This window comes from Pinus tabuliformis, chromosome 5_2 (genome assembly GCF_031772625.1).
Source record: "Pinus tabuliformis cultivar Carrire ecotype Pingquan chromosome 5_2, CPIR1, whole genome shotgun sequence".
NCBI lineage: Eukaryota > Viridiplantae > Streptophyta > Pinopsida > Pinales > Pinaceae > Pinus > Pinus tabuliformis.
Window position 1 is genome coordinate 320,736,910 of NC_142306.1, and position 72,089 is coordinate 320,808,998.

Consider the following 72,089-nt stretch of genomic DNA (forward strand, 5'->3'; position numbering starts at 1 on the left):
GAGAATCCCTGCCCAAGATGATTTGGACAAAGATTTCCTAGTCTTTAGTGACTACATTCAGGGCAGTCCTGACCATGAATTTAGGATCTGGTGTAGACCCTACGGAAGTTCGCTGGTCTTAAATCCCTTGAAACGTAAGAAGGAAGGGATCGATTTCTTCTCCCCTTTACATCTGATACTGTCTCAACTAGCTCTCAAGCAACATATTTAATTGAACAAAAGTTCCCTCGTAAAGAGTGGTCAAGGCCTCCCACATTTCCCTTGTTGTGTCCTTTACAGCAATATGTGGGACCACGTGATTCTTGACCCCATCCAAGATCATGCACTTCACTTTTGTTTGAGCTTCCTCATACTTCTTGAGAGGATCAACATCAACCAGAACAAAAACCATCTTCAAGGCATAATCCTTGATGTGATTTTTGCCTAAGACTGCTAGGATCTTGGCCTTCCATATAACAAAGTTGGATGCTCCATCCAACCTGTCCTAATCCCTCAGTCTTTTAACTGTCATCTCTTCTCAAATGAGTGTCGAGCAGGTTCTGTTCTCCCTCTAAATTCGTTGTTTCCGCAACAAAACTCGGATTTGGATTTTTTGTCGCTAGAAATCCTCTAAGGAACAACCTCCCTCTGAGTCCTGATTTCCTTCACAAAAATCCTTCCGCCAAATATTGTTGAATCACCCCTCTTCAATCATCCTTTGCTGCCGCTCAGAAACTCAGATCTAGATTTCTTTGGCAAGAAATATATTAAGGCATTTGTTGTCACTATGTTAGAATAGGTTCAGCTGTGTCAACCTCCAACCTAGAGTAACTGTTTCAAACCAATTGTAGTTAGAAGTTAGCCCTTATAGCATGAGAGGGATATCTCAAGGAAAACTAGATAATTTTCTAAATAAAACTCAATTTCAGATGACTAACTCTGGATTTCTATATGATTTCTTGTAGGTGAAAGAAAGTGTGATAATAACCACCATTGGGCATGGAGTCAAAAGAAAAACTCAATTGCAGACAAACATCGTTTTATGGACGCTGAGGCATTTTTTGGTTTACTAATGAAGGGCTAATTTCCAATCAAAGTGGTTTGAAATAGTTTTGTTCGGTTGAAGGTTGACACAACCAAACCTGTTCTAACCTATTGATAACATCAATGACTCCTTCTACCTCGATTCTGTCTCCTCAGACACTATTTTGCAACAATAACAACATCGTCCCACCAACACCACATATCTGATTTGCACTACTTCTACTTCCCCAGAAACTGACAGATTTGAGCCCCTCAAGCTCTATGCAATCACTATGTGAACTAGATTAGCTTCTTCCAGCCACTGCGTCACTGCTTCTCGGTCCAAAAAACTAACGTGGCTAGCGTGAGCCTGATCTGCGCTTCTCAGTCTTTGTGTTGGCCCAGAGAGTTGACGCATTCACTGCGTGGGATCCTCTCGACTACTGCGTGACCTCCTGCTGGCTCAAAAAGATGACGTAGGCACTGTGTGAGCTTCTGCATCACTCCTCCTGCACTGCATCACCCCTTCAACTGCTTATCTGGCTCTGGAACAATGCTGTCACTTGGGACAACTGGATCTCTGCAAAATATCTGTTGGATCTTCTTGGTTGATGGATTCAGTGTCCTATGATTTGCAATCCCTCTGATACCATGAGAAATTTTCTGAATCTAGAAACATAAATCCTATTGCAGTGACTGGTTTAACATCTCCTACTTGTTATTTCATTCAACAAGTTATTTAATTACATAAACATTGATGTAAACACTACTGCAATCTATACTAATATATCGATCATAAACTAAACAAATAATTGAGACACACACACAAGGGACACCATTATTTTTGACAGCACGTCCCTGGAAAAACCCAACTTGGGAAAACTGATGCAGCAGATAGAGGGTTTGATATTATTAAGCAAGTAGAATCTAAGTACAACAAGTTGCCTCTCACACCGGCAAACCTTACATAGAAATCACGATAGTAATAAATACATATGAGGGTTTACCTCGTCCCCAAGCCCTGACAGATCTAATGAGTGATCTATCACCCTCCCAGTAAATATTGTGCAATCCCTACGCAATCACTATGTGGGCCTACGTCCGGCCTCTAGAGGACTGTGTCACCCCAACAGCTGGATCGGTCTGCTAGATGAAGGCTATCATTCATCCCTCCTAGATCAGAACTTTGCTTCCCCAAAAAAATCTTAGACTATAGATGACACTCTGCACTGCCACTGCGTGAGCCCCTCCTGGACTATGTAAGCTCTGCATGAGCCCCTCCTAGGTTGCATAGGCCTTTGCTCTGTCTTCCTGTCGCTCAAGCTGCCTCTTTGCCATGTACTCTTTGGCTCAAAAATTACTTTCCGATCCAAATCTTTGCTTCTTCCCCTCTCACTACAACAAAGCACTAGTTTGATTCTCTCAGCAAATCGTGCCCCAAAAAATCAAATACTGTGCAGTCCCTAAGCAATCACTATGTGGGCCTGCATCCTGCCTCTAGAGGACTGTGTCACCCCAACTGCTAGATCGATCTGCTAGATGAAGACTGTCATTCATCCCTCCTGGATCAGAACTTCGCTTCCCCAGGAAAATCTCGGACTATAGACAACATTCTACACTGCCACTGCGTGAGCCCTTCCTGGACTACGTAAGCTCTGCATGAGCCCCTCATGGGTTGCATAGGCCTTTGCTCTATCTTCCTGTCACTCAAGCTACCTCTCTACCACATACTCTTTGGCTCAGAAATTACTTTCCGATCCAAATCTCTGCTTCTTCCCCTCTCACTACAATAGAGCACTGGTTTGATTCTCTCAGCAAATCGTGCCCCAAAAAATCAAATATGCTCACTTGGTGTATCTTCAATTGACCCTCAAGCCTCCTCTTATACTTTTCTTGTTGATAGATCAACGACCGAGATTAAGTCTATAATCAATGACTAATATTAAATTAGACTTGATCCTCGTCTCTTAGAAGCTTCTCACCCATATTTTCATTAATAAGCAATAGTATTTTAGTTTTCCTAAGTTTAGAATTAGGAAACCCATTAAAAATATTAATTACTTTAATAAAATAAAATCCGGGTGGAATTTCTCGAAACGATTTCTGGGTCTTGGAGATCTCATGTGTTCTAGCCCCTCCACAAAATTTCAGAGCTAGATCACATCCGATGCTACCCAAAATCAACACGTACTAGAAGAAAATCTAGCGTGTTTTAGATTTCTTTTACCTTGCAATGTTGGTGTTTGTCATAGAAACAAAATCTAGTGTACGTTAGATTTGTTTTACTTTACAATGATTTTGTTTGTTGTAGAAGGAAATATAGCACATGATACATTTGTTTTAAATTGCATGCTTGAGTTCATGCTATAAACAAATCAAGCCCGCATTAGATTTGTTTTTCCTTGCAAATCTTTTTTTTTGTGAGAATGAAATCTAGCGCGTGATAGATTTACATTACAATACTTATGTTTGTTCTAAAATCAAATCTATTGCATGCTAGATTTTTTTTACCTTGTAATCCTTTTTCTTGTGATAGAAACAAATATGAGCATGTTTTATATTTATTTACCTTGCAATGCTTGTTTTTGTGCTAGAAACAAATTAGACATGTGCTATGTTTTTTTTTATTTTGTAATGTTTGTGTTTGTGCTAAAATCAATTCAGCGTGTTCTAGATTTGTTTTACCTTGGAATGCTTTTTTTTGTCAAGAACTTCCTCTTGAAACAACTCATCGTTGGTGGACCCCGAACTCATAGCAATGGGCCCATCTTTCCTTCGACTTACCATGTCACATCAGGAGTTGCTTCTCGGAGATTTTTTTGAGAGTCCCATTTCAATTCTTTCGAGATTCAAGTTTCAATATGGCCCACAAGATCACTTCTTCTCGGTTTCGATTATCATCCATCCACTTAACATGACCGGTATCCACCTTATACATCTTCTTGGAAAGATTATCTTGGAATTTTCTTAAAACGTCCCTATGAATTTATTTGAAGAGTCTTCTTTCATGATGACATCAGAATCTATGTCATATCACACATCAACCTACCCTCTAATCAATGTATGACACTTTTCTATCCCATGTGATTCCTTTTGCACAACTATCTTGAAAGGAAAGTCTTTGAATTTAAAGTTATCTCTTATTGTTTTGAAGTTCATTTACTCTGCATGTTGTAACATTTTCCTATTAAAAGTTTTTCCAAAAGATATTGAAAATATTTTTATTGTCATTGCACTTTATAATGTTTCTTATATATATGATTTCCTATAAGAAAGCGCAATTTGTATGATTAATTTATATTAGAGCTCATTTTCTTAAAATTATGTTAAAAAACAAATAAGTGTAATATGCAACATTGTTGTTTAGTACCTAACTCTTATGCAAAATGTAATTGATCCAACAAAAGTTATTTGTTCCACCAAAGATGTGTATAACTTGTGCTTCACCCCATTTTTATAACAAGTATTAATGTATAACTAACATGAGCATGGTTTAGAATTTGATGTTATGGAATTCTATTTTTTGTTTGGTCTTCAATTACAAATCCGATTCCATGGATTTCCATTTTTAATCCTCATTGAATATTCATGGGCTTCTTTTAGAAGTTTTTGTATATTTATTTATGTTAGCTTTAGCCATCATGGTCTTCATGCTTTTTTAGAGTTCTAAATTTTCAATCCATCATAATTTAGTTTGTAAATTATATTGGATTGATTAGTTTTTAGAAAATGATGTTGTACTCTTTTGTGAACTTTTTGGCATTAGGAGGTGAAGTCATATTTTTTATTTGACTTTTCAAATAATGAAATTTTATTCTTTTAGATAACAAAATGTATAATTTTATTGTTAATTATAATAAATATTTTTATGAGATCAAGCTATATATATTTTATTAATACATTAATTATATACTTTTATATTTTAAAATTACATATATATAAAAATGTTTAGTTTTTTATACTTATATCATAGAATTGTTGACACAATTATTTATTATAACTATAAACATCTTAACTATAATCATTAATAGATATATTTAATTAACACACACACACACACATATATATATAACCAAATAAAAATAAAAATGATGTAAAAATGATGTCCAAAAACATAATAATAAGAAAGTTAAGTATGTAATAAATTGATTTTCAAATTTGTTATTATTAAAATTAATTAAATATTTTTAATTAAAATTATTATTTTTAATATAACAATATGTTCATAATTTTATTTATTATTTATAAAAAATATTAGATATATATTTATTTATTATTAAAAAAAGTAACTAAATAATATTTATCAAAATTTCATTTTTATTATATAAGCATTTTTTTTTTTACAAAATATAATTATATTAAATATAAAATAACTCCAAATGAACACTGAAAAGTTCGAAAAAATCATCCTTAATCAAAACTGAAAAGTTCTCAAAATTATTTGTAAAAAGTTATAACTTAAAAGGCTATGTTGTTAATCTAGTTAAATTTCCAATTCAACACAAAAGTCCATACTTAGAAAAATTTCTTAGCAATCCATAGTGCATAAGTTGGAAAATGATATATTTAAAAATTAATTTTTTTATATATATATTAATAATTTATATAATAAAAACAATATAGATCTATATTCAAATATAGATTAAATTTGGGGTGACAAAAGGGGAAGGGATTCTCATTCATCTGAAGGAATACTTGTTGACCAATATGCCTAGGGCTTGGGAAAGAAGTCCAACAACCAAGTTGAAGCTTATGGCCTCTATTTTGGGCTCCTTTTAGCCCACCAAAGGGGAATCATGGACGTGACAATTCTGAGAGACTCCTTCCTAGTCATAAATAACATGCGCTCCAAATATTATGCCCATAACAACAAGCTCAATCAATTTCTTTAGTGAACCCATGGAATTCTCCCTCTCTTTGCTAAATTACAATTTTATCACATTTTAAGAGGCTTAAACTCTCAGGCAGATTCACAAGCTAATAAGCTTGTCAATTTAATCAAGGGCATATGGTAGTCAACGGAAACGATGATTTTTTACCATCCCCTAATCTCTCCCCCCCCTCCCCCCCCCCCCCCAAAGACTTTAAGTATTAAAGTGCAAGTTGATCTCAAAACCCCCCTCCATGGCCCCTCTTCCCTCCATCCCCCCTCCTCGTCTCCCCTGGGCTCTCCCTTCCGGCTACTCCACCTACCACTATGTGAGGTCACATCCTCCATCTCTCTTAACGTGAGGCGTAATGAATTCAACACATGTAAGGTCACCTAAAGTGAAGGAATCAATAAGTGTGGGAGCTCTCTTGTTCGTCCCTTAGATTATGGCTTCTCACCAATATTTTCTACCATTCTCCATGTGAATTTCCTTTGCGATCAAGACACATTTACTCTTCCTAGTTTAGATCGGACAATTCACCCACATGAAGGAAAGAATGCCCAAGGTGAAGGTAATTTCGATTTGCATATAAATCATGGAGCCACCATGGGGTCCTGGGGGAACATAGACCAATCCTTTGTGTCGCACGAGGCTATTGTATGGCTCAGTCTTTATATAGTGGGGGTGAAATTTTATTATCTTCATACCATTGGTGTTCGGCTCCTTTATACAAATTAACAGTGTCTGACTCCTTTCGAAGGGCCTCGGTAGCCCTTGGATGTTTGGATTAGCTGGGGGTTTTTCTTATCCCCATTATAGGGTGTCGTTGCATTTTGTGAAGTTGGTTCAGTGAGTGAAGCATCTAGGGAAGCATTCGGGGAAGAAGTTGGTGTCTCTGCATACGGTTAGAAGTTGGTTTGAAGGGTGTTATGAAGACTAATCCCTCTTGCGGACAAGATGGATCTTCCTAATCTCAAATGAAATCTAGTAACAAACAAGAAAAGAACTACTACCTTTCCTTACCTTATGATTGATTGAAACAAGAAATATGTGAGGGATCACTTACAGTTTATCAAAATTCCTGTTGAATTCCCTTTAAGTTCCTTCGACAACTAACTTCTCCTTGATTCTTTAGAGACCATTCGAGTGTTTTCCACAACTTTTCCATGTCAGTTGTTTTGAAGGAGATTTGCATATACAAAAACACACAAAGTATCAAATCATATAGTGGATAGAATGAAAGATAAATTAAATACTTAAATTGTCATATATCATAAATTGAATCAATAACCAATAATAACCTATGTGAGTGATCAAGGAATCCCACAAATGATATCAAAGAAGACATGATTAGGAGAGAACAATTTATTTTTATTAAATAAAAGGGAGAACAAACTTACAACCTCAAATCCTTGATGTTACAAGCCTCTTCTCACAATATCCAACCTTCTCCTTGGAGGAAAAGCCTCCTAGCCTTATTTATGTAGCATAAGCCTACCTTCAATGGTCCTCTTCAATCCTCTGGCCTGTGTTCGATTTATAGGCTAAGAGGAGGAGGCTTGGGTTCCTCTTCCCAAGGGATGAGATCCACAAATGATGTGATAGGGGATCCACAAAGAGAGGGAAGAAGCTCCATGATCGGAAGGATCAGGCTTGAGTATGTATCCGTTTGAAGTTGTTAGTTGGGAAAGATTCAACTAACAAAGCTTTTAGACTTTAATTTTTACTTTTTACACGTGTTAAGTCATGTGTGCATGCCATAGTGTAAGACATAGCGCACTTTTGCGCACTCTAATGGTCTCTTCTACATATGCACAAAAATGTACTAGGGAACTGTGCAGGAAGCCAAAAATAGGTTTTTGAGCCTTAAGATCCAAGAATTTCATTCTCTTTGGGATGTTTTGTGTTATAGCCTTGCAAGGGGATGCTTTGGAACACTTTGATGGATAGTGAAAGATCCAAACCAACAATCATTGGCCTAATGCAAAAAAATAACATGTAACAAATTCCCCCCTAAAGTGCAAAGTTAGAAAAGATATTTGATGATTGTAGTGCTTTATCATGCCAAGGTTCAGATTAGAGACTGTAGTCGGAGACCTAAAACAATCAATCAAATGTTACAATGTAGTATAAAATCATCGCTGAGGTAGGAATTCTCATACTTAGAGCATAAATGTCTTAGAGAACCAATACTGAAATATATTTAAAGATCCATGTCAACAGAAGACACAATATGGACACAGACATCAATGGATTTGTGTTTACAATCATGAATATTTAATAACTCCACATAGCTTGGATGAATTAAACTAGATCTAGAGTCTTGATTTCCATCTCTTGATCTGTAGCACGAATCTAACCATGCGAGTGAATGTCTTGTAGTTGAATATGGTAAAAACCACTTGATTATCGGTCAATGATGTGAACCGTCAACAAGCGCGAGAGAAGCCACCAATAATGACAATGGTTCTCAAGGTACTTCCAGTACAATCTATGAAGTGTGAATAGATGTCCTAAAGTCGAATGCTCATACAATCATTCGAACGAAGGTCAATGATGAGAACCTATTGTCGAAGGTGAGAAACCTGACATTAAGGCATGCAGGCTCAAAGGTACTGATGGTTTCTAGATCAACTCCCTAGATAGTGAGTTGAAGTCGATAGGAAGTGACCCGTCGTAGGAGGGCCTACGACATGAAACACATGTCAAGTTTTGAAGAATAGAAGTTTGGAATAATCTAGGACTGACTCAGGGATGGTCGACACTACTGAAGGCTATTAATAGAAAAGTAATTTTGACTGAGGTTGGACTTCTCTTGAACCTATCGGCGACACGACATTCTAACTTGGAAGAATTTGAATAAAAAAAATACCCAAACCAATTGAGTAATTTCAATGTGGTATGGTGAGCTGAGAGGCAAATGGATTTCCCAACCCGGACACAAGAGTGGAGTGTCATGTTCAAGAGTGACATACTTCCTTTTGTAATATAAAAAAACATTCTTTCCCAATTTCCCCCCACCATTACTAGCAAGCACCTCCTTACTTTTGGCAAGTTTGAAGAGGATAACATATGCTTGTCCTTTAAGCTCATCCTTCGGATGACTCCTTCATAGTATTTTTAATGAATCCTAGGAAGGAGTGGTTCTGTATCGTCAAGATTGACGAGTCTGAAACTGTTTAATTTTTACGAGTCTATTGAAGGGGTAACTTGATGTCGTTTTCATGTTTGAAGAGTTTGAAAAGACACAAAAAGAAAACTTGTTCAGTTATTTCAACGTAAAATTTTAACGAGCACAGAGAAAGTAAAGCTCAGTGTTTTTCATTTTTAAGGAGTCAGGAGAAAAACATAAGTAAACTCCACTGTGTCCCTTTTCATACATTTAGTATCTCAAGCCCAGAAAAGGGTAAAATAATGCAGGATAGAACTCTGTTGACCATGATTAGTTAACGTATACCTTTTTCGTAAATAGTCTAGTTTAGCGCGTAAAAGGGGTAAAATTATACTAAATAGACGATTGCTCATTTATTTTTACGAGTTCGAATAATCAAGCACTCAAATAGCTTTTCATGTTTAGGGACTCCGAAAAGGGCTTAAAGAGAACTCATGGTTTCGAATTTTCGTACGTTTTTAACGAGTTCAAAAAGGTGATAAAAATGTACTCATCGCCAGAATGATTCATTTTTGTAAATAACCTGTGTTCACATTTAAACTCAAAAATTATCATCACCACTAAAAAACATAGTAAAAACATTAAAAAATTGGATCTCAGAGGCTAATAGGTAAAAAACAATATTTTAATGGGGCTAAAAACTTATAAAAATCCAAAAAAGTAAAAAAAAATTACCATTTGTGTTTTTTTACCATTTGAAAGTGATAGAGTGCATTTTTCACCCAAACTTTCAAATTTGTTATTATTAAAATTAATTAAATATTTTTAATTAAAATTATTTTTTAATATAAAAATATGTTCATAATTTTATTCATTATTTATAAAAATATTAGATTTATATTTATTTATTATTAAAAAAAATTAACTAAATAATATTTATCAAAATTTCATTTTTAATATAAAAGCATCTATTTTTTTACAAAATATAATTACATCAGATATAAATTAAATCCAAATAAAAACTAAAAAGTTCTAAAAAGTCATCCTTAATCAAAACAAAAAAATTCTCAAGATTATATGTAAAAAGTTGTAACCGAAAAGGCTATGTTGCCAATCTGGTTAAATTTCCAATTCAACACAAAAAGTCTATACTTAGAAAGTTTTCTTAACTATCCATAGCGCATAAGTTGGAAAATGATATATATATGTGTGTGTGTGTGTGTGTGTGTGTGTGTGTGTGTGTGTAAAAATAATATATATCTATATTTAAATATAGATTAAATTTGGGGTGGCAGGAAGGGGAGGGATTCTTTTAATCCTGAAGGAATACTTGTCGACCAATATGCATGGGGCTTGGGAAAGAATTCCAACAACCAAGTTGAAGCTTATGGCCTCTATCTTGGGCTCCTTTTAGCCCACCAAAGTGGAATCACGGACGTGACAATTCTGGGAGACTCTTCCCTAGTCATAAAGCACATGCACTCCAAATCCTTTTCCCATAACAACAAGCTCAATCAATTGTGAATCAATTGCTTCAATGATCCCATGCAATTCTCCCTCTCTTTGCTAAATTACAATTTTATCACATTTTAAGAGGTTTAAACTCTTAGGCAAATTCACAAGCTAATAAGGATTGTCAATTGAATGAAGGGCATATGGTAGTCAACGGAAACGATGGCTTTTTATCCATTCCCTAATCGTTTTCCCCCCCTCCTAAGACTTTAAGTATTAAATTGAAAGTTGATCTCAACCCCCCCCCCTCCCTAGCCCCTCTTCCCTCCATTAACCCCTCCCTGTCTCCCCTAGGCTCTCCCCTCTAGCTACTCCATCTGGCACTCTATGAGGTATCATCCTCCATCTCTCTTAACATGAAGCGTAATGAATTTAGCACATGTAAGGTCACATGGAGTAAAGGAATCGATAAGCATGGGAGATCTCTTGTCCGTCTCTCGGATTATGGTTTCTAACTAGTATTTTATAGCATTCTCCATGCGAATTTCCTTTCCAAGTGAGGCACATTTACTCCTCCTGGTTTAGATCAGACAGTTCACCCACAAAAAGGCAAGGATGCCTGAGGTGAAGGTCATTTCGATTTGCAAAGAAATTGTGGAGCCACCATGGAACCTTGGGGGTAAGCAGACCACTCCTTTGTGTTGCATGAGGCTATTGTGTAGCTCAGTCTTTATATTGTGGGAGTGAAGTTTGATTATCTTCATACCACTAGTTCTTAGCAACTTTTTGCAAATTGACAGTGTTTGATTCTTTTCAAAGGGCTTGGGTAGCCCCTGGTCGGTCGAATTAGCTAGGGGTTATTCTTATCCCCATTCTGGGGTGTCACTTATTTCTATGAAGTGGGTTCAACGAGTGAAGCATTCGGGGAAGTTGTTCGTGTCTCCGCATATGGTTAGAAGCTAGTATGAAGGTTTTTAGGCAGACTAATCCCTCTTGCAGACAAGACTAATTTCCCTAAATCTCAAATGAAACCTAGTAACAAACAAGAAAATAATTGCTACCTTTCCTTAGCTTGTGATCGATTGAAACAAGTAATATATGAGGGATCACTTACTGATTTATCGAAATGCCTGTTGAATTCCCTTTCAGTGCATTCGATAGTTATCTTCTCCTTGATTCTTTAGAGACCATTCCAATTCTTTCCAGAACTTCTCCATGATTGTTTCGAAGGATATCTACATAGACAGGAACACACAAAGGATTAAAGCATGCAGTGGATAGAATGCAAGATAAATGAAATACTTAACTCATCATATATCATAAATTGAATCAATAACCAATTATAACCTATGTGAGTGATCAAGGAATCCCACAAATGATATCAAAGAAGACATGATTAGGAAAGAACAATTTATTTTTACTAAATAAACGGGAGAACAAACTTACAACCTCAAAGCCTTGATGTTACAATCCTCTTCTCACAATCTCCAACCTTCTCCTTAGATGAAAAGCCTATTAGCATTATTTCTGCAACATAAGCCTACCTTCAATGGCCGTCTTCAATCCTTTGGCCTGTGATTGATTTATAGGCTAAGAGGAGGATGTTTGACATCCTCTTCCTAAGGGATGAGATCCACAAATGGTGGGATAGGGGATCCACAAAGAGAGGGAAGCAGCTCCATGATGTGAGGGATCAGGCTTGAGTAGGAATCCATTTGAAGTCGTTAGTTGGGAAAGATTAGACTAACAAAGCTTCTAGACTTTACTTTTTATTTTTTACTTGTGTTAAGTCATGTGCGTAGGCCATAGTGTAAGACAGAGCACACTTTTGTGCAGACTCTAATGGTCTCTTCTTCATATGCACAAAAATGGACTAGGGAACTATGCAAGAAGCCAAAAATAGATTTTTGAGCCCTAAGATCCAGGAATTTCATTATCTTTGGGATGTTTTGGGTTCTAGCCTTGCATGGAGATGCTTTGGAACATTTTGATGGATAGAAAAATATCCAAACCGACGGCCATTGGCCCAATGCGACAAAATGACGTATAACAGATTGCCCCCTAATGTGCAAAGACAAAAAAGATACTTGATGACTGTAACACTTTATCATACCAAGGTTTGGGTTAGAGACTATAGCCGGAGACCTAAAACAATCAATCAAATGTTACAATGAAATATAAAATCATCGCTGAGGTAGGCATTCCCATATTCAGAGCATAAATGTCTTAGAGAACCAATATGGAAATATATCTAAGGATTCATGTCAATAGAAGACACAGTATGGACGTAGCCATAAATGGATCTATGTTTATAATCATGAATATTTAATAACTCCACGCAACCTAGATGGATGAAACTAGATCTAGGGTCTTGATATCCATCTCTCGATCCATAGTACGAATCTAACCATGCGAGTGAATGTCTCGTAGTCAAACATGGTAGAAACCACTTGATTTCTTCAATGTGATTTCTTTCGAAAAATTATTTATACATTATGATATGGATCACAGAAGCTTGAATTCGAAAACCACTTGATTACCGGTCAATGATGTGAACTGCTAACAAGTGCGAGAGAAACAACCAATAATGACAATGGCTCTCAAGGTACTTCCAGTACAATCTATGAAGTGTGAATAGATGTCATGAAGTCGAACACTCATAGAATCATTCAATCAAAGGGTAATGATGAGAACCTGTCGTCGAAGGCGATAAAGTTGCCATTAAGGCATGTAGGCTCCAAGGTATAAAAGGTTTCTAGATCAACTCCCTAAATAGTGATATGAATTCGATAAGAAATGACAGGTCATAGGAGGGCCTACGACACGAAACTCATGTCAAGTTTTGAAGAATAACATTTTGGACGAATCCAAGATTGACTCAGGGATGGTTGGCATGACTAAAGCCTATGAATAGAAGAGAAATTTTGACTAAGTTTGGACTTATCTTGAACATATCAGTGACACAAAATTCTAACTTGGCAGAAATTGACTCAGAAATAATACCCAAACCAACTGAAGACTTTCAATGAGGTATGGTGAACTGAGAGGAAAATGGATTCCCAAACCATACACAAAAGTGACGGAGTGTCATGTTCAAGTGTGACATACTTTGTTTTACAATATAAACAAACATTCTTTCCCAATTTTCCTCCACCATTACAGGCAAGTACCTCTTTATTTTTGGCAAGCTTGAAGAGGATAACATATTCTTGTCCTTTAAGCTCATCCTTCTAATGAGTCCTTTGGAGTATTTTTAACAAACCCTAGGAAGGAGTGGTTCGGTCTCATCATGATTGACGAGTCCTGCTCTGTTTAAGTTTTACGAGTCTAGTGAAGAGGTAGCTAGATGTCGTTTTCATGTTTAAAGAGTTTGAAAAGACACAAAAAGGAAACTCATTCAATTCTTTTAATGTAAAATTTTAACGAGCCCAGAGAAAGTAAAGCTTGGTGTTTTTCATTTTTAGGGAGTCTCGAGAAAAACACAACTAAACTCCATTGTGTATTTTTTTGTACTTTTAGTCTCTCAAGCCCTTAAAAAGGGTAAAATAATGCAAGAGAGAACTCTTTTGACCATGATTAGTCAACATATACCTTTTTTGTAAATAGACTAGTTCAGTCCGTAAAAGGGGTAAACTTATATTGAATAGATGATTTTTCAATTATTTTTACGAGTTCAAATAGTCAAGTACTCGACGATCTTTTCATGTTTAGGGAGTTTGAAAAGGGCTTAAAGAGAACTCATGGTTTCGCCTTTTCATAAGTTTTTACTCAGTTTGAAAAAGTGATAAAAACGTACTCATCGCCAAAATGATTCATTTTCGTAAATAACGTATGTTCCGTACATTCAAACTCAAAAATTATCATCACCACTCAAAAACATAGTAAAAACATTAAAGAATTGGATTTCAGAGGCTAATAGGCAAAAAATAATATTTTAATGGGCCTAAAACTTATAAAAATCCAAAAAAGTAAAAACTTTTTACCATTTGTGTTTTTTACCATTTGAGAGTGATAGAGTGCATTTTTCACCAAAACTTCAAAGGTAGATTTTGAGAAAACAATTGGACCAAATCATGAGTCGTCTTTTCCAGGTAAACGATCTCTCTAATATCTTCATTTTCATTTCTTTTATTTTACTTTTCATTGTGTATTTAGTTTTTTTTTGGGGGGGGGGTTATCAATTGAAAAATCACCCTCGGTGTGCATAGTTCATCTTCGTCAGGCCTACGCACATTGACTGATTTTTTAACACAGGAAAAAGAGATTTTCATGATTTCTAGGGTTGGAAACATGCAAATCTGCATTGGTCTTCAAAAGAGTCCATGCATAGTGTTGAGGGCTTTGAAAAAATCATGAAACATGCCCAATCTTTTTGCAAAAAATTACCACAACGTTTTCTAATTATCCTCCATGTTCTTTTGCATGGTTTTGAGCTACAAAAATGGAGTGGAGAGAGCGAGAAAATGAAGAACAATATATAGTTGCTTTGAATCGTCCATAAACATTACAAGATTTGAGAAACTGTGGCCTATATAAATTTTTCACAATTCTAAGCATGAAGGCCCAACTAGATTTGCTAGAATGGATGGTGAGAAAGTGGAATGTACAGGAAGAGTGCTTCCTGATTGGATACCATAGAATCACTATAGATGTTGATGACATATAATTTTTGTTTGGGCTCCCATGTTGTGGAGTGGACATTTCTCTGTATGGACATAGACAAGGTGGTGAAACAATTGCCACCTATCTAGTGCAACATTGCTTTCAAGGAGTTGAACTCAAAGACGGGTGTACTGATATAAAAACCATTGAGAGCCTCCCTTTGAGAGCTATTGGCTGCATTGTTGAATGATTATGTGGGAGTACAACGCTTCAATTTCTCACCAAGGCCTAGATGCAAATTCTTGTAGATTGCTTGCATCCTACAATATTCAATTGGTGTTAGAGGTAGTTTCCAACTTGAAAGGGAAACTAACGAGATTGAAAACCGGAAAACTCAAGAATTTTGGGTATGGTACCTTTGTTATCTCATTCTCTCTAGAGAGGATCCCCCTTCTTGCCCCATAGGTATCCATAGATGGAGGGGGGTTGGGAGATCCTCGCATGTTGAAGTGGGTCACATTGATGGCACACCACGGAGGTGGTGAAGGCCCAATGATTTGATATACTCTTGATTTATTTGGATGGTTGGAAAGTCAAATAATTATGATTGAGGACTTTCCATATGAAGGCATGGATTACACAGGTGATCCAGATATGCCACTACCAGTTGGAATGCAGTGGGGTGACCTAGGTAAAAACTTCACATTTTGGTTGTTTTTGAATTTTTCATTTTTTGTTTTTTTGGCATCCAAGAATAATTGTTTGAAATTATCATGTCGATGTGGTCCTGGTGAGACCAAAAGGACTACACATATTTTATAGGTGCAGTGAGAAACTAGTAGCTTTCGTAGTACAGAACCCCAACGCAACAGAGGCTTTGTCTGAGCTGGAGCACAACCTAGAGAGGTTGACCCTAGACATCCCATATGTTGGGATTGATGAATTGCCTCTCCACTATCAGAGGCACACCGTGGGGGTTCCTAGACCTATTATTCACTTGCTACGACGAGTACCTCATGCTATTTTCTACTACCATGATTATCATGTGTAGCTGCTAGTCTTAGGGCTAGATTTTGTTTTTTGATGATGTATCATCATGTTTGGATAATAAAGGTCAGGAGGCCTCATGTCTTTGGATGACATTTTTGTAAAGCCTCACTGTTTACATAAATTTTAACTAATGAAACTAATTCTTTTATCTCAGTTTATCTTGTACAATATATGGATGAATATTGCTTTTTCTTTCTTACAGATGTTTACAAATTCCAATTTAACACATAATTAGCCAATGCATCAATTAATGTGTTTAAACATCTCAGAATGTGTTGATATTATATGTAATCAAAATCTTTCTCCAAGAGACGAACTTGCAAAAACATTCTTAACATTGCAGCACTTCTTACCGAATAGTCACCATTTCAATGTAATACTATGAGCTGAGAATCTAACCTAACAATCAATCAACGAATTGCCAAATGAAATGGTGTCATATAATAGTTCAATCACTGCACTATACTCTACGATGTTATTCGTTATTCGACTAAGACATATCCCATTAATAGAAACTAACTCATCTATGGGTGAATAAATGACCCAGGCTGCGGAAGACAAATTTCAAGTAATACAACTAGTTCCATTAGCAAAGCCAATATAAGTTTGAGGGAGCATCAACATTTGCAAATCAAGTGTAACACAAGATAAGCAGGAGAAGTAGCAGAAAATCATAAAAAGATGCTAAAAATTGCTCTACACAAAATATGATACAACAATATACAAATTCTTCACTGAGTTATTTAAGCATAATATATCTTCAGGTAAAGACCATTTCTGGGCTTTCCTAAACAAATGTCGTCATAAACAACTAGCTTATAAGCCCCTTTTTCTAGTACACATTTTACAATACAAGGACCATGCCGCATGGACTTGAATTTACCATCACCTAATTTATCATGCTCTTGATCATAAACCCAGACTAGGTCAACTACTGAATATGAGCGAGGTTTTACATTTTGATCAAATTGTGCTTTAACTCATTTCTTATGAGTCTCACTAGCTTATGCAACATCATGGTGAGTCTCATCTAGCCATGATAAGTACAAAAAACATTCCTTCTATGCAGAAGTGGCTGATAATAATTCAATTTCGAGTTTTAAAGATGGTATTTTACATTCAATAGGCTTCTAGAACATAAACCAGCTGGAAGGGAGTAAATACAGTTGAACTTTTTGTTGAGGTACGATATGCCCACAAGGCTAGAAAAAGAATTAGACGCCAATTTCATTTATGAATTCTGAAAATCTCTTTAATCATGGTGGTAAAATCCTTGTTAATGGCTTCTACTTGGCCATTTTACTATGGGTAATATGGAGTACAATTGTCATGATGCAAGCCTAGCTTCGCAGTAAGTTCGGTCATCATAAGGTTTCGAAAAGGGATACCATGGTCTATGACGATGGCTTTTGGAACCCTGAACCTAGCAATCACATGTTTGAATATGAAAATAACTATTGTTTCACCATCATCCTTATATGCAAGCATCTCCTTGACCCATTTCGTAAAATAATCCATTGCTAGTATAATGTACCAATGCCCCTCTGACCAAGTGAGGGTTACATGTAAGGAAATAGATGCCCCATTTAGCAAAAGGATTGACAACAATGATTGGGTGAAGAGGAGTTGGGGTTGCACACATTTTGTGATCATAGATTTGGAAATTATGGCATTTCTGCATTGCAATTATACAATATTTGAACATCTAAGGCCATAAATACCCAATGTGCAAGATCATTTGGGAAATGGAAAACCCTGACATATGACCACCACAAGCTCCAAAATGGCAGTCATTCAATGCATTTTTGGGTTCCTCATGAGTCAAACATCATTTAAAGATGGAATTAACACCACGACAATAAAGTGTATCGCCATCAATAGTGTATTGTTGGGATTGGTACCGAATACGATGACGATCAGTTCGAGTCAATTTTGGATGAAAATATTGAGTTTGAAGATACACGATGATATCTCCATAGCAGGGACCTAAAGTACCGATAAGAAAGAGGGATTTTGTTTGGAAGGGAATCCTCTCCCATAGTTTCTGAATCAGTATAGGGAAAGTCACATAACAACTCGACAAACACCAATGATTTCTTAGACTTATATTTTATGAATTCTAAATCAAATTATTGTAGGATAACTATCCATTTAGAATATTTTCCACTAGAAATTGTCTCATAAGAATGTATACCATAGGGTTGCAATTGGAAATCACTATTGTTTTGCGTAAGAGAATGTAGTGATGAAATATTTGGACAACTTGAATGGTTGCCAAGGCCAATTCTCCACATGTGCAAATTTTATTTCAGTTTCTGTAATATTTCTGCTCAAATAATATATCACATGCTCATCGTTTAATTCATCTTCCTGAACTAAAACCATGCCAATGGTGATGTCGGATGTAGCTAAATACAAAAAGTAGTCTCGATGATAATCAGGGAGATGCAACAACAATGTATGATTCAATGCATGTTTGAGTGCATCAAAATCTTCTTGAGATTTTCATCCCAAGTCAATGAGATGCCCTTTTTCAATAGTCAAGTAAAACCTTTAGTTAACTCAGATTAGTTTAGGATGATTCGACGTAAAAAAAATTCTTTCCCTTACAAACTTTGGAGTTGGAAAAGGTTGGAAGGAGGAGGCAAATTCAAAATAGCCTCTACCTTGAGAGGATTGACACGAATGCCTTCCTTTGATATGACAAATCCCAGTAATCGACCAGACTCTACACAAAAAACACATTTGTGAGGGTTCAATCATATATTGTAGTGTTGGAGCCTGATAAACATAACTCTCAAATGTGTTGGATGATCTTCCAATTTCAGCGAATGAGCCGATAAATCATCCAAATAAGGTTGTACAATATGCTTGATATCGTTAAATGTGTAAGATATAGCACGTTGGAAGGTTGCATCGGAATTATTTAATCCAAATGGGAGTTTTGATAACCAAAAGTCCCCCATGGATATATGAACGTGGTTTTATGATGATCAGTGGCGAGTATGTTGATTTGGTTGTACCTAGAAAATCCATCCATGAAACAAAAGATTTCGTTACCGGCACAATCGTCAATTATTTGGTCGATATAGGGGGTACGGTAGTTGTCTTTCAAACAAGCCTTATTAATATCCCTATAATATACACATACTCTGATGGTCCCTTAATTGTTTTTAACAGGAACAATATTGGAAACCCAATTAGTCAAGGTAATCGGTTAAATGAAACCTGCTTTAAGCATATTTTCAATCTCATCTTTAATAACGACAACCTTTCGTGGATGCACTGGACGTAATCTTTGTCTAATAGGATTTTCATCCGACTAAGTCTTAATTTCATGAACAACAATACTCAAGTCAATTCCTGGCATTTCCTCATAGGACCAGGAAAAAATGTCACATAATTATTGAAATAGGGCTTTGTACGTTTGAATTTCTTCAAGTGAGCATTAAGAACCTATGTGAATGTTCTCGATAATTCTTGTTTTTACTGAAATATCAATTTAAATCATTGTATATATGTTTCCAAAATTATTTTCAGATTCAGCTTGAAGAACTTACCTGGGCCATTTCGGACTATCTACGATTAGTAAAAAATATAGCTGAAAAATCATTCCCAATTTTATCAAGGTTATAGAGAAAATATGAACAATGATGATAATCATCCCATGGCATTTCATCCAAGGTCTTAATCTCCATAATAATTTCATCATTTGGAAACATATTGTCGAAAATATCAGGAAGTGAAATTTGTTCCAACCGAGGTAATCGAGAATAATCATCATTGAGCGCATTCACTTGATCAATCTCAGAAGATGTTTGATTGGAAAAAGTTTGAACTACCTGATAAACCAATTCAAGTAGGCTCAAAGGCATTTCGTTCCGTATGAGGTAAATTCTAATTCTAAAGGCACTATCCACAGATTAGAAGATTCCATAGTGATTGATGTGATCATGTTAATATGGGAAACATTAGAAGGAAAATTCAGTGGAGGAAGTGCAAAAGTTCCCATCAATGATGAATCCTTAAGAAAACCAACACCAATATCCTCATAAGGAGCGATCGTTTTTCTGATGAAAGGTACACTACCAATAGAGTTAGGGTTGGAAGTGTAGTAAGACAACTGGTCTACTTTTACTATTCTCCCTTGATGGGGAAAAAGTATCATGCGAAAAAGTGATGAGACCACTGCAAACATAGCATAGGTCCAACTTCGACCAAGTAAAAGGTTGTAATCGAGTTTTCCATCAACAACTTCAAATTTTATCGTGACCTTCTTACCTTCTAACTCTATGGGTATATCATTTAGGATTCCATAAGGACGAAAACCTCTTCCATAAAAGGCTTTTAGAGTGGCAGGTGACTAATTGATAGTTGGAGAACCTAAATCTTTCCAACAAGCAATAGACATGATACACATAGAAGCTCCTTCGTCAATAACTGTGTGAAACACTCATTTGGTTTTGACAAAAACTGGTATCTGGAATGCCAATTGATGTGGGAGTCTAGGTATATGACTTTCAAGATCAAAGATAATAATATTAGAATCTTGAGGATCAATTGCTCCAATATCTGACAATAGTAACTTTCTTTGTGTTGGACATGTTTGCAGCACTTCAAGAGCTGACATTGTTGAAGGAGACATAGCCAGGTCTTCAACAATGTTATAGTTTTGAGCAGCTCTAGCATGTGGGTTGAAAGTTGATTTTCGAAGAACACCTTTGGTAGACGATCAAATCATCATGTGAGGGTTCTATTTCTCAATCTGTAATGGTTCAGAAGGAGGGGGAGGAATTGAACTGGAAGGTTGACTAGATGGACCAACATCATTTCCATTTGTTGAAAAGTGTAACTAGGTTCGGTCTTCATAATGACATGTAATTATGATCTTTGTAAATGATGAAAAGAAGATAATAAAATTATTTTTGTAATGCCTTGCTTCATGGATTTCATGAGAAAGAGATTTTATTTGTTAGTGGCTCCCATTGATAACCTTAGGAATTATCATTAATTCAAAGAGCCAATGTCATGTATGATGAGATCTTCTTGATAATGTGTCAATGTATATGAGTCTATGAAAATGTCTAGAAGCCCTCCAATGACAAGCACTAATCCTCCTCTCGAAGTCGGCCTCAAAACAAAGATAAATCTCATGTCGGCTCACATCAAATAGACACACCTATTCGGAAATGCATAAGTCATCTTATTTATAGGAATAACCACTATAAATAGGTGTGAAGTCACTTCACATTAATACAAATATCATAGTTCGAATTCCTTTGATTTTTTCGGATGGTTATCACATTCAATCAAGCTCAATTTTAGATCAAGGAGAAGAGGATATTTCGGATGAATATCAGAGAGATACTTAAGGGATAGTGAGGGTCTTTCATGATGAAAGTACAACAACGAAATAGTAAGGAGGGTTTACAGTAAATATTTCAGATCCCTCTTTGAGTATCAGATGGAAAGTGATATAAAAGTAGACAATTCAGATGATAAATGCTAGAAGGAACTCAGGTCTGTAATGAAGGGACATCAAAGATATTGTAGATACTTCGGATGATACAAAGTATAGTTCGAAGCTATAATAGAGAAAGTACTTTGATAAGTTATGTGATGTGATTCAGTTCAGGTCTATTATTCTCTCAACTACAGTAAGAATATCTTGGATCCATGATGATGTCACGGTGACAAGAAGGTCAAGGGAAGAGGAGGAGAAGAAAATAATGCAGTCAAGAGAATTAGTGTCTTGGTCTTGGAGTGGATAATAGGTCAAGGGTCTTGGTCTTGGTATTCATCAATTGGAATCTCTAGAAGAAGAATTTGTGCGGGTTTTCCTCTCAAAGAGTGAGAGGTTTTGGCCCTGGCTCATAGCCTACATGTTTTGTCTCTTGTCTATTTATGTTCATGCATTGGTTGTTGTTGATAAATAAGAACACTAATAATCTAATAAGAAGAAGATCCTAATCTAAAGAAGTATAAAGCATTCACAAGCAGTCACTAATAAATGAGAAATCACCTAATGTTAATGCCCTATATTTCTCAACATGGGATCAGAGATAAGGTGTTGAAGTCAAACGAAGGGAATCTAATCAAATAGAAACTCAAGGATTGAGTTTCAAGAAAGGCATCAAAGCAAATCAAAGGTCATCAAAGCAAAAGATCAAGATCTGCAAAGAAGAATTAAACCCTGGATCAAAGAAGCAGTCTACAACATCAAAAGTTTTGAATCCTATAGTCATCATCAAAATACCACAAAGACCCTCATCAAGTTATCTACAAATCAAGGTAGCTCGAAGTACTTTAAAGTTCAAGATCACATCATCTCAAAGAGAGTCAAAATCCTAGAAGCGTTTATGATCTACACTTCAAGAAAGTCAGAGTATCTTGAAGGCTAGAAGGCATTGTCATCATCTTCAAGGTTATAAAGCAAGCAAGGATCCTCTCATTGTCCTTGAAGAAGATCATTTGAGGAAGCAACAAATCACCCTCATCAAAAGGATCCAAATAAAAAGGTGTTGTCATCATAAAATGAGCAATCTTCTTTATTGAAGAAAGGATTTTTCATTTGGAAGAAGATCATCCAAGAGGGAGCACTAATACATCTTCTTCAACCATAATCAAAGTGATCAAGTAGAAGATTTCATCTTCACTTGTCAAGTATCTTTCATTCTTTAGTTAAATTTGGTAAAACGACTATGTGTTTGCAAGGAAATCTATAAGTTGTTTGGATCATCAAAATTCCTTGCACGAAAAAGGAGGATAGACATACTCCTCGAAGAAAGTGAAGTCATTGAACACATCAATGAAAATGGTCTCCTCTGAATTCATGGAAAGGAATTCTTATGGAAGGTCCCCACATATAACAATATTGGAGACATCAAAGGGATGTATATGATAAGATCATAAGAATATTCTCTGAAGATGTGATAAAGAAAGTCACATGACTTAGATATGATCTACACAAAATTGAAGGTATCAAAGAATGAATGGAAATCATCATAATATCTCAACCACAAGATCTAGGAGAGATAATAAGAAGATAGCCACCATTGTTCAAAATGCACTAACTGATCAACAAGGTAACAAATGTCCATGAGGATAAGAAAGTTACCTCATTCAAAAACTTGTGGTTTCTATGCAAGATAGAAGAAGACAAGTTGAGGGAAAAAGTATTGATGGTTAAAGGACTCAAACATTTGCAAGAAGGAAAGGGAAGTTTGGAAAATTTTGGTCCTTAGAAAAGAAAGAAGAGCATAGCCAAGATTCAATGCTATGGATGTAAAATTATGGAAATTAAAAGAAGCATTGTCTTAAAGGGACAATATCAAAAGAAGGGAAGAAGCCCATATCTCCGAAGAAGTGGAGGAAGTTGAAGAGAATAAGTCCAAGAAAAGAGGAAGTAAGAGATATCTACTATGACTGAGATAGTCTCCCTCACAAAAGGTCTCGACATAGATTCTAAATATTATGTTATAAGATATGGCTATAATAAATAATGAGATGCATCGTGGCATCATGAAATCATTAAAAACAAGAGCTCGTGACATCACCATAGGAAACATGAAGGATGTCTAGAACAAAATCCATGGCAATCAAATTTGAAGATCTTTTCAATCAAGGAAGTTGCTTAAAGAAGCCTAGACCTAAAGGTAAATGAGGTATGTACACGTGTATTTAATATTATAATCTCATGTTGTATGGTTGCAGGTAACATGGATCACTACTTCTATCTTGAGAAGCATGATCAAGGGAAAAGGATCTCCTCCTCTAAAAGGATGCGAGAAGGCATAAGTCACAGTAGATGAAATCAACATAATATGTCCTCATTTGAAGTATGAGGTTGTTGACTACAATTAAGAAACTCTGATTGGAATCTCCTGGGAATGGAATGTGTGAATAAAGGAAGGAAGAGATCGTGAGATATGCAACCATGATAAAGTAAATCAACATCCAAAATACCAAGACAATTTGACTAGGAAATCTCCCGGAAAGATATGAAGACTCTGATGGAAGTCTAAAAAAGATGGAGACCCTTGAAAATGGGTATGTTTGGGAGACGTGTCAACATGTATGCAGGATTTTGATGCCTGTAGGAAGATGTCATGATGAAAGACCATCATAAAGGTAATATTTGATTTAAGTGTGCATTCATTATTTTTTAACTAATATCTGGATAGGCTTATATAAGACTACCAAAGGGAGGATTTGTAGATGACTTCCAAGAGGACCATATAGAAGGATGTAAGATCCTTCCAAAAAATATGGCATGAAGAAAGCAACTTGACATGAAGCAAAGCCAAATGGAAAACTGATGGATCACTTTCTGATGAAATAAGGACATGACTAACTCATGGATGAAAGTGATGGATGGTATGTGCCCTATGAAGAAGTTCCCAAAAGATGTATCCTCCAGAACAAAGAATAAATTCATGACATCGAAGAAGAGAGGAGTTTTTCAAACAATTGGTTGTTCCATGATCTCCACGTGAGGGGTTGTTGTAGGTCCCTAGTTAAGAAGGGGCCTGGAGAGAAGTTTCTTACTTGGAAGAAACTTGGAAAATCCTAATCCAAGAGGGATCTTAGGTACATTCCTTTTGTAGGAATGAATATATTCCTTTATTGGAATATCTCTTCCCTATTTGCATAGAAAATTTTAGGGGCCAATGTTCACCCTTTGGGGGAATTAAGGGGTTTTAAATTTTTAGTGGGCGAATATTTTGTATCATAGTACATTTTTACAGATCACCTCAAATAGCCCACCTTATTTTAAGGGAGAGGGTAAAAAAGGTAAATTTAGCCCTTGAAATTAGGATTTACAACCTTCCATTCGCCCATTTTCAAGAATATGTTTTATTTAAGTGAATCCATTCGCCCATTTTGAAGAATAGGTTTTATTTAAGTGAATCCTATGGGCCAAATACCATATTTATAAAAGAGGTATGGAAAATTAATAAAAATATAAATAAATGAGAAGTATGGTAAATAAATAAAACATTTTTTATATTTACTCCATAAGTCACCTTATATACATGCAAGGGTGTAAACAAATAAAAATATAAGTAAAGTGGAGGTATGGTAAATAAAAAAAATGTCTTTTTATACTTACTCAAAAGGTATGGTAAATAAATAAAAATATAAATAAACTAGACGTATGGTAAATAAATAAAACCTCTTTTTATATTTAGTCCATAACCCTCGTTCTATTTATGAAGGCTGAAGAAAGAGGTTTTATTTAAGTGAATCCCATGGGCCAAATACCATATTTGTAAAAGAGGTATGGTAAATTAATAAAAATATAAATAAACGAGAGGTATGGTAAACAAATAAAACATTTTTTTTATATTTACTCCATAAGTCACCTTATATATACGAACACTCAAAAAATGCATTATATTTAGGTGAAACCTATGGGCAAAATACTATGGGACAAATACCATGGACTGGATTGTTATTAATACCATGCAAAAAACATTATTAACCCTAATATTAGTATTAATAAAAAGAAAAATGGCACATGGTATTGACCCATGGTATTCACCTGGAATGTAGCCTATTTAAATGGGGGAATTAAACCAGCATAGATCCATCTTTACTCTGGATCTACTAGCCTATTTAAATGGGGGAATTAAACCAGCATAGATCCATCTTTACTCTGGATCTACTAACCCCCGAGAGGTATCAAATATCGTGATATGAAAACTAGCATAGAGTGAAAAAATATTTGATCCCTCTCGGGGTTTAGTGGATCAAGAGTAACAATGGATGTTGTAATTTAATGTATGTTAAACATTTTAGCTTGGTTAAAATAAAAAATAAAATAAAAATAAACTATTAATTTTATTAATTTTTATAAATTACTAATAGTAATTTTTAAGCTCCAAGTTTATGATAACCCATGGTAATACCAAGATCTTAAAGATTTTATAATTGAGTAAAATATTCGCCATGCCTGGTGAGAGATTCGCCAAAAAAATTATATATACATATTATATTATTGATAAAATCGCCTTCCATTTTTCCTATATACCATGGAGATTCGCCCACATCATTTTGGGCTTCACCTAGGAAGATAGAATGGAGGATTCGTTAATCATTTGGCATCCGATGAGCTTTGAGGATGAGGTAGGTCATTCAATAGAAGAGTAGTCGTGAAGGACCGATATTCTTTGAGGGCTAGGGAGTCCAAGATAAGAATAATCATCATCGAACACACTCTGAGTACCCAAGTAGGGGATGTTCTGAGAGAGACAATGATGAGAGTGTTTATAAATCATTGGTCTCACCAGCATCGAGCTCAGATCTTGTGGAGAGATGGAGTTGTTATTCAAGGCCTTGCTATGTAACAATGTTGGTTGATATGCTGCTAAACAAATGAGTTACCAATCCAAATTCTTCTTATCATAAATTCTTTAGGTTGAGAATGACCAATTACCATTATGAATACCTCCCTAGTTAAGAGGGAGTGTTGAAAAGTGTAACTAGGTTCGGTCTTCATAATGGCATGTAATTATGATCTTTGTAAATGATGAAAAAAAGAGAATAAAATTATTTTTATAATGCCTTGCTTCATGGGTTTCATGAGAAAGAGATTTTATTTATTAGTGGCTCCTATTGATAGCCTTAGGAATTATCATTGAGCCAAAGATTTAATGTCATGTATGAAGAGCTCTTCTTGATCATGTGTCAATGTATACGAGTCTATGAAAATGTCTAGAAGCCCTCCAACGACAAGAACTAATCCTCCTCTTGAATTTGGCCTCAAAAAAGAGATAAATCTCATGTCGCCTCACATCAAATAGACACACGTATTAATATATGCATAGGTCGGCTTATTGATGGGGCCAACCACTATAAATAGGTGTGAAGGCACTTTGCATTAATACATAGATAAGAGTTTGGATTCCTCTGAGTTTTTCGGATGGTTATCACATTCAATCAAGCTCGGATTCAGATCATAGAGAAGCAGATATTTCAGATGAAGCTTAGAGATATACTTAAGGGATAGAAAGGGTCTTTCATGATGAAAGGACAACAAAGAAACAACAAGGAGGATCTACAGTAAACAGTTCGGATCCTTCTTTGAGTCTTGGATGGACAGTGATATAAAAGTAGACAGTTCATATGATAAATGCTAGAAGGAACTCAGATCTGTAATGAAGGAACAATTAAGGTATTGTAGAGACTTTGGATGATACAAGGTACAATTTGAAGCTATAATGGAGACATTACTTTGATAAGGTATGTGTTGTGATTCGGTTCACGTCTATTATAGTCTCAACTACAATAAGAAGATCTCAGAGCCATGATGATGTCACAGTGACAAGAAGGTCAAAGGGAAGAGGAAGAGAAGAAGAGAATACAGACAAGAGAATTAGCGTCTTGGTCTTGGAGTGGCTAATAGGTCAAGGGTATTGGTCTTGGTATTCATCAATTGGAATCTCTAGAAGAATAATTTGTGAGGGTTTTCCTCTCAGAGAGTGAATTTTTGGTCGTGGCTCAAAGCCTACATGTTGTGTCTCTTGTCTATTTATGTTCATGCATTGGTTACTGTTTGATGAAGAAGAACACTAATAATATAATAAGAAGAATATCTTAATCTAAAGAAGTATAAATCATTCACAAGCAATCACTAATAAAATAGAAATCACCTAAAGCTAATGCCCTATATTTCTCAACACCATTGACTATAGGACCCTTAGATCTGTAATATTTTGATCTTGTTGCTACTATAACTTGTTGCCAATACATCATCACGATATCTGCCGATGTGGAAGAAGAATATGGGTTATGTGAAATCATTTTATTGTCTTGAGAAGGAAAAGGATCCTTCAAAAAAGCAGGAGTTGGAGAACCTTTTATGAATTTGGTCAACTCTACCTGATGTGGGCATTCCTTCGTATAATGATATTCATTACAAATTAGGAAAGGATAATGAGGTTTCATTTTCTCGTCAGTAGGTTCATGTTTAACTCGTTTCTATTTTAGAAAATCATTTTGTTTCGTCTGACCTTTACCCTTATTTTTACCCCTAGATGGTTGATTTTTTCCAGTAGATGATTCTACGACATTAATTTTGGAAATAGTTGTCAGAGGAACGCTTTCAGTGGGTGAATATTGTATAGAAAAAGTATGATTTCATTTAGAATTCTTCATTTTACTCTTATAATAATGGCTGACAAAATCAATCACACCATCGGTGGCGTTAGATCCTATAGGAGTTGAATCTGGTTGATCATTTAAAATTGTTGGGCGTGGTAGATTTGAGATTTTCTTATACAAGGTGCCAGATTGGGTATAGGCTAAGTCTAAGTACTGGGCATGAGCAATCACCTGCTCTTCTGTCACAACACCTCCCTTAGCAACATCCTCAATAATATGGGAAGTAATGATTTTGTAAACCATTCAGCTAAAATTTGATTTGGAATAAAAACCTTTACTAATCATCGCCTATGTATCCATTCATGTATATGATCGAAAATGTAAGTGGATTTCAATTGTTAAGAGAATTCAATAGTTTAGTACCAGTATCATATCGAATTGGTAGCTAGAAATGTGTTAAAAATGTTATTGCTAAAGAGTTTAAATTATGGAAAGAAGTGTGAGGTAACTCAATGTACCATTTGGCTACCAAATTGATTAAAGTTTGTTGGAAAAGGCGTAGTCTAATATAATCATCAATTAGTGAACTCAATGTGCACTAAATATGATATGTCATAAAGTGATTTGATGGGTCCTCTCATGATTTTCCTTCAAACTTTGGTATATCACTTAGTGACTTGGTAGGAATCACTAACCAAAAAGGATAATAATAAATAGGATCATTCGCTAACCAGGATAAATCTTGTATATCTAGGGTTGTGATAACGGTAACTGTCAGTTGGGGTATTTTTTTGGAGTTTGATAACCTTGAGGGTTAATTCCAGCCCCTGGAGGAGGACACCCAGGATATCCTAGAATAGCTTGTGCAGTTGGAATTTTCATTCCTCCAAGGCGACTGGGGTGAATCATACCAAGTTGCAGTTGAATAGGAACTTGATAAGTATGACAAAGGTATGGTTTACTCTAGAAATTTTGACTTTGACCCATTTCACCCAAGTAATATTCCCCCTTTAATGATTGAGTTTTCAAAGGTTAACCTTGAACAAATTGACTTAGAACAAGTTGACTTTGGACAAATTGACCTTGAAAACAATGGCTTTGGAAGCTTGAACTTGGAAAGGGGGGATTTGAAAAAATTGAGCTTGAAAATGTGGAACCTAAAAAGATTGACCTTGAAAAGGTGGGCTTTGAAAAGCTTGGCCTTGAAAAGGTGTTTTCATTGTTCTTGCATGAGGTTTTCAAATAATAATTTGTGTTGTAGATAGGACAGTAGGACCAGATTAATAAGTAGATGCCTCAGGGATGGCCTGTGTAGTTTGTGGAACATGTATTTGACGGGTAACTTGAACAATCATTTTTGAAACTCCTAGAATAGGTGTCTGAGATGAACTCAGAACCGGTTACTGAACAAGTGTTTGAGGTCCACTTTGAACAGGTTGTTGAACGGGTTTTTGTGGAATTCCTTGGATAAGATGTTGGACAGGTGTTTGTGAAATTCCCTGGATATGTTTCTAGACATGTACAACAATACTTGGAATAGGTATTTGAGGAATAGATTGTCCAATAGGCTGAACAAGTTAATAAACTGGGGCTTGTGGAGAAACTAGAACAATATGTTGAGCAAAAGCAGGGTTCCAAATAATATTCATCCTAGGGTAAAGAGTACCAATCAAGGATTGAGCACAACAGGGTGACCTAGACCGAGTTGAGGTATCTGACCATAAGTTTTAGTAAAACGCTGTCCTCCAACCGTAGGATATGATCCAACAACAGGTTGTCCTCCAGGTGGAGGATAAGGTGGTTTCCCCCCAGGCAGGTAATAAACACCAGTTGGGGTTACTTGAGGATTACCTAAGTTACCGGATATCATGTGAACATATTGGTCTAATGCCAAAGGTGCTTCAAGCATGGATGTCATGCTCTGAACAGTTAATGTAGATAAACCAAATGACCAAGTAGAAACTTCAGGGGAAGGAGTAGCTCCTGAAAAGGTTCCAGTAAGTGACTGGTATCCAAGAGGAACTAAAGGATCATTATACAATAATGACTCCGGAGAGCTAGTAAACAGAGATGTATCAGTAGGTTGGCTCCCAAGAGAAATTTCTGACATGGTTTGTCTAGGTCAATAAAAAGGAATGCGGTGAGGTGGAAAACTTGGAGCTAAAAAGTTCAAAGGGGATGAATACCAAGGATCATGTTGAAAAGGATCGAAAGGAACTCTTGGAAAAACTCTTGGTTTACTAGTGGTAACTGGAGTATGAGGTGATTCTTCCTCCGCATTCCTAGTAATATCTTCAATACTAATTAAACTAGGTGGTAATCCAGTCGTAATTATAAGCTTCCTTCAAAATGAAGGTGGAGCAGGAGTAGGAGCTATAATAGCCAAAGGTGATTTAGGTTGAGAAATATCAGACTTAGGTTCTTCAACATTTTGTTTGGTTAGCTATGTGTCTGAAAATTCTCAAGTATCAGATTCAATTTGAACAAATTTGGTAACTTCTAGGCCAGAATGAACTAAGAATGATTCTACTTCTTGGGTTGGAATCACTTCAATTCTACTGTCTTAGATTCTAAAATTGTAGATTTTTCGGGTTGTTCTGAGGTTCCAGATCATGTTGACTTTGACCTTTCATTTTTAATGTTTTCCAATTGACTAGGTGTAAATTCAGGGGGTAAACCCTGCATTCTACGTGAATGCCTTGGTAAATCAACCACGATAAAATTTTATCAATAAACCAAATAATATTTGCAACCCAAACCTAAGGTGTCTAAAAACTAAAAACAAGAAAATAACATGCGCTAGTAAATATAAGGAATAAAACTATGCAAACAAGATTTTCACAGCAAAATCACTAGTTGGTGATGAAACTCAACGTCGTAGAGATCAATGTGAAAAGTGACTAAAGATAGAACGGGTGGAACCAGTTACACTGACAACCTGCTTAATTTACACGATCAGGTGCAAGAAAAAATCATTTATGCCATCTCGAATGAAGAATACCCTCCAAAAAGGTCTAACCAAGTCTAGCCAATGTTTGTTCCAGGTACAGTAGAGACTTCCCCTCTACCATCACCTTGGGTAATAACCCTAAATTATGGTCTCTAAGGTTACCACGTAAAACAATTCAACCTGGGGGGACAACCTCAGATCGGACGTACACGCAAGGGAAGAGTAACAAAGCTCAATCCCCTTGAAATTTCCTCAACATGGTTAATCTGAGGTTTACTTCCAGGTGACTCCCAAGTGCCTTTTAGCACCATTTTTAATATGTGTAAATCACCCTACCATAACCAATTAAGTGAGGTCGATCACTCCACTAGGTCTGACATGAACTCGTGCTTAACTCCTTTATAAGGGGAACTTCCCAAAGCCAAATTGCAGTAAATGGATTTACTCCTTATCGCATGATGTTAATGTTTGTTTGCAACTTTGGAAATTTAACTCACTTCCCTATTCAAAATCCATACAACTTGAACTAATGTAGGTGGAAAAGAGCCCTAAAATAATAAAAATTCTAGATGGATTTTATCAGCGTTGTTTTTAAGAGTTGTTACTTACTCAAAGGTAAATGGACATGAAACTCGTGGTATTATGACTTGACGCAAAACCTTAATTTAATCAAAGATGAAATTGTAATATTTTCTTTTCAATGAATTTCTAACTAAAGTAAGGAGAGTCTTTTCAAATTTTCAATGGAAGTGCAAAAAACTCTTAAATTCCCACTATATCCCTTTTCCTAAATGTAGTCCTTCAATTTCAAATTACCCAAGTAGGGAAATTAACTTTTAAAATTTCAGTTTTTCCCAATAAGAAAATTTCCTTTTTAACATACAATCATTCGAAAATTTCCAAGATGCATGAAGAAACTAATCAAAAGTTAAAATGAATTTTTCCTAATGAATGTTATGAATCTACTGTAATCAAGAGTACAATTCTGAAACACTTCAGCAATGGAAGAAAAATAACTTTTCGTTTCAAATTCAACATAAGGAGCATTTTTCATAAACAATACTCATTCTTGTAAATCATGTCTTTGCATTCCTTTACCCGACGAAGATGGACAACACAAAGCATCCATCTATTACCTTAGATAGAGGCCCCGGAGAGAAAAATAAACAAAATATCTGATATGTTCGAAAGAATAAAGACAAGAATATAGCAAACTAAGACCAAGTGATCTTTCTTTTGATAGATCGACCACACAACAGATGAAGCTTTTACCCTAACTTGCGAAAATAATAAAATTGCAAGAAAAATCTTTGACAACACTAAACGATACTGACAGAGACACAATGAAGGTGTAAACACGTGTAATTAACCAAGAAAAACAAAAAATTATGGACTTGATGAAGAAAAATCTAAAATTGTAAAAAAATCTAGGTATGTGTGTAGGAAATAGATCAATCCAGTGTGCATACACATTGCTGCAAAGGGAAAAGGTGCAGAAATGCACTCTATACCTAAAGATAAAATCCACATAGAAGAATTTTTTTAGAAAAAATAAAAAGAATTCAAATAAATCATAAAATACAGACTTTCAATATTTCCAAACACTCAGAGAGGGCTATGAAAAAGGATCAAAGGTCAAAACAAAGAGAATGATGGAGAGTGAGACATTCCCCAGTGGAGTCACCAATTTGTTATGCAGACTAATCCCTATTTCGGACAAGACGCATCTCCCTAAATCTCAAATGAAATTTGGTAATAAACAATAAAATAACTGCTACCTTTCCTTAGATCACGATTGATTGAAACAAGTAATATGTGAGGGATCACTTACTGGTTTATCGAAATGCCTGTTGAAGTCCCTTTCAGTGCCTTCAATAGTTAGCTTCTCCTTGATGCTTTAGATATTGTTCCAGTGCTTTCCACAACTTCTCCATGATTTTTCAAAGGAGATCTGCATAGACAAAAACACACAAAGGATCAAAGCATCTAGTAGATAGAATGAAAGATAAATGAAATACTTAACTCAACATATATCATAAATTGAATCAATAACCAATCATAACCTATGTGATTGATCAAGGAATCCTAGAAATGATATCAGAGAAGATATGATTAGGAAAGAATAGTTTCTTTTTATTAAATAAAAGGGAGAACAAACCTACAATCTGAAAGCCTTGATGATACAAGCATATTCTCACAATTTCCAACCTTCTCCTTGGATGAGAAGCCTCCTAGCCTTATTTATGGAACATAATCATACCTTCAATGGTCCTCTTCAATCCTCTGGCCTATGTTTGATTTATAGGCCAAGAGGAGGAGGTTTGGGATCCTCTTCATAAGGGATGAGATCCACAAATGGTGGGATAGGGTATCCACAAAGAGAGGGAAGTAGCTCCATGATGGGGGGGATTAGGCTTGAGTAGGCATCCTTTTGAAGTTGTTAGTTGGGGAAGATTCAACTAACAAAGCTTCTAGACTTTACTTTTTTATTTTTCACTTGCATTAAGTCATGTGCGCAGGCCATAGTGTAAGACAAAGCACACTTTTGCATAGACTCTAATGGTCTCTTCTGTGTATGCACATAAATGGACTAAGGAACTGCATAGGAAACAAAAAATAGGTTTTTGAGCCTTAAGATCCATGAATCTCATTCTCTTTGGGATGTTTTGGGTTCTAGCCTTACAGGGGGATGCTTTGGAACACTTTGATGGATAACAAAAGATCCAAATTGATGGTCATTGGCCTAATGCGACAAAATGACATGTAACAAAGAGGTTCACATTAGGATCTCCATAATGGCAATAGGCTCATGGGGTTATCGTCGTCCTCGCTCGGGCAAGGTGGCAAGGGACTACTCGCATGATTGGGTCAAGGTAAAATTGTGCCCAACCTTGGCCACCTTCTCTCCTCCTTCCTTTGATATTTGTTCTAGTGAGCAGGCAGAATTGCGTGCAGACATTGCTTAATTGCAGGTGCTCCTTCACCAGTAGAGAGAGTTGGCAAATGAGTATCAGGAAATGATCATGTAAAAGAGTAAACAATTTGGACTGATGGAAGATGAGATCGGGGTGCTCAAAAGCATGTTCAAAGATCTCCAAATGCAGTTCGCCAAGCAGAATTCTCCACATGTAGAGGAAAACGTGGGCCTAGACCTTAATTGCCTTGCTTTTACTGAGGATTGGTCTGTCTCTTTATGTTTGGTTTTCTATATATCTTACTCTTATCGTAGGTTTTGTCGAGTATATATTAGTAGAATAATAGGAGTATAGTTCAATTTTGTAGTTTTGTTGGATAATTGGCTTGGTTCGACAACATGTATATGCATCTCATGAATGCTAATTATGTAATGGAATTGTAAATTTGTCGAGTATCTACCATGTCTAGGCATGGAATTAATATAATTAATACTCTTTGGTGTTAAAAAAAATATAGATTATATATATATATATATATATATATATATATATATATATATATATATATATATATATATATATATATATTCAAATTGATTTATTAAATAAAATATAATTACAAAATATTAAATAATTTTTAATAAAATAAATTTCTATTATAATAATTTATTTAAATAAAGCGTTTTTTTAAAGCGCTTGCACCTATTGAAGGTATTGAAGCATGCTCAAATATGAAACACTAGCTTCTTCTCTAGATCGGTGAACCCTTCGATGAGGATTCCATCAAAGAATTTTGAGGATATTGTATATCCCTATTTGGCAGATGTTTCCTTTTTGACTTGATGTATGATGAGCCTTGTCCTAGATGAATTCTTCATTTCCTTAAGTTTGCAATGAGGTTCTCAAGAGCTATATCCTTCATATTTGACTGCCATGGATTTTGTTCTATACATCCTTCATGTTTCTAATGGTGATGTCACGAGCTCTTGTTTCTAATGCTTTCATGATGCCAAAATGTATCTTATTATTTATTATAGCCATATCCTATAAAATAAGATTTATAAGCTATGTCGATACCTTTTGTGAGGGAGACTGTCTCAGTCATAGTAGAGATATCTTACTTCCTCTTTTCTTGAACTTCTTCTCTTCAGCTTCCTCCACTTCTTTGGTGATATGGGATTCTTCTCTTCTTTTGATATTGTCCCTTTAAGACAATCTTTCCTGTAATCTCCATAAGTTTTACATCCATAACATTGAATCTTAGCTATGGTATTCTTTCTTTTATGAGGACCAAAATTTTCCAAATTTCCCTTTCCTTCTTGCAAATGTTTGAGTCCTTTAGCCTTCAACACTTTTTCCCTCAACTTGTCTTCTTCTATCTTGCATAGAAACCACAAGTTGTTGAATGGGGTAACTTTCTTATCCCCATGGATATTTGTTACCTTGTTCATCAGTTAGTGCATTTAGAGCAATGATGATTATCTTCTTACCATCTCTCCCAGATTTCGCAGTTGAGATCTTATGAAGATATCCCTTCGTACTTTGATATCTTCAATTTTGTGTAGATCAGATTTAAGTCATGTGACTTTATTTGTTGCATCTTCAAAGAATAAACTTACGATCTTATCATATGCATCTCTTTGATGTCTCCAATATTGCTATATGAGGGGAACTTTCATAAGAATCCCTTTCCATGTATTCAGAGGAGACCTTCTCATTGATATGTTCAATGACTTCACTTTCTTCGAGGACTATGTCTATCCTCCTTTTTCATGCAAGGAATTTTGACGAACCAACCAACTTATAGATCTCCTTGATAATACGAAGTCATATTACAAAATTTTATTAAATAATGAAAGATACTTACTTGACAGGTGAAGATGAAATCTTCAACTTGATCACTTTGATGATGGTTGAAGAAGATGTAGTAGTGCCCCCTTTTGGATGATCTTCTTCCAAATGAAAATGCCTTTCTTCAATAAAGGAGATTTCTCCTTTTATGATGTCAATGCCTTTAGATCTAGCTTTCTTTATTAATGGTCATTTTTGTTTCTTCCTCGGATGATCGTCTTCAAGGATAAGAAGAGGATCATAACTTCAATGTGAGGAAACTTGATTTTTAGCTTTTGAAGATGATGGAAATGCCTTCTAGCCTTCTTTGTCTTCAAAATACTTCACCTTCTTTGGTAGTGAATGAGTACAAATCAGAATTGCTTCTAGGGTTTCAACTTTCTTCAAGATGATGTAATATTCATTTTTAAAGTCCTTCGAGCTACCTTGCTTTGTAGATAACGTGATGAGGGTCTTTGTGGTCTTTTGATGATGCTTCTTCAATCTAGGTTTTTATTCTTAAATGTAGATCTTTATCTTTTACTTTGATAACCTTCGACTAGCTTAGATGCCTTTCTTGAAACTCGATCCTTGAGTGTATTTTTTATTATATGCCCTTCCTTTGAAGTTAGCACATTAGCTTTGATACCATGTTGAGAAATCTAGGGCATTAGAATTAGGTGATTTCTCTTCTATTACTGACTGTTTGTGAATGCTTTTTACTTGTTTAGATTAGGATGTTATTCATGTTAGAATATTAATGTTCTTCTCCATCAAATAGTAAGCAATGCATGAACATAAATAGAAAATAGACACAACATGTAAGCTATTATCTAGGGCCAAAACCTCTCACTCTTTGAGAGGAAAGCCACAAAGATACCTTCTTCATGCAGTACCCCAAGATCTAGTCACACACTTATGGCCTTCTTCCTAAGTGGCACTGATCTCTTCTTCGCTGTGGGAAAAAGTACCAAAGTCTTTGCTGCGATGTAACATCGAGTAAGTGAGGAGACATCACTGTAGTATCACCGAAACCTTCTCTTCTCCAATCTGCAATATTACTTCTGCAATTATTCTGAAACTAATAAGGACCCTTCCTGTGATTATACCGAACTTTAATCATTGTTAATCTCTCCAAATTTTTTCTTTCTATACTAAGACAATGTATCATCCTTGACTAGGAGACTTAACCAAATTTATATACTACGATTTGGTACCCTTCTCCGAGTTCCTTCACCGAAAACACTTACTGCATTCCTAGTTTAACTTCCGTCTGTACTTATAATCCAAAATATCAGAGATCTTCCGAACTTTTGAACTGTAATGCAAGGATCCTTCCATGCCTATTTATAGTTGTTGGTGCATATTAATAAGCTGACATGATACTTCGAATAGGTGTGTCTTCTTGAGTGAGCTGCCATGAACCATTATTTCATCTTGTAGGCCGACATAGGAAGAGGATTGTATGCTTGTCATTGGAGGGCTATTTGCTAGGTTACATTTAACATATTTTTACACGACATCGACTATTTGGCAAATCCTAAGGCTCTCAATGGAAGCCATCTAAAATAAAATCACTTCCTCATGAAACCCATGAATCAAGGCTTACAATAATAATTTTATTTTCTTCATTACATCATTTACAAAAGTCACAATTACATGACATTATGAAGACCGAACCTAGTTACACTTTTCAACAGTTACAAACTGGATGAATTTCAATATATCGTTATGTGGGCAATAAGCTTGCTTAACACATGTGCTTCTCTGTTCTTGTGAATGTAAATGCATATATTATATTATAATTTTTTTTATTAATATTTGGTATTTTGTGTTTTTTATTATTTTAAAAAATTGTGGAATTGAGTGTATCTGAAATTCCAGGTAAAACAGTGAAGTAGAAATGAAAAACAAGTGATACACAAAAAATGTCTCCTTCATTTGGAATGGTGGTTTTATATAATATTTATACTCCCTTAGAATTGGTTAAATTAGTTGGTCCCATCAAATTTTAATAAAACACTATATGGCAATGTTTGAAATTAGAATTTTATTTTCATTCATGTTAATACTTTTTTTATTATTGTTTGTAGAATCTCTCAGGCCCAAAGCAAGCAAAACGTTACAATTTTCATCTAAGAAACATAAAATTATTTCAACTCAAATTGCAGTTTCAAGAACACTTTCTACTTGTGTTTTTGAAATGATTAGAATGTACAATACATCCAACATATTTAAGTTTATGCAAGATTGGTATGCTTAGATAAAAACTCACATAAATATTTACCTATTTGGATGGATATATGGAATCAAACCAGAGAAATTAGGAATAATTGTTAATTTCTATGTTCACAATGATAATGACCTCAACTTCCAAGTGGAGGAAATTGGAGAAAATGAAGTAAAATAGTTTCTTGTCAAGTGGAGTATACAACATTTAGACCAGACTTGATTAAATCATCAAGTAATGATTCACTAGATATAATCAATAATTAAATGTTTAAATTGGATAGTTATGAAAGTTTCACCAAATATGGTATAAAGAGTTGAACAGATCTTTTAGAACCTATCAGTGAGGTTCTAAAATATTGTTGTGTAATATGTAAAAAAACATCATTTGTACTTCTTTATTTGTAGCTAAGAGGTAAAAATTTGGGTAAAATAAGAGATGATAAACCTGATGCTCAATAAATTTCTTTGAGTATATTTAAATGAGTTGGAAAATATCATTGCAAAAAGTGATTTCGAACCTACTACTAAATTTCACAAATCTAGGAAAGTTGAATATGAGATAGTGAAGCTTGAAGATCAATGTGATGAAATTCATGAAAAGTTCAAGCACTAGTATTTATTTTGAAACTCTTTTAGTAGAATGGTGGGTGTTAAAAGATACACATAAGCCCCTAAAGCGTTTAAATTGAGGTGACTGGATGATTCAAATGTTAAACATTATTCAAATCATTCCTAGAGAAATTTTAAGCATCATTTCCTAATGCACTCGTAATCCCATTTGTTAACATTGAGTATGATACACTACTCAATCCCATAAAGATTGCAAATGGAATAGATTTAGATGTTGAAAACATCAACTTTTGGATAGTTGACAGTCAACACACCATTAAAGCGTCGAAAAAAATTGTAACAAATCCAACATATAGTGTATCCATGGAGGCACAGAAAAAATATGAAAGACGTAATGCTCAATTCTTGGATCCATCAGTTGAACCTAGTGAGGTTATTTGAATTTGTTTTCAACTCAATTATACAAATAAGGTGTTCTATAAAACTCCATTTATTGACTATATCCACTTTGCAAGAAATTTCTTAATTTCCCATGACAAATTAAAGAAAAGGAGGAGTGGATATTCTAAGATAGTTGGAGACAAGGTATGAAATTTTAATTATTTTTGCACTAATGAACTTATTATCATATCTCTCTTTATTTTAGACAAATGATGATTAAACATCATGAGTTATTTAAGTTCCTAATATATGTAATATTTTTTCATGTTTACAATTAATTTGCATTAGTTTATATTTTCTTATTTTATTTCAAAATATAGTTCACATTTTCATATCGACATTGAATTCTTACTAGTTGAAATTTTTGTTTTTATCAGGTTAATGATGAAATTTTGTGCTCCTTTGACTATCCAAGTTCAAATTTTGCTAATAAAAAAAATCTCTTATATCTTCATAAAGCTACTTGGGATAAATGGGACATTATTTTCAGTTTTTACGAACTAGGCACATAGAAATGATCTCCAAGTCAACGTAAATTAGAGAAGTAGAAGACAAATAGTATACATAGTTTGACAACTACTTCTTTTCGCCCACTTCAAGGATTAACTACAAAAATTGCTTCAGCAGCAAATAAGTTATTGGATGGAATTGTTTGTTTTTATATTCCACCTAATCATCCAATAATTAAGTTCCATAAAATTGAAAGATTATTGAAATAAGTTGAAAACCCAAAAAAACAATATTGGATGCAATGGTTACATATTGTCAAATTCATGATGAGAAATTGAGTGATATGACTCTTACTACATCCAATATTCTTGAGAATTATCAAATAAGTGATATTGTATTTTCCAAATTCTCTAGAGTAGTGATAGGGTCTACTTATGTAAAAGGAACAAGAAATGCAAAAAACGAGTCCCTTTCTCAACAAGCATGCAAAATCCTCAACAGAATAATACATGGAATCTCAAGAAGATTTCAAGAATTTGACAATGATTTTCAATTTGGTTTCCATTTTGGAGGGTCTGATATTTTGTCAATAATTTTGCAGTCTTTTCCTTATCAGTTGGAACCAACTTATACAATGATCTTATTTCATTAGATACATTATATTTGAAAGAAGAACCATTATACAAGGGATATTATATTGATTTTATTTTTTATATTTTATCGAAAAAAATGAGTTGGATGACTTTACTATGGTTCTCTTAGTGGAACTTTGGCCTTGTCATGAAGACTTACACGAGGCTCTAGAAATTTCCATAAAGAACACCAAGTTCAACTATAAAATGATTAATGACATTTATGAATATTAGTCCCAAAATAGGTATAGCTATGATATAGATTTAACTATACATTTCTATACTTCACAATTGTAAAAAATTGAGGCTTCAGAATACTCTCACACTAATGAAGACACGATGAAAAGGACAAAGATTATGATTTATGGGTACATTTATTGGAAAAGCACCAATAATGTAGCGAAGGAAATGTGATTATTTCTCTTTATATGGGGACAAATTTAATAAAGGCTTCTTTTATATATGGAAAAATAATTTCATGCATTGTCCAAACAAAGTCACAAATGACATTGATGTTGAATAATTACATATCTTTCCAACCATCAAACCAAAGAACCATTAAATTCCTCAAAAATTCAAATATTGCACTTCCTTTGTTGTTCCAATTATAATTCTTTGGATATTATATTTCATAGAATTACTAATAGCCAAAATGTCTACTAAAATTAATAATGATGGAGATTCTAAAACGTAGAATGTTGAAAGTGGGGAGAAAATAAATGATCAATACAATGACCATGAAATGATGGGGATGGAAATAAGCGTTAATCAATGTAACTCTCTCCCTCTCTCATTATTATTTTCATTGTCATGTTTCATTTCATATAATTATTCATAGTTAAAAATAGACAGAATAACTACAATGATATGTGGAACGTCCTACAAAACTATAATCAATATCAAAATGTTATATTGACAATTTAACATGGTTCATCATTTATCTATTCAATTATGAATTTTCTTCATTGTGAATCAGGTACAAATGAGAACAGTGATATTGGCCAAATGAAAGTGAAACAAAAAGATATAATATCAAGTAGTTATAACTTGTCAACTAGATTTCCTTATTTTTGATGATTTTTATTCATTTTTACAAATCTAAAACATTTTGGATGTTTATTGTAGTGAAGAATGAGGACAAATTCAATGTTTATGTGCAAGATTATAATTATGAATATGATGTCATATCAGGTACTTATAACTTGTCTTATCGTTTCAATTGTTACCTTTTAGATTTTAGTGCTTTTAACTATCATAACATTTTATATGTTTGTTATAGGAAAAAATAAAAAGAACAAAACTAACAACTAGAACAATGTTAAAAGTGTAAAAGTGTGTGTGTGTGTGTGTGTGTGTATGTGTCTTTTTAAATGTTGCATTGCTAATGTTTTTATTTCATTATCAATGTTGTATTGAATAGGTATTATATTAAAGAATTTGGTCACAAGAAGTATTTTTGGCATTTGATTGAAGCTTTGACATATTTTCTCCCAATCCTATGAATATAACAAAAAAGAATATTAGCTCATTTATAAATAGTTGGAAAAATATTCAAGGTAATTGTACATTTTCAACAATTCTTTATTAGCAATTTTTGTAGCATGAACAAAGTGGTTTGACTAGATTATTTGTTATTGTGCTGCAACGAAAAAAATGGAAATAAATTAGTTATTTTAGAGTTAAAGGACATTTTATTATAGCATTGATGATAGTGTGACAAAAGGACATATTGAGAAATTTGGAAAGGACACACATTTCTTAGAGGAAAAAATATTCTAGTTTCAACCACATTCAAAAGGTTTTCTTGAAATTTGTTTGCAAAGTAAATCTCTTGACATTGCAATTTGGATGACAACTTTGAAACAAACAACAAGAATTGTAAAAAAAATGGTTTCAGAAAATCACAAGATCAACTAGTGTTTATGTGGACTGCTTCAGATTGTAAATCACCAAAGGGACATAGGGTCATTGACAAGCTAGAAAATTTTATACCCACTAAATCATTGAAAAAGGTGGTAGAAAAGCATACCTAATATGATGCAACTAATACTACGATAGTGGCGTGTTCATCTGAGAGAGTGAAAGAAATTCCAAAATAAAATGTGTTTCTTACTACCCCATTCACTGAAACAAACAATGAGGATAATTGGTTGATCGATGTGTTATGGAAAATGTTGAAAAAATTCATCAAGGAAACAAATATGCAAGCTACTTTGAAGGATTTTTAACTTTAGTTAATAGTACCTTAAGATGACAAGTGTGTATTCCATGCATAAATGTACATATACTATCTATACTATGCATTTTTGGTTTTATATGTATGACATCATGATTTATTATTGTTTTTTGTAGCATTATTGATTTAAGTTGACTTGTATTTCATGATACCAATAGAAATATCGCTAGTTTGGTTTATCATTAGTAGAAATAAAATACTTTTATTTTGTTTATTGCTAGTAATATATTGTGTTAATGAAAATTATTGATTTGAAGGGTTGTTTAATGTGTTCATGTCAAATTTTCTTATTTTATTAAAAATGGTGTTGGAATCACGATTGCTATTACACCAAAGCCTGCAGGTGTTAGTAAATAGATGTATCGCCAGAGTTAATGGATCCATGAGAAGTGGTTAAGCACATGTCGCGAAACACATGTGTTTGTTTCTCCATTATGCAACAATCTCCCCCCCCCACAGCACGAGTCAGGTGTGATTTGAACTCGAGACCTTTGGCTCTGATACACCAAAACCTGTATGTGTTAGTAAACAGATGCACCGTCAAAGTTAATAAAACCATGACAGGCGATTAATCACATGTCGCGAAACACATGGGAAGCGCTAGTTTATCCAATATCCAACAAATGGCTAAGATTATATGTAGAAATTATTAGAAAATTGGTTTGTATGCTTGATTTTGACCATTGTAATTATTTTTCGGTTGTGGTTTATCACGTCAATAGAATTCTTAAAAATTAGTTATTTGAAGGTTGGTTCATTGTGCTCTTATAACGTCTCTTGTTCCATAAAAGTTAAAACACTAGTATGTTGGAGGTAGCACCAACAATAGAAGTAGATCTTGCACTAAAACAACTAAGGGATACATTCTAGAAAATAATACATAATTTATTAGTATGTTTGAAATTTAGAAAGTGTATTAGGTTTTATGTGGAAATTAACATATAATTAGTTTTTCTACTTGAATTGGACTATTCAAAATATTTTTATCAATTGTGACTAAACACATAATTCTAACTCCTAAAATCAACGATTTAAATGGTAGGTCAATATGTTTAAAAAATTAGTTTGGTACAAATAAAATAAAGGTATTAGGTTCTATGTATAAAGTAGAAATATCATTAATTTGTTCAATTGAATGGGGCAAGTGTAACAATGTTTTTTCATTTCTATTTAACTCATAAAATTCACTTTCTTATGAATGGAAAAAAATCATAATATATACTAACATCATTTTTTAAATGTTTTGAAGTGTTATGTTTTGATGTTCTTAAGTAACAAAGTGTTGAAGTGGTTATATGTTAATGTCATGTATTGGTTTGCAGTGTAGACGCAGATTGACATTAATGTAAGTTGAAATATGGTGTTGATCTTTGAAAGGGTTGGAGTATTCTTCCAATCATACATTATAAATGAACCAATTTGTCATATTAAAAAGAAGTAGATTTGCGGTTTGGTGAAAGGTTCTATTTTTTTAGGCCTTCTTAGTCATAAGTATTAAAATATTGCTTAAAAAATTATGATGTTGCAATATGAACATCATATGTCACTAACAAGTACATCCAACAAGTACTTGAAAAATCAAATATTGATATAGGGGACTTTAAATTTATATGGGATAGGTCTCATTGTCATTTCCAAAAAAAAGTGAAAGCAAGGAGAACAATACAATTCTATGAGAAAAGGTTGATTGATGTATGACATCAATATGGATATAAATATGAATAATCAAATGTGTTGCTAATAGATACATCAAAGCATCAGTCTCAATTCATCACATATCAGTCAAACCACATCTTAATAAAATCCTATATAGGACAAGAGCAAGATACTTGGCTTATGCAAGTTTTATTTCTATTTATTAAGACACTTACTCATATTAAAAAGAAACATGAGTATATTAATACAAAGAGTAGACTTTTTTCCTATATGTGATGTTATCCTACATAGATGTCGCAGATATTTGGTTTGTCTTGTTTGATTGTGTAGGTTCTAATTATACCGAAAGGAGCTAGGATTGGAGCATACGAGCCGAGGAAGGAGTTGAGTTTGCGATGGATTCCAGGTAGGCTTCATCCCATCATTCAAGTACTTTAAGGAAGACATTGTGCCCTTTTCTTTATGTTGTTCTAGGTCATTCCACTAGACCTAGGGAATACATTTTTGTCCATAGTCTTAGATTCCGTATAACAAATTGGCGACCATACTAGGGATCGATTGCATCCCTTGGTGGTTTTTTCTTACCTTTAGTGTCTCTTTTTTTTAGCTTTATAGTTTCGCTCAGTCCTGATTAGACATAGGAAGACCTATCATTGAGATTCCATTGCATTTTTGTACCAGAACTTGAGATTCCTTGATCAGCGCACCTATTAGTCTGGAGACAATGCGTTGTAGTGCACCTTAGCCTTCCTTGTACCTGCGTTGCAGTGTGTTTATTTCTGGTAGCATCGGATGTGATCTAAGCCTCAAAATTTGCAGGGAGGTTAGGACACATGTATTCCAAAATACATAGAAATCATTTTGGGAAATTCCACCTGGAGACAGTTTTATTAAAATAATTAATTATTTTTAATGGATTCCTAAGTCTAAACTTAGGAAATTAAAATGATTAAAGGGTATTAATAAAACTCGTTATGAATCTTATAGAAAAAGACGGAGATCGAGTCAATACGATCTGAGCCATTGATTATAATTTAATTTGGGTCGTTGATTACTCAACAAGAAGATTATAAGGACTTCGATGGCCATTTGGAGGACACATCAAGTGCGATCAAGAGATCGATTTCTCAAGAGAGCAACGTAGAGTAGTTGGAGAGATCAGCGAGGAGATTCTTGCAGTGAGGGGCATGGATAGCTTTCTAGAGGAAGAGTTCCCTGATCCAGGGATACATTACAGAGAAGGTAGAGTGAGATCTAGAAGAGGCAGCACAGTGCCACACAGAGGCAGCACAGAGCTTCAGAGGGAGTTTGAGATTCAGCTAGGAAGTCGAGTTCTAGAGCCAGAAGTCAGGGTGTGAGACTAGAGGGCCAGAGGAATGAAGTTCCAAACAGCAGAAGATTCGTTGTAGAGGTGACGGAGACCCCAAAGAGGCTGACGCAGATCTATGTAGATTGACGTAAAGGCTGCGTAGATCCAGCGTGGGGCCAACCACCCAAGCCCTGGATCAGTGTCGGTTCGCCAATGACAGTGGGGTATTTCTCACTAATTTCTCTATCAGTCAGATTCTCTGTATCATATAGCCACTAAGGCATCCAAAGATTGTAGTAAAAAACTACTGCATAATAATACAAACCGTTAGTTGTTGCACCGATGCATTGGGTTTTCCGAGGACATTGTCCAAAAACAACGGTGTCAATTATGTGTGTGGTTATTTCTTCTTGCTAATTTCTTTTTTCCGCATATAACTTAATTAGTGAAGACCGTAGTTGTATTTACTTTTATATTTACAGTGTAACACAATAAATAACTTGCATGAATTAACACATAGGACAAGTAATATTTGTTTGCTGCAGTAGGGATTTGTGTCTCTAATTTTTCACATGGTATCAGAGTGCAGGTGAAACAAGAGAGTAGACCGAAAGAGCCCAGCATTGAGGAGAACTAGGGAGATCGAAGTGCTACATAGGCAGCAGATCGAATCCCTAGAGGGATTGCGAGTCCAGGCCAAGAGGACAAGATTCTTGAGGAAACCCTCTCTTTGAGTGAGTTGACATAGAGGTAATATTTCCAGTTCATGCTTTGTCAATGGCAAAGGGCACAGCGCAACAGCAAATTCAAAGCAAAGCAGTCTTTAGGTGGGACGTAGTTTTCTGCAGCGTTTGCTGGGTGAGAGAAGTGACAAAAGAAGGAAGAAGACACCTTCTGAGGGAATTTCTTCCTCAGTGAATTTCGAGCCAAGGAATTATATTTATCATTTGTTGAGCAGCAATAGTGAGGAGTAGATCTACTAACTCCAACAAGGAGTGCATAGGCCAGCCTAGCAGTTGCGCAAAGGAGAGAGGGAGCAGTTCGACTTTTTTGTTGGCAGAGATGGAAACTAATAGGCTGAGAGATCAAGATCGATTGGATGGAAGAATCCAACTATGTGATCTGGAAGGCTAGGATCTCTTGCCTTCTAGATGAGCATGATCTCAAAGCCTATGTCGATAGTGTGGTAGTTGAACCTACCGATGCAAATCCACTCAAGAAGTACAAGGCTGAGATGTCGATTGCCAAGCGGTTGATCCTCGACGGAGTGAGGGATCACGTTGTATGTCACATTGCTGGCAAAGGCACTGCCAAAGAGATGTGGGATGCCTTGGCTACGTTGTATCAAGGATCTTCTAAGCAGCAGAAGATGTACTTGGAGGAGAAAATGAGATCCACAAGGATGCAGAAGGGGGAACTCATTAATCTGTTCCTATCGAAGCTTCAGGAAGTCCGAGATTAGTTGGTAGCTGTAGGATCAACGCCTCAACCTACAGATATGGTGAGGTTGGCCTTGAAATCAATCTCAGAAGAATGGCAATTATTTTTCCATAGTATCCTGGGCAGAGAGAAATTGTCGGATTGGGAAGGGATGTGGGTTTCTCTTCAACAGGAAGAGATGAGACGAGACTTAATCAAGTGCAGAATTGATGGCAGCAACAACAGTGGGACAAAGCCCAAGGAGGAGGATGAGAATGCAACCCTTGCATCAAAGGGGTATCAGGAGCAGCGGAGGTAGAAGAAGGACGTCTCTAAGATCAAATGTTTATGGTGTGGTGAATTTAGTCACTATGCTACGCAGTGTCCTCTCAAGAAGAAGGACAAGGACGGGATACGTGATCCACAAGCTGAAACCGCAAAGATCGAGGAGGAGAAGTTTGCCATGGTTGCCCTGATACCTCAAGGAGAGAGGTGAGGTGATATAATACTGTAGTTCGAAAGAACTACAGATGGGCAGGATCCTTGAGGAGTCCACCTCTTGGATCAAGACCTTTCTACGGAAGCCCATAGTTAGCAGTAGCAGGATGGAACACTGTTAGGTGGTGCAGTCATATGCCAGAGTGACAAATGTAGTGGCTAGTAGCAGTCAGACACTGACCAGTGCAGAGCTAGTGTTGGCAGTAGTGCAGTTAACACAGAGCAGAGACAGAAATAGCATAGAGACTTCAGTGACAACGTAGAGGCTAGCAACAGTTAGAAATCAGACGACATATGCATCATACTGAACACAGTCAATTCATTATTTTGGATGTTTTTCCATTGTAGTTGTCACAAAAGGAAGCAACAATAGTTGGAGCAAAGTTGCAGTGCAGATGTAGTTGGCAGCAACATGCAGATTCAACAGTGGCACATATGCAACATTTGTGTAGTAGTTGGTGGGAAGTGATGTTAGACATCGGCAGCGCAGAGGGAGATGTTACAGAGTCAGGGTGATGTTTCAGCAGGTTGCATTACTAGAGCACATTCTCCGCGAAGAGGGAGTGTTGATTTCTGGTAGCATCGAATGTGCTCTAAGCCTCAAAATTTGTAGCGAGACTAGGACACATGTATTCCCGAATACCCAACAATCGATTTGGGAAATTCCACCTGGAGACAGTTTTATTAAAATAATTAATTATTTTTAATGGATTCCTAAGTCTAAACATAGGAAATTAAAATAATTAAAGGGTATTAATAAAACTAGGTGTGAATCTTCTAGAAAAAGATGGAGGTCGAACCAATATGATCTGAGCCACTGATTATACTTTAATTTAGGTCATTGATTACTCAACAAGAAGATTATAAGAAGGACTTCGATGGGCATTTGGAAGACACATCAAATGGGATCAAGTGATCGATTTCTAAAGAGCAACGTGGAGAATTCGAAGAGATCATCGAGGAGACTCTTGCAGTGAGGGGCAAGGATAGTTTTCTGGAGGAAGAGTTTCCTGATCCAGGGATACACTGCAGAGAAGGTAGAGCGAGATCCAGAAGAGGCAGCATAGTGCCACGCAGACGAAGCACAAAGATTCAAAGGGAGTCTGATATTCAATTGGGAAGTAAAGTTCAAAATCCAAAAGTTGAGTTCCAGACCGAAGGGCCAGAGGAATGAAGTTCCAGATAGCAAAAGATTTGTGGTAGAGGTGACATAGACCCCAAAGAGGTTGACGTAGAGGCTGCCTAGAGCCAATGTGGAGCCAACCATCTAGGGCCTGGATAAGTGTCGATTCTCCAATGACAGTGTGAGGTATTTCTCACTAATTTCTCTGCCAGTCAGATTCTCTATATCGGATAGCCAGTAAGGCATCCAAAGATTGTATTAAGAAACTACTGCATAATAATACAAACTCTTAGTTGTTGCACCATTTTTCCCACATTAGGTTTTTCCGAGGACATTGTCCAAAAACAACAGTGTCAATTGTGTGTGTGGTTATTTCTTTTTGCTCAGTTCTTGTTTCTTCATATAATTTAATTATTTAAGGTTGCAGTCGTATTTACTTCGATATTTAAAGTGTAACACAGTAAATAACTTGCATGAATGAACAAGTAGAAGTAATATCAGTTTTTTGCAGTAGGGATTTGGGTCTCCAAATTTTCACACAGTGCACCCTAGCCCTCTTTGTGCCTACGTTGCATAGCACTAGTGTCCCTTAATCACTTGCGTTGATCCTTGTTTCATGCCAAATTTTGCCTTGTTTTGGTTTGATCTTTGTCCAGCCTTCTTCCAGCTGCTCTTATTTGTGTTCCTCAATGTCTTAGTGTCTCTCAAAAGCATCCATGTGGTTTGCTTGTGGTTTTGATTTCCTTTAATGAGAATTTGTTTTCTTGTCATGAGGTCATTAGCGAATTGATTTTGTTTAGTCATTGAGTGCTTGAAAGAATTGGTGCTCCAGTCATCGTTCTGAAAAGTTTGTTTTTATCAGTGATTAGACATGCATCTTAGTTTTCTCTCATTTTGAAAATTAAGAGAAAATTGAAAAGAAAAATATCTTTGCATTGGCATCTAGGGTTTTGTGAGTAAATTTGAATTGGAATAGTTGCATTTTAGGGAATCACACACAGTTATTGTTTGTTTCATATTCTTTGTCTCTTCCCTCCTTTAGATATATTCTCATTGAAAGTGAAAGTTTCCATTTCTTCATGCTAGCTTGCATTTTAGGATATTTAGGTGAAATTCGCGGTGAGCCATGAAATTGAAACTTAATCAAAGATAAACTTTAAAATATTTTGAATCAACCTAAGGAGCATTTGTCACATTAACGCAAACATTTAGAGGTCTAGGCTAAAGATGTGTTCTGACGTTGTTAAATGTAGGAGTTGTCATTGTTTTCTAGCATTGTATCCTGGGGGTGATATCTCATTCCACATACGTAAGTGTATCACATTGTACTCTGCTACCTTTGGGTATATTGGATGGTGCTCCATGCATGAAAAGTATATGGGAACGCTCTCATCAAATGTTTACGCAATAGAAAACACTATTATGGACTGCACTTCCATGCATCGTCGGTTATATTTTGGAAGTCCACCATAGGTTGGTATCCTCGCCATCGGTACTGAGTCAGTTTCCTTGTATATCGTGATACACCGAACACAACATTCGGGGATATTTCTTGCACGTACATTAAGTCCTTGTTTAACCAAGGTGTATATTGAGGTTCATAGTTGCTTGGTAAATATTTATGCCTATTTTATCCTCATTTTTATTTATTTTGTGTTAATTATTAAAATGTATTAATCCAACGTGGAAGAACACACCCCTCCTCTCCTTTGTTCGAGTAGAATGAAAAATAAACCTCCTCTTCCACCAAAGTCTATTCTGTCGTCAGAAGCATAAGAAGACGCAAACTACCGAATCGGGAACTTCAACAACCACTTTTGGTCCTCCTCTTGAATCTAAATTACCATAATCATCTTTCCCTTTGAGTACTAAGCATGGGATTACTTCATCACTTGCTGGTGAATCTGACACAGTTGAAACTGAAGAGCCTGAAACTTTGTTGCCTGAGGTCATTGAACCTGACTTTACTGAATCAAAGACTTTATTACCTGAGGTTATTCAACCTAAGGTACCTCAACCATATTCACCTGTTACTTCAAGACTTCCCTCTTCTCTTCCTCTGTCTTAGACACAACCGCAAACTATATGTCTTGGGCTTGACAGTGAACCCCTTCCACTTGGTCTTGTGAGTATCAAAGAGATCCCACAGGAATAACCCCGTACCTCTTCCTTTTTCATTGGAGTGGACTCCATTTTTATCAAGATTATCCTCTTCCTCCTCTTCAAACTCCAACAAAAACTCCTTTACCTGATTCTTCTGCTCACTCATGAGTTTCTCGCAACAATCCTCTTTGGGACAGTTAACCATGACTGAATTTGTTATGGTTTCCCTACTTGTGTCCACTATTATGGCTGACAACTAGTGTTGCTTCTTCATCCATGTTTTCGACATCACCAGAGGTACATCTGTATGGTGGTTGTCCCTCCCACCTGGTTATCAGTCATTATATGGTACTTTCTCTGGTGCGACATCTAGTCCATGGACCTATCCCTTGTTACTTATTTCTAGAATTCCAGTCAGCACTTCGTTAATGAGGGCTACACAACCTGCTCCTTCTCCTCCACCTACATCTACAATTGAACAATAGGTTGGACCTTATGTTAGTGGGCTTGGTTACCTTCAACAACCTAACTCTCCTAATGTTGGGTACCCTCTGCAAGGGGGAAGTTTCCTCCATCATCCCCTCCTCCTTTAGCAGGGGGGAAACCTATTGTTGGTATACCTCAAATTGGTGCTCAACCTTATCTAAATCCTCCATATTCTGGAATGGATGCTAATGTTTGGAAACCTACTTTTCTCGTACAACCTGGTTCGATTGTGGATCCATTTTTGAATTCTCAACCTGTGTCGTCCACATCTCAAATTCCTACTTATCAATTTGTACCTCTACAAGCTCAAATTCATGTAAGATAACCTTTACAAGTTGTAACTGTGACTCAATCTATTCTGTCAATATCTAGTACCCCCTATGTTCCACTTACCCAACCTTTACAAGGTACCTTACAGTCTCAATCACTTGGACAATGTATTCCTAAAATTCCAATAGGATAGATTGCTTATAGTATGCCACAACCTCCACCGAAACCACCTTATGTTGGGATGATGCAAAATCCCATGGGGAAACATCCGAAACCCAAAATCCGAAACCTTAGATTCCTCAAGTGCCCTATCAAGGCCAACAAGTCCAAACCCAACCTCTCTAACATTTGCAATTTTATCCTGGAGCTGGACAACAAGGTTATGTGTATGTTGGTTATCAAAATCATCCTTATTTTTGTGCCCAAGTTCCTCTTTCTCAGAACCCTTCTTATCATGAAGTGCAGATACCAGTTTCTCAGGCTATGCCCTCTTATCCAAGTTATCCTCAATCGTATTTTAACAGGTAGTTGTTGTTTGTGGAAACTCTCGAATTGCCCGATTTGACTCGGCTCACCAACGATCCTATTGCTCATTCACCTTGGTGGTCGATTATTGTTAGGAAATTGCCTTCTGATATCCCAAAATTCAATGGGAATCTTGGAGAATACCCATCGATGCATGTCATGACTTATCATCTGTGGTGTTCATCGAACTCCCTTAATGATGATTTGATTTGATTACCTCTTTTCCAATGCACTCTTACCGGTACAACAACTAAATTTTCTATTGAATTACCGAGAACTTTATTTAACAATTTTAATGCATTTCCTACCACCTTCCTCACACCTTTCTAGTTGCCCATTAGATACGAAACTAGAACGGAACTTCTGACCAACTTCAAACAATCTGATTCCACTCACATCTTTGATCATATTCATGAGTGGAGATGTCATCGTCAATTGGTTAAGACATATGTTCCAGATCAATTATTAGCAAAATGGTTTACTAAGTCTTTGTTGGCCCCTATAATAGAAGACGTAGCTAAGGGTGGAGTTGTAACTGAAGAGCAAGTAATTTCTCATGCCCAGTACTTGGATCTCATTTATAACCAATCTAGCACGCTTTATGATAAAATACCAAGCACTCCACGACCTTCAAACATTTTTCCTCAAGCTTATGTTAAGAAATCTCATGTTGCTGATGGCGTGATTGGTTTTTCCAATTCGCAGTCAGTGAGTAAACCATCTGGTACTGCTCTTACCACAACTGCCCAAAGCCCTCCATCCAATCCTCCTACGACTTCTACTTCCGAGATCAATGTTGTTCATTTTGATAAAGGTAAATCTCAACAACAACCAGGAAGTAAGAAGAAAGGAAAAGGTAAGAAGAAGAAATATTCTCCTCTACGGGATAAAAAAAACAATCAATCTTCTGACGAGAAACGGAAACCTCGTTACCCATGCCTGATTTGTAATGAGGAACACTTCACTTGTGACTGTCCCCACCAGGCGGAAGTGAACCAATTTCTGAAGTCTTCTACTTCACCCGTCATGTTGACAGATATATTTATAAATCAAGAGACTCATTTGGTTGCTCGAGACCCTACTTCCTCTAACTCGATTTTGATGCTTTCTTCCGCTAAATAAAAATCGATATTATGGTGGCTACCCGTAATAAAGACTATGGTAATGTGAATTCCCCAAATGATTAGGCTACTAATCAACCTACCAGTTTGATTGCATCTCCATCAGATCTTGCTCCTCTTACGATTCCTACGAAATTGACTATGAAGCCTCCAAAGGGCCTACAGAAGGACCTAGCTCGGTCTCCGTCAACTATGTCTACTCTCGAGGTGTTGCAAAATTGTACTGCCTAGAAAAAGGCTTTACCTTCCGTGATTGGATGCATCGATCCTTTGGATTCCAACCTAGTCTTTTTTAATCATGAGAATTATACACCTAGACTTCCGGCTCAATTAGCATTTATGATCTAGGTTGTCGTCCACATTAAGAACATTCATCATTCTATTGTGGATGAGGGAGCCTCAACCTACATCATATCCTTGTCTTGTTGGAAGGAAATTAGTTCTCCTCAATTGAGTCAGTCGCCCACCACCTTGAAAGCTTTTGACGGAAGAACGTATAAACCTTGTGGGATTTTGAATTGCTTACAAGTAGAATTGTGAGGTAAATATATATCCATAGAAGTCGAAGCTATTGATGGACCGCTCAATTATAATCTTCTATTTAGTTGCACTTGGGTTTATGCCATGGCTATTTTTGTTTCGAGTTATTTCTTAATGATTGTCATTCCTCATCAAGGCAAGATGGTATCCATCGATCAACTCACGTTTTTCACCTCTAATTCTCCTATTACTAGAAGTGTCCCTCTTGTAGGGGAAACTGTACACCCATATCAACATGTCGGGTCAGATTACTTAAGGATTCTTCTCATGGGAGCCTTTTTGCTTCCTCCTCCTTTGCCTTTGACAACTCATCTTTGGTTGCCTATATCAATATGATATCCTCTTCTACTATTCCAACTGATCCTTGGGTAGTACCAAACAAAACTAACATCGATATATTCGGCGACCATATGCCTCTTAGCCCCATAGAGCTTGATTATGAAACCATTCATTTAGCTTGTGTAGCTCATTCTGATCTAGTTTCTTCGATCAATTGGTTTGATCGCTCATTGGGTTATGCATGTCTTCTAATCCTTTCTCTCACAAATTCCCTACTTATGAGAGCATCATGGAGTTCATGATGCTAGACGATGTGTCATGGGACGATCATCACCATCATTCCTCCTTGTCAGATTCCATCGAGGATAATCCTAATGACCTTTATCAACCCAATATTGTTGAGCTCTCTACGAATTATGTTTCCATTCACGAAGTCAATTCAGAGAAAAACCTATCGAATATTGAAGAGACTATCCCTCTCGATATCTTGATTAAACCTGACATTGTCGAGAATTTACATATCAGTGTGTCTTGCTCTCCGGATGATATTAAGACTTACAAAGCTCCATTTCAGGAGTTTTAAGATAGCTTTGCCTAGTCTTATGAAGAAATGCCAGGGATCAATCCCAACATAGTGGTTCACGGAATAAAAGCATATCCTGATGCTAAACTAGTTCAGCGGCGCCTTCATATGGTCTATCCCGAGAAGGTTACCCCAATTAAATCTGAAGTTGAAAAACTTCTACACGATGGTTTCATCTATCTAGTTCCTTTGACTGATTGTGTGTCAAATATTGTTCCTATCATGAAGAAACAAGGAACAATTCATGTATGTGTCAATTATCGGGACATAAATCGTGCTTGTCCAAAGGATAATTATCCCACCCCATTCATCGACAAGATTTTTGATGACTGTGTTGGTTGTGAGATCTATTCATTCATAGATGGATATTCCAGCTATAATCAAATCAACATTCTCCCAGCGGATCAACCTAAGACTGCATTTATTTTCCCCTAGGGCACGTTTGCATATGGAAAACTCCCTTTTGGATTGAAGAATGTTGGGGCTACATTTCAAAGGGCGACGAATTACGCCTTCAATGATATCAAACAAATCGTTTAACCTTATATGGATGACCTCCCTTCTCACTCGAAACATCGGGTTGATCACCCAATGCATTTTAGATCCATTTTCTTACGATGTAGGCATTACAATATTCAATTAAACCCTTAAAAATATGTGTTTTTCATTAGCTTTGGCTGACTTCTCAGTTTTTTGGTTTCAAAACACGAAATTCGTATCGATATTTTGAAAGTTCGAGCAATCATAAACCTGTTTGCGCCTTCTTCCCTCCTTTAGCTCCAACGACTTCAAGGGAAGGCTAACTTTCTATGGAGGTTTGTCCCTAACTACGTTGAGTTGACCAAAGGATTCACTCACCTATTAAAGAAAGGGGTTCCCTTCCATTAGGACAACACTTCTCAAACAACTTTTGATACCTTGAAAGATGTATTGATTTGGGCATCTCTGTTATATCCCCCAGATTACCGGCGTGATTATTTCATGTATCTTGTCACTGCAGTTACTAACATTGCAATGGTATTGGTCCAAGGGGATGATGTACGGACTGAACATCCCATTTACTACTTGATTCGAAATCTCAATGATACCGAAGTCAAGTATACTCCTATCGAGAAGTTAGACTTGGCGGGTGTTCAATTTGTCCAAAGATTCCACCAATATATTGCTCCGGAAAACCATGGTCATTTTGGATCGCAACCCTATGCCATACATTTTGTCACGTCGATTTTTGGGGGGAAAGTACTCCAAATGGATCATCATCATGGGAGAGTTTGACCTAGAATTCATCAAATCCAAGTCAAAGAAATCCTTAGTTTTCGCTAAGTTGATCTGCAACCTTCCCACTGTTGGTTTTGAATCCATGTTTGAAAATTCAATCCCAGATGATTTGTTGTTTCTGATTTCGTCATCTGACTCTTGGTATGGAGACATCCTTGTATATCTCCATACCCAGACTTTCTGGTCTAATACCTCTCGCTTCGAGTAGCAACGTATTTGATATCAAGCCAAATATTATATAATCATTGGCAACACCCTCTATCGTCGTGGTATCAATACGGTTTTCCGAAGGTGCCTCACCCATTAGGAGGCCGAGAAAGTCCTTGATAAATGCTACTCGAGGGCATGTGGCGGTCATTTATCTGGTTATGTTACTGCACAAAAAATCTTGCGTGTTGGTTACTTTTGGCCCACCATTTGGTCTCTATCCATTTATAAATGCCATCCATAGATATACATATACTAAACTTTATTTTCACTTGAAATAATCATTTCAGCTTTTCTATCTCCTCTACTGAGATACCACCCTTTTTTTTATCATCATTGGAGACTAACTTGTTAGACAGCATATCCAAGGCCTTATTGATTTATGAATTTAGATTCCACAACTCATTTCTAGTTCCCATCACATACAATGCCTTGTAATTATGCCTTGCAACTTGTATTCTCATCGTCCAAAAGTTTCATTCATGCCATTTTTTTATCGTAAGACTCGTGATCCACTCGCACCTATGCATCTTGTTGTTGTTGTAGGTCCTTTTGCGAAATGGGGTATCAATTTCATGACATGTAACCCTCACTCGGTCGTGGGGCATGGCTATATCATTGTAGCGGTTGATTACTTTACCAAATGGGCTGAGGCGATACCTACATTTAACAATATCGGCGAGACAACTGCATATTTCTTTTTCGACCATGTCATTGCATGGTTTGGTGTTCCACAAGCCATAGTTACGGATCGTGGAAAGCATTTTCGGAATCATATGATGACCTGACTCACTGCCAAGTTGGGACTTTCCCATGAAAGTTCCACTCCTTGCTATCCATAGGTGAATAAATGATAGGGGTCCATAAATTAGATTACCATTTGCTTTTTTTTTTTGCCTTGTGGGCATATCGTACCTCCATTAGGACTACTACCGAATTTACATCATTTCAGTTGGTTTATGGTCTGGAAGCTATCCTTTCGATAGAATGTCAGATTCCATCATTGAAACTGGCTATGGAACTTCTTCCTTCCACTTATGCAGAAGAGGAACGTCTTTTACATCTGACACGCTTAAATGAGACACAACGTGATGTCGTTTTAGCTAATGAAGCTCATAAGAGACGTATCAAGGCACAATATTACAAGAGTGCCAAGCCTCACATCTTCTCAAAAGGAGACCTTGTTATTTACGATCAAGAGTCTGATAAATTAGGTTTAGGAAAGTTTGAGCCAATGTTTCTAGGTCCACATATTTTCAAACGTGTTCTTACAAAAGGGGCCTATGAGCTAGTAGATTTTGATGGAGTTCCACTGGCCAGCCTAGAAATGGGTTGTACCTTAAAAAATATTATGCTTGATTTTGCATAGTACACTATGTACATGCTATATATAGGTGTGTTGAGTGTGTTTGTAGTGTGTCCCGTCAGAATTTCCTTTAGTTTCTGTTCATCTCATTTACATTTGGTTTGAAAATGTCGACATCCTTGGAACCATTTGTTGGTTATGTTGATGGTGCTGGTCGTAGTACTCGAAACCTATCTTCTGTAGAGTGGACCATATTCACCCTAGATGGCGAGTTAGTGAGTCTACAAGGTATTTGTATTGGTCGCTCTACCAATAACATCGTTGAGTATAGCGCGGTGATCGAACTACTATATGATGCTATTTCACATGGTATCTGTCGTATAGTCATTAGATTGGACTCAATACTTGCAGTACTACAGTTGACTAATGTCTACTCAATTATAAGTCCAACTATGCTTCGCATGATCTTAAGGGTTCACCTTCTAGAAAGACACTTTGATTACATCTAATATCAACACATTTCTAGAATTCTAAATACATTGACAGATGTGTTGGCTAATCATGTTTTAGATAGACATTTGCTACACATGTAAATAATTTCAATACACATCACATCAATCGAAAGCGATAATACACATGTAGGAAACGTTGAAGAAAATTATATATAAATGTTTGGTTTTACAAATTTGTGCCCGAGACACATATGGCCACACAGCCTATCATATCCAAAAATATACATGCAAATATGGTAGTATGCCTCCTAGTAGACTAATCATAGTGTTTATGATAACATGCCATTGCACGAGCAATCTTGCGCAGTAGTTGAATGATACGTCCTGGCACTCCAATAGTATGTCGATGTAATCGCATAGGAAGTTGGTCGATCATGGTCTCAGTTATTCCATGTGTCAACCCCTCCATATGATACTCTGCCTCTGCAAGGGTCTTTGTTATGTTGAGATCATGTAGTGCTTCTTGTTCTACTGCTGGAACTTTTATTGCTGTTGGTGCCGGTTGTGGGTATCCTACTCATTGGATATATAAGACACCCACAAGTCAAACAGGTCCAATATCTGCATGTACAAATTGATAGTTTATTCTCGGAAACATAAAAATAAATAAATAAATAAATAAATAAAAATTATAAAACTCAAAATAAATAAAAAAATGGTCAAAATATCTTACCTATAGAACCCCATTGCTCTCCCTCAAGAAGCATGAGCTCCGAGTCTCCACAGAAATCCACCCCTGCGTATGGATAATCATCCACTATGATAAACTGCATGTGCAACCACCTGAAGAAAATTGCTGTGAAGCTCATGGACGATGGACATGCATGGTGGGACATGAGATAAATCCATCACCTCATCCGTGGAACTCTCACATCAATGGGCTCGTGTGAGATATGTTGAGGTCGTAGCAATGGAATCCTCTCTAGAGCAAAGGAGACCAAGATTTCTCCATAGCCAAATTTTTTAGTCTCTCATCTTTTGCTTTAGTCAATTGTTCTTTCATGTTGACCAACACTCCCTCACTCCAATTGAAGAAGGTTGGCTCTATGCATTTGTTAAATTGGCAACTAGGGCCAAACTCCATGTGGGTCAACTTATTTATGGCAGCTGATATTTTTATTGGATCCCTCTCGTCGAGAGGTGTAGGATTGATCTAAAGATCATCTGATTCCGATAAGCATTTATGGAGATATGAATTTATTTTGATTATAGATTTATTATCAAGCCAACCAACATCTTATGTAGGCTCAGAAGCCCAACCAACGTGTCTATTCAACCTCTATGTTTTGAGTATAAATAAGAGAGGATTTGGAGTCATTAGATGACACACTCTTTAGGTGATCTCCTCTCCACGTCTTGGGTTTTTGGAGAAGGAGAGATACTAAAGAGTATGATGCCCTAGCATCAAGTACGATGCCCTAATCCAATAATTATACGCACAGTTAAGTGATGCCCTAGATACAGTTATACGCTGTCAATAAAAAGGAACCATAGTCAAAGCATATGGAACAATACGCAGTTCATAATGGAAGTGATACGTGTTTATACGTTGGTCATATTACATTGTTCATGGTTCATGATATATACATAGACATTTCTATGCTCTCTACACAGCCAACGTAATGCTCTCATCATTTATACGTAGAGAGACCTTACACGCAGTTGGACATTGATACACAGTCAATGTAATACCCTCATCATTTATATGCAGGGCAGAGAGACCATGTTGGAAAATTTCGCACGCAATGAAGGCAACATACACACTGGAAATTATGCAGGCAATGAATAAACAACACAGCAAGACGCAACAAGATCACACAGGCAATGGTAGCCGCAGTAAGGAAGATAGTTACACGTTGTAATGGAGATACCTTCATATGTTGTCTAGAAACCCTAAACGCAGTCAAGGGAGCACTTATACGATGTCCAGAATACCTATTCACGCAGCCATAAAAGAACAGAACTCACGCGTGAGAATATTAGGATGGTTTCACTGTAATGAGGATTCCACGCAAACATGGAAACTCATGCTAACATATGTTGTCCACGCAATGATGTACACAGCAAAAAATACACTGTCTTGAAGACTATCATACGCAGGGCATAAAGTTACTTACACGCAGGCAAATGAAGGCACCCTATCACACAGTCATGGAGACAGTGATACACAGTCATAGCCACAATGAAGTGGAAAAGATAAAGCAGTAGGCATAGGAACACAGTTCTGTTCATGTACGTTGTCCACACGGTTATAACTGCGGTCATGAAATCACCTAGCCGCAGTAAGGGAAGACTTTACATGATGAGGATTCTACGCACAGCTACATGAAGATATGCAAACCATATATGCAGTCATAAAGACCTTTCTGTGCAAATAAAGAAACTCAACAGGCAGTTATGAGTAGCATGATACATATGGGCAGTATGAGCAGCATGATGCATGATGTATGAGATCATGAGCATCATGATGAATGAGATCATGTGCATGGGCAACACAATGATGCATGGAGCAGGGACAGCATCATAGTAAATGTAATCATGAGCATGGGCAACTTGATGGTGGATGAGACCATGGAAAGATGCAGCATGAAGATGAAAGCAGCTCAGTCATCTAGATCCAACACTGTAATGGGGTAGCATTGTGCTACATGGTAAGGTGTGGCAAATGGACGAAATGCAGCACTACGATAGGTGAAGCCATCACCTTGGAGAATCAGTTGAAGTAGAATGTCTTCAACTAATCTCATCGTTATACAAAATGATCTATACTAGATCTAGATATGTCAAAGTGTTGAATTCTGTTGTAAATGTATTATCTCTCTCTCTCTCTCTCTCTCTCTCTCTCTGCTGAACTTTGAAGATAAAAGAAGATTTGATCAAAGGGTTTCCCCACACATTGTGGGGTTTGTCCCTGGCTCGCGCCACATCTTGTGTCCTCTTGTCTTGGCTTGTCTTCTGCGATTTATATTTATGTTCTATCTGCAGTTTATCTTAATGCTGATGTGATTGCTAATTGTGAAAATTTAAATAAATTGCTCTAGCATAGAACATACCTAAAATTAACATGGTATCAAAGCTGAGGTGAAGACAATGCCCAAGCAAGAGTGTAAGAGCAATCACCAAAGACAGTTGGGACAAGACGGAAGGATCAATGGGTTCCTCATAATTCACATAGGGTGAAGTCGAAGCAGAGCATATTATCAGAATGGCACAGCGGAACTTCTGATGGCCTACCTAAAGATCACTTCATTGGGAAATTCGGATCTAAGGGTGGAAAGAAAGGAAGATGTCTTGGTTATAAGTTTGGCCCTTATGTGAAGGAGTGTTAGAATGGCAGAGATGCAACTCATCAAGGACACGACCGACTCTTCAAGGAAGCAAGAAACCCCTGTAATGGAAGTCGAAGGTTTTAAGGTGGCATTCGTCGATGGAAAGTTACGTGTTTAAAAATAGAATTTTCAAAGATGCTTTTGAGTTCAGGGTTGGAAGTCCATTGACACAAAGCACCGAATGTCTGTGAGTCAGATGGTGATAGGGAAGCCTGAATTAAACATGTCTGAGATGTACCAAAGGAAAATCTTATAAGGGGACCATCCCCTTCATGCCACAAGTCCACAGGTTTGGAACAAACCGAGGAGTTTGACTCATGATCAGGAATCTCTTACATGCAGAGCCCTCTATGGCTTGAAGCAAGACACCCCGAGCATAGTATGAGAGGATCAACAGTTGTTTGATGATGCTAAGATTCACTAGGAGTGAAATCGATCCAAACCATCCGAAGGTTGTGGATGACAAACCTCTCACACTGACACCTATGTCTGATAGGTGCAGACCCTCTCATTTGCAAAAGTAAGAGGGAGTTGGATTCCAGACATATGTTTTGCAGTTAGCATGGGGAGCTCATATTTGGTTGAGCCTCACTGGATTGGTGCCAAGAATCTTCTGAGATGTCTTAAGGGCATAATCTCTCATGGGCTGAGATACACTGCCGGAAATATGAAACTGCAAGATTACTCGAACGTTGATTGGGTAGGAAATGTGGAGGATCACTGGAGCACTTCTTAGTGTTGTTCTTCTTTGGATTCTACTTCTAAGCAGGAAGCAGAAGTCGACTGTTATAAGCACCGCCGAGATCGGATACATATCTACGAGTATGATCTCATATGAAGCTGCCTGGTTGGGGAAGCTCTTCAGTGAGTTGTTTGTACACATGATGAATACCACTGAGATTCTCTGTAACAACCAGAGGTGGGATTCGATTATTGAGGAATCCCGTATTCGACGATTGCTCCAGCAGATAGACATCATATACTACCTTATCTAGTATATGGTAAGTCGATGAGCAAGGAGGCTCCATCGCACTGAGATGATGTACAGGTCGCTAAAGCCCCGAGGGAAAGATCAAATCTATGATTTTCCCGAATGACTTGGAGTCGTCAAGAGACCCTTGTACAAGGGTCCTGCATGTTGCATACATTGAGCTCTGGGAGCTCTGAGGGCTTGCGGTTCTTACTGGAGCAACATACGAACACAGGGTGACTCACCCTCCCCTGGTGGTGCGCACTGGAACAAGATGATTCTCTTTCTCGTGGGACAAGATGATTCGCTCTCTTGTGGAACAAGATGATTCGCTCTCCTCTGTAGCAGGATGATTAGTTTTCCTGTGAGGCCTGGATTGATGTGTCCTCCATGGCGATTATAGCAAGATTGATGTATTCTCCTGTGAGGCTTGGATTGATGTGTTCTCCATGGTGATTGTAGCAGGATTGGTGTGTTCTCCTGTGAGGCCTGGATTGATGTGTTCTCCATGGCAGTGTAGCAGGATTCATGTGTTCTCCTGTGAGGCCTGGATTGATGTGTTCTCCATGGCGATTGTAGCAGGATTGATGTGTTCTCCTGTAAGGACGGGATTAAGTTCTCCTATCGAGGCATCCTACCCATGCAGTCTAGGACTCATGGGAATTACCTCTCATATGATCAATGAGCGGGGAAATGAAGTTAGGGACCATAGTAGTACCGATGGACGCATCGATGTATCTACCATACTCCCTATGCTAGGATGACCTCAATTGATTTTGGGATCAATGAGTCTGGTCTAGGACTAGTGGTAGGAGTTGTACCATACTATGACGCTGACTTCGGGTCGGTTGAGACTAGTCTGGGACCAGTGGTACATACTCTGAGACTGACTTCGAGTCAGTGCAGTACTGGTCTGGGACCAGTGAGAGTGGTACATATTATGACGCTGACTTCGGGTCTGCTGAGACTGGTCTAGGACCAGTGGTACACTCTCTAAGACTGTGATACTGGTCTAGGACCAGTGGTAGGAGTTGTACCATACTATGACGCTAACTTCGGGTTGGTTGAGATTGGTATGGGACCAGTGGTACATACTCTGAGACTGACTTCGTGTTAGTGCAGTATTGGTCTGGGACCAGTGAGAGTGGTACATACTATGATGCTGACTTCGGGTCGGCTGAGACTGGTCTGGGACCAGTGGTAGCAGTGGTACCCACTATGATGTGGACTTTGGGTCGGTTGAGACTGGTCTGGGACCAGTGGTACGCACTCTGAGAGTGACTTCGGGTCAATGGAGAATGGTATGAGACATTCTCGATCAATTCTTCTTCTTCATAGTTCAGCAGAGCAGATCTAAGTAGAGTAGAGCAGAGTCGAGCCAGCAGAGCTGAGCTGAGCAGTTGAGATAGCAGAGCAGAGCACAGCCAACAGAGCTGAACAGAGCCAGCAGAGCAGAGCAAAGCCAGCAGAGCTGAAAAGAGCAAAGCAGAGACAACAGAGCAGAGCAGAGCCAACAAAGCTGAACAGAGCCAGCTGAGATAGCAGAGTTGAGCAGAGTTGGGCAGAGCAGTGCAGGGCACTGATGGTAGAGATAGTACAGTCGGACTTATGGATCACCGAATGGAGTTCTCCCTAGTTGAGAGGGAGTGTTAAATTGGCAACTAGGGCCAAACTCCATGTGGGTCAGCTTATTTATGGTAGCTGATATTTTTATTGGATCCCTCTCGTCGAGAAGTGTAGGATTGATGTAAATATCATCCGATTCCGATAAGTATTTATGGAAATATGAATTTATTTTGATTATGGATTTATTATCAAGACGACCAGCATCTTATGTAGGCTCAAAAGCCCAACCAATGTGTCTATTCAACCTCTATATTTTTAGTATAAATAAGAGAGGATTTGGAGTCATTAGAGGACACACTCTTTAGGTGATCTCCTCTCCACATCTTGGGTTTTTTGAGAAGGAGAGATACTAAAGAGTATTATGCCCTAGCTTCAAGTACGGTGCCCTAATCTAGCAACTATACACACAGTTAAGTGATGCCCTAGATACAGTTATATGTTGTCAATAAAAGGGAACCGCAGTCAAAGCATATGGAACAATACACAGTTCATAATGGAAGCGATATAGTGTTTATACGTTGGTCATATTACGTTGTTCATGGTTCATGATATATATGGAGACATTTCTATGCTCTCTACATAGTCAACATAATGCTCTCATCATTTATACGTAGAGAGACCTTACACGCAGTTGGACATTGATACGCAGTCAATGTAATACCCTCATCATTTATACGCAGGGTAGAGAGACCATGCTGGCAAATTTTGCACGCAATGAAGGCAACAAACACGCTGGAAATTATGTAGGCAATGAATAAACAACACAGAAAGACGCAACAAGATCACATAGGCAATGGTAGCCGCAGTAAGGAAGACAATTACACGCTGTAATGGAGATACCTTCATATGTTGTCTAGAAACCCTAAACGCAGTCAAGGGAGCACTTATACGATGTCCAGAAGACCTATTCACGCAGCCATAAAAGAACAGAACTCACACGTGAGAATATTAGGATGGTTTCGTTGTAATGAGGATTCCACGCAAACATGGAAACTCATGCTAACATATGTTGTCCACGTAGTTATGTACACAACAAAAAATACACTGTCTTGAAGACTATCATACGCAGGGCATAAAGTTACTTACATGCAGGCAAATGAAGACACCCTATCACACAGTCATGGAGACAGTGATACACAGTCATAGCCGCAGTCAAGTGGAAAAGATAAAGTCGTAGGCATAGGAACGCAATTCTGTTCATGTACGTTGTCCACACAGTTATAACCACAGTCATGAAATCACCCAGCCGCAGTAAGGGAAGACTTTACATGATGAGGATTCTATGCACAGCTACATGAGGATATGCAGAGCATATACGCAGTCATAAAGGCCTTTCTGCGCAGATAAAGAAACTCAACGTGCAGTGATGAGCAGCGTGATACATATGGGCAGTATGAGCAGCATGATGCACGATGTATGAGATCATGAACATCATGATGAATGAGATCATGTGCATGGGCAGCACAATGATGCATGGAGCAGGGACAACATCATAGTAAATGTAATCATGAGTATGGGCAACTTGATGGTGGATGAGACCATGGAAAGATGCAGCATGAAGATGAAAGCATCTCAGTCATCTAGATCCAGCACTGTGATGGGGCAACATGGTGCTACATGGTAAGGTGCATCAAATGGACGAAATGCAGCACTACGATAGGTGAAGCCGTAACCTTGGAGAATCAGTTGAAGCAAAATGTCTTCAACTGATCTCATATGTATACCAAATGATCTATACTAGATCTAAATAAGTCAAAGTGTTGACTTTTGTTGTAAATGTATTATCTCTCTCTCTCTCTCTCTCTCTCTCTCTCTCTCTCTCTCTCTCTCTCTCTTCTCTGCTGAACTTTGAAGATAAAAGAAGATTTGATCAAAGGGTTTCCCCACACATTGTGGGGTTTGTCCCTAGCTGGTGCCACATCTTGTGTTCTCTTGTCTTGGCTTGTCTTCTACGATTTATATTTATGTTCTATCTGCAGTTTATCTTAATGCTGATGTGATTTCTAACTGTGAAAATTTAAATAAATTTCTCTAGCATAGAACATACCTAAAATTAACAACATTCTAGAGTATACTGCATGTATGACTGATTGGCCACATGTAGTGTAGAGCTACCTTCCAATCTGATGATAATGAACAAGATCATTCATAGAGGCAATCAAAGCATGTCTTTTATGTTGATTTTCGCATCCTTGGTCGATTGGGCTCAAGGTCTGCAATGAGTGGTGACATAATCCTTGATTGTTTCCTCCCGCCTTCTCATGCCTGTGAAAGAGAAGGGGGCACCTCATCTAGATATAATTGTCAAGAAATATACGTCTTCTACCTTTCTCTCGAGAAGATGTGCTCCTAGCCTAAATTCTTGCGCTTAAACATCCCATGCACGTACAAGATATTGAAGTAATTCCATCCGTTGCCTCATTCCAAGAAGCCAAAAGAATGTTAGCAATCCACAACTTCTTAGTGCCTGGATGGTAGCATGATCATTTGATGCATTCATATCTTGTTCTTCATTTTCTCTTTCCCGCCATATCAGAGACACTTTGTAACAATGAAGTCCTGAAAAATCACAAATAGACTCATTAGGATCAATTTCATGCAAAAAACTTGACCAATTTTGAGAGAAAATAGTGGGACAAATTTGGGTTTTGTGCCTAACACACCTCCCTAAGGGAGGACTATGCATTGCAGCACCTAGTCCAGTGTTAAGCCTCCAGGTTCAACGCACCTTTTGACCTTCTGGGGGTGCGCTAATACAGGGGCACAACATTTGTGCCTCGAGACCTACAAAAACCCAAACAATGTGCATAAAACTACAAAATGCCACCATGAAAAGAAAGAGAAGGTCTTAACCTCTACTTGGAAGTGATGACACTTGAAATGATCCTCCGGATTAACCAAAATCAGCTGCAGAAAATCAAGGGTGAAAACACTCAGAGCTCCAATGTCAAATGGTAAAAATGAATTGTTAGTTTAGATATTTATGGTCATTTCTCCATTATTTTATTCGTATCTAATGTTTTGACCTTGTTACAATTCAATTTTATCATGAAACGTGTATTTTTAATCCTTTTGATGGTGTTTTGAGCAAGTCGACAGTTGTTTAATTGAATCTATTGTTTGAATGGAAATTTATCATTTTGACCGAGAGTAAAATTTTATCACTTTTTCGGCCATTGTAGAATTACGAAAAAGGAACCCCCTGGAGTCCTCTTTCAGCGCTTTTTAGACTCCCAAAATATGAAAAGATTGTCAAGCACTTGTCTTTTCGAAATCGTTAAAGTAAATAAAAAGACATTTACTCAGTATAAGTTTAACCCTTTTCCTAACTGATATAGACTATTTACGAAAAAGGAATACCTTAGTCGAACATGACTAAAAGGTTCTCCTGAGTATTGTTTTCATCCTTTTCGAACTCAAGAGACTATCTATGAAAAGGAACCTTTGGAGTTTTCATTTTCGCCTCCTTTTCAAACTCTCTAAACATGAGTTGGTCTTTGAGTAGCTTGGGAGGTACTCCAAGCCCTAGGGTTCGGGGTTTGGAGAGTGGAGCACCACAAGAGTCACATGTGGGCTTGGAACCCAAAGTTGGGATTTTGCACCCATTGTGACTTCTTCCAAAACCATCGAGATATTCGACATGTGATGGATGAGGATGATAGTGCACATCGAGACGAATTCGACGCATCAAAAATCATCTAATTCGAGGTTGTGGTTGAAGATATATGAATTTTTGAAGTGTATGTGTGTGTTTGCATGAGATGAAGTCAAGTCGGCCTAGTGTTAAGAGGCCTAATGATAGGTTGGAAAGCCCTCTTGTTGCAATTCATTGTAGCCCTCATATTGGATATAAATATGAGGTGATTAAATCTCATTTAGGCACATACAAAGTGAGCAACACAACACAAGAAGAGCTCGTTGAAGGAAGAAGACCTATTATGTCTTGGTCGTAGGCAAAGGAGGGAAACCAATGAGGAAGAGAGGGCATGTTACAACTGTTTTGTTGACCGAATTGTTGTGCAGGAGGGCCGAGGAGAAAGTGTCAAGGTCTAGAGCGATTTGGGCCATGTTTATGGGTGGACTGTCCTCAAAATAAGCTATCGCAGGCCTGTGGAGGAATTTTGAAGCCTACCAATGTGATTAAAGGATGGTTTGAGGTCTGTTTGAAGGCTAGAAAATCCCAGAATTGCAGTGTATTAGCACAACCTCTCAAGTAAGGAAAACCACAATTTTGAAGAGGATTTTTGGGCATGTGTTTAGGGTAGAACATAATTGTTATCTTACCCTAGCTAGGCCGAAATCAATCAGCAGAGGGCAGACCCTAAATTAGTGAGCAGAGGTATGTACATTGATGCATTCTTGAAGGTGTTGGATCCTTGTTATTGGATCAGTTTTGGATTAGTTTGACAAGCAGCCTGTGGGAGCCATTTGGAGGGCTTATCCTGGTGGATGTAAACCTATCCTAGGAGCAGAGCTTGTAATGGAATATTGGGTGCCATTAGACTTGTGGAGGGCAGCGCGTTGGCTACCCAAAGTAGACGTGACTAGTAGTCATAAAGAGAGTTTGACCAATGAAGTTTGGGTGAAGTTGTTGAGCCTATGTGTATCTCTTTGATGGACGAAAGAGGCTACTAGAAGGAAAATTGAAGCTCAAGTATTGGCCAACCTAGAAGAGCAGATTGGATCAACCTGTGTTCATTGCAATAGAAGTGACTTGCAGTGGTGATAGGTGGAAGCCCTCTTGGAGACTCTATGTGTTGTCCTTTGGTAGACTAAGGGGAAACGAGAGAGAAGAACGAAAGCGAAGGATTGACAAGACAAGATATGACATAGAGACTACAACGAGATTGTCATTGTATCTTGTATTCCCTAGACTGTTGTATTATTCAGACTGGTTTAATATAAAGAAGATTGGGTTGTAGATATTTGTACACTATTTTGTAAAAAGTTTTCTATACTTGTGCATGAGTGATTTACTGCTTTATATTTTCCGTTGTGAAAAGTAGTTTTGTTGAGATTCTTGGTTTAGTAGCGTCAAAGATTCTAAGATTTTATCCTAGACCCAAGATCGTGGAAATTCAACATGCTATCAGAGCGTGTCTGAGCTACTTTGGAATTCAGTGAATAAGAGTGCACATCGAAGTACATCTTAAGAGGGAGTTGGTCACATTATAGGTGAAGGGCTCACTACAATGTCGAAGTTGCAGGCTGGTCTCTGGTATGAGGAGAGATTGGAGGGGTTGTCCAACTATAGTCCATTGAAGGAAAGGATCAAGTTGGTCTTGTAGGTCAACAAGATCTGGGAGTTCGCCGAGAAACCCATCAAGAAGCCAACTAACCCAAAGGATCTGGAAGTGTACGAGGATTTGGATACAAGGTCAAGACTGATCATCCGTGATGGTGTGAAAGATCCCCTAATACCTCATTTGTCTTGGAAAAAAACCGCACATGAGATGTGGATGGGTCTTCAGAATTTGTTCTAGAATAAGAACGAGAACTAGGTACTAGTATTGGAGGATAAGTTGAAGTCCACCAAGATGACACAGGGTGATAGAGTGACTTCGTATCTAACAAGATTGTCTCAGGTCAAAGATGAGCTTGCTACTGTCGGTGTGACTGTTTTAGAGAATGATATGGTAAGGATCGCCTTGAAAGGGTTCACCGAGGAATGGAAGCCCTTCATCAAAGGGATCGTTTCCAGAGAGAAGTTGCCAAACTGGAATAAGATGTGGGATGACATCATTCAAGAGGAGTTACGAGACGAGGATCTTCATCTGAAGAAGAGGGCTTCAAATGATGGCATGGCACTTGCAACATGAATAAAGGGTGAGTAGAAGAAGGACTTGAGTAAAGTCAAGTGTTTCAACTATGGCGAGATGGGTCATTTTTCGTTGAGATGTCTGATGAAGAGGAAGGGAGATGACAAGAAGAAGAAAGGGGAGTAGGTTGCCAGTGTTGCCACCTCTGCTGGGATAGAAGCTCTCACCAGGAGGTTGGAAGAGGAGGACTTTTCCATGATCTCTTATTTCTCGCAGGGTGCTATCAATGAGGATGGATGGTACATGGACAGTGGTGCGTCGAAACATCTAACAGGGTCATAAGAGGTTTTCGAGACTCTAGCTGAATGGGTCTCAAAGTTGCACATGGTGTTGGGAAACAAGAGTCATAAGGAGATCTAAGGATCGAGAGTTGTGCCATTCAAGAGGGACACAGGACGAGTGATGCGGGTCTAGGATGTACTGTTTGTACCAGGACTTAGATATGGCATGATATTTGTCTCAATGATTGAGAAGAAGGGGTTTGAGGTCTTGTTCTAGGTGGGAAGGCAAGACTCATACCTAGAGACTCTAGCTCCATGAGTATTGTACTTGGAGTTAGAGAGAGTTTTCTATACAGGCTGACAGGCAAGCCTATAGATCATGGGAAGAAGCAGAAGGAGCAGGTGCAAGTTCCAAAGAAGCAGTTGCAGTTGTAGGCTTCAGAGGTATAGGTACAGGTTCTAGAGAATAAGGCCCAGGTTCTAGAGGCTCAGAGGGAGTCGAGTTCTCGTGGGAGTTTGCAGATTCAGAGGGAGACTTTGTAGCCCAAGAAGAGCACGTGGTCAGTGGGGAGAAAGAGTGCTCCCACATCTGCCAAGAAGGAATCATGGAGGGCTTGGAAAGTGATACAGGAGAAGAAGAAGAAGCAGGATGCTTCTAGTGACAACGACACTTCCGAGAGAGGTTTAGTTCATGCTACAAGGATTGTTCCAGTGGTGAGCGCCAAGAGTTGGGTGAGTGTTGCGAGCAGTAATGATGACAATGAGTTACTTTCTAGTCTTGGAAGTACCTCCCTCGACAACAGGGAGTGTTGATATTTTAGTAGCTTGGGAGGTACTTCAAGCCCTAGGGTTCGGGGTTTGGAGGGTGGAGCACCACTAAAGTCACTTTTGGGCTTGGAACCCAAGGTTGGGGGTTTTCAACCATCGTAATTTGGGCCAAAACCCTGGAGATATTTCGACATATGATGGATGAGGATGATAGTGCACGTTGAGATGAATCTGATGCATTGAAAATCATTCGATTTTGAGTTGTGGTTGAAGAGATATGAATTTTTGAATTATATGTGTGGGTTTTCATGAGAAGAAGTCAAGTTGGCCTAGTGTTAAGAGGCTTAATGACATGTTGACAAGCCCTCTTATTGCAATTTGTTGGGGCCCTCATATTGGATATAAATATGAGGTGATTAAATCTCATTTGGGCACATCCAAAGTGAGAAACACAACACAATAAGAGCTCATTGAAGGAAGAAGACCCATTCTGTCTCGGCCGCAAGCAAAGGATGGAAACTAGTGAGGAAGACAGGGCATGTTAGGGTTGTTTTGGTGACCGAATTGTTATGCAAGAGGGTCAAGGAGCAAGTCAAGGTCTGGAGAGATTTGGGGCATGTTTATGGGTGGATTGTCCTCAAAAGAGGTTGTTGCAAGCCCATGGAGGAATTATGAAGCATGTTGCAGTGATTAAAGGAGGGGCCCATGTCTGTTTGAGAGCAAGAATAGCCCAGAATTGCAGTGTATTAGTACGACCTCTCAAGTAAGGACAACCACAACTTTGAAGAGGATTTCTGGGCATGTGTTTAGGGCAGAACATAACTGTTATCTTGCCCTAGCTAGGCCGAAATCAATCAGCAGAGGAAAGAACCTAAATCATTGAGAAAATATATGTACATTAATACATTCTTGTAGGTGTTGGATCCTTGTTATTGGATCATTTTTGGACCAATTTGACGAGAAGCTTGTGGGAGCCATTTCGATGGCTTCTCTTGGTGGATGAAAGCCTATCCTAGGAGCTGACCTTGCAGTAGAGGATTGGGTGCCATTGGACTAGTGGAGTTTGACCACTGAAGTTTGGGTGAAGTTGTTGAGCCTATGTGTAACATTTTGATGGAAGAAAGATGCCACTAGAAGGAAGATTGGAGCTCAGGTATTGGCCAACCTAGAAGAGTAGATTGGATCAACGTGTGTTCATTACAGCAAAAGCAACTTGCAGCAATGATAGGTGGCAACCCTCCTAGAGACTCTTATGTGTTGTCCTTCGATGGACTAAGCAGTAGCTAGAGAAAAGAACAGAAGCAAAGGACTGACAAGACAAGATATGACATAAAGATTGCAACGAGATTGTCATTGTATCTTGTATTCCCTAGACTGTTGTATTATTCAAATTGGTTTAATATAACAAATATTGGGTTTTACATATTTGTACAATATTTTGTAAAACGTTGTCTATACTTGTGCATGTGTGATTTACTGCTTTATATTTTCCGTTGTGCAAAGTAGTTATGTTGAGATTTTTGGTTTGGTAGCGTCAAATATTCTAAGATTCTATCCTAGACCCAAGATCGTGGAAATTCAACAATGTCGATTTTGCACCTTCGTTGGACTCGTAAAACCATCAAACAATGATGGACTCATCGATCATGACGCGATCGAACCACTCCTTCTCTGGGTTCATTAAATATTCT